The 62448-nt window shown below is 59.8% G+C and overlaps 3 protein-coding genes across 3 annotated transcripts; 2 read left to right on the forward strand and 1 right to left on the reverse strand.

The window, feature by feature from the left end:
- The first annotated feature begins 2210 nt into the window (after positions 1-2210).
- On the forward strand, positions 2211-9589 carry TOMM40L (translocase of outer mitochondrial membrane 40 like). Its single transcript, XM_074980562.1, has 9 exons — positions 2211-2446; positions 3570-3637; positions 4272-4364; positions 5713-5814; positions 6365-6470; positions 6867-6989; positions 7315-7391; positions 7481-7583; positions 8929-9589. The coding sequence occupies exons 1-9, from the start codon at positions 2341-2343 to the stop codon at positions 9066-9068; spliced, it is 918 nt and encodes a 305-aa protein (XP_074836663.1). The 5' UTR covers positions 2211-2340; the 3' UTR covers positions 9069-9589.
- An 859-nt stretch (positions 9590-10448) lies between these two features.
- Positions 10449-37131, reverse strand: NR1I3 (nuclear receptor subfamily 1 group I member 3). The gene is made up of 9 exons (XM_074980561.1): positions 36957-37131; positions 33265-33474; positions 27839-27969; positions 26561-26736; positions 24115-24350; positions 23241-23386; positions 20571-20687; positions 20265-20370; positions 10449-15357 (listed from the first exon to the last, which is right to left on the reverse strand). Exons 1-9 carry the CDS (start codon positions 36983-36985, stop codon positions 15228-15230), a joined length of 1281 nt encoding a protein of 426 aa, XP_074836662.1. The 5' UTR covers positions 36986-37131; the 3' UTR covers positions 10449-15227.
- A 7821-nt stretch (positions 37132-44952) lies between these two features.
- PCP4L1 (Purkinje cell protein 4 like 1) lies at positions 44953-57829 on the forward strand. The gene is made up of 3 exons (XM_074981436.1): positions 44953-44963; positions 53941-54119; positions 55956-57829. Exons 1-3 carry the CDS (start codon positions 44953-44955, stop codon positions 56096-56098), a joined length of 333 nt encoding a protein of 110 aa, XP_074837537.1. The 3' UTR covers positions 56099-57829.
- The last annotated feature ends 4619 nt before the right edge of the window (positions 57830-62448 follow it).

A 62448-nucleotide genomic window follows, 5' to 3' on the forward strand; every position in this document is an offset into this window, starting at 1 on the left:
GCCTGCAATGTGCTGCAAGTCAGAACATGTGATCACCCTTCTGGGCTATGAGTCTAGAGCCCACCCCAGTGAGTCCTGCATGGGACGATCAGATAGCAAGCATGAAAAATCGGGTTGGGAGTGCGTGAGGGGTAATCAGCCCCTGTATAAGGCAAAATTATGAATATTAGGAGTGTCCCAATAAGATAAGTAGTTCTTAACCAGGGTGCAGGCACCCCCTGGGGTGGGAAATGCCCTTTCTGGGGGTGTGAGACATGCCAGATTTTTTTAGAAGGTAAACCATTGAAAAATTAAGCACAGGCACGTAACTACAACTACTTTGTTTCATCAAACATATGTGTCTTTTAACTTTATCCATGTTTTAATGATTACTCTTATATACAAACAAAAATTTTGTTTGTATTGTTAGCCACTAAGGTTAGTTGGACACAGTTGACTTCCACAGCAAAACTAGGCACCATCTCTGCATAGTACTTGCATATTTTTGTATACCTCCTGTACTGTTATTTGTGGTCACTAATAACAATGTTATTTTACATATATTTAATATGCATTTAAAAGTATATCGGCTCCACCGTGTCCATTTTTGATTTTTGATAAGGGGAGCGAGAACATATTTTGGGAGCCAAAGGGGCAGGCTGTAGTAAAGGTTAAGAACCACTGCTATAATATCAGGCTATCTGATCACGTGAGTCCTGCAGGCTGTCAGTGCCACCTCGGCTGAGGAAGTGGGCAGTGGAAAGAGCCCAGAGCAGCTCCCAGACCCCAGGACCAGGAAGTTGAAATGTGGTACACACCATCCACCCTGCTCTGACCTGCCTCCCTGGGCAGGGGGTCCTGGGGGCTGGGGGTCCCTGTGCAGCGGCTCGTGGGGGGGCTGCCCCACTTTCATATAAGTTGATGGGTCTCTGCAGGAATCTGCCTGTCACACCAGCCCCACAGCCCCTGTACGGTACAGAGGGGTCACTCGTCTCCCCACCCCACACCATACAGACACCAGCGGGAGGGAGCAATGGCTTAAGGGAACCTCCTACAGAAAGTGCAGGAGGGTCACGGCTGCCCAGGCTGTGGTTTGCTCAGGTCTCCGTGCCCCAGCCCCCACTTAATGGTTAGTGACTAGCTGGTGCATCACAAAGACTAGTGGCCTTGGCCCCCCAGCAGCCAGGAGGGTGGTGGTGGTGCTGTCTGTGCCCCCTTGTACAGGTGGGGAAACTGAGGCACGGAAGGGCGATGGGAGCCATCCAATGTCACAAGCACCCTTGACACCCGAGCCCGGCTCCGACAGCTGGTCCCTGGGGCTGCTGACACTTGGCCATGGGGCTGAGAGGGGCAAACCCCAAGGCCTGGCCAGGCAGGGCCGGATGCCAGGGTGAGGGGCTCTTGGCAACACAAGGGCAACACCAGCTCCGCTCCAGGCCTCCCGCCCTACTGACCCGGCCGCGGCCACCCAGCACGTGTACGCCTGGGGGGCGGGGTTGCCCGCTTCCAACATGGCGGCCGGGGGCGCGGCCGCTCCCGTGAAGCCACTTCCGGCGGGGGCGGTGCCCGGGTGCAAGATGGCGGCGCCCAGTGAGCTTGGGGTGAGCGGAGCCCAACGTGGGGGTCGGGCTGTGTGAGCGCCGGGCGTGGGGCAGCCCCCCCCCCCACGGCCAGGAGCTCCCCAACTAGCGCCCCATTGCTCCGCCAGGGGGCCCCCAATCCCGGCTGGGGGAACCCCCCGAGCCTGGGGGGTCCCCCCAGTTACTCTCCCCAGCCCCTGGCCAGGGAACCCCTAAATCAGCCCCCACCCCTGCCCGGAGAGCACCCCCGCGAGTCCCCTGCTTGGGGAGCCCCTCACGAGACCCATCTCTTCCCGGGAGCCCCCGCAGGAGCCCTCTCAGCCTGCATCCCTATGGGCCCTTCTCCCAGGGGGGCTGCCAGCTAGACTCCAGCCAGGGAGCTGCCTCCCACTCCTGCATCCCTACTGCCTTAGCCCGCACCCTGCCAACTAGCACTTTGTCCTCTGTCTGGGGCTGCCCCCTCCCCATCAGCAATTAGGCCCGTTCCCTCTTCCCCCTCTCCCCTTGCTGGGTTGTGCGTTTTAGTTCCTGAGGGCTGCCAGCCCTTGGCCCGGCTCCAAGCTGTGCTGGGGAGTGTAGGACCCTACGGTGTGTCATGTGGGGGGGGTATCTTGGGGTCTGGGGGCAGGCAGGGGTATGCTGACTGGGGAACCTGCAGGCACCTGCTGATCCCAAACTCTCTGGGTGTTCCCTCCTTGGACAGGAAGGAGGGATTGGAGGGTGGGTTGGAGGGCGGTCACACCCCTGCATCCCAGGGCCAGACCACACGGCCTGACGTGCCATGGGGAACGTGCTGGCAGCCGTGCCCATCTTGCACAAACCCTTGCGCCGGGAGGAGCCGCTTACCAACCCAGGCAGCTTTGATGAGCTCCACCGGAAATGCAAAGGTGGGTCTGAGCCAACGTTCCCTTCAGCTTTTCACGTCCACGTGTCCGTATTGGTGTACATCACAAAATTCAGGGGTGGGGCCAAGGGTGCAGCACGTGGGAGGGGGCCTAGGGTCGGGTAGGAGAGCGCTCTGACTGGGGATGTGGGTTCTGACGTGGGCTGAGATTGAGAGATTTGGGGTGTGGGATGGGGCTCAGGACTGGGGTGGAGAGTAGAGGTGTGGGATCTGGGATGGGGCTGGGTTTGAAGAGTTTCAGGTACAGGCTCCCCTGGGAGAGACACGCCTCTCTTTGCTATGGCAGCTCAGCGCTGTGGGGAACGGCTGGGGGAGCCCTTTGAGACGCGCTGCAGCAGCTCTCTGTGGGGCTGGAGGAGCGTGCCTCTCTCCTGCCTGCAGCAGCTCTGTGTGGGATAACCCTGAGCCCCTGCATGGGCTTATTAGGCCGCTGCACAGCCAGGCCCGTCGCTGGGGGGATGAAGGGGGCAGTTGCACAGGGGCCTGGTGCTTCATCTGCTGCTACTTCAGCAATGCCAGGGGTTGCAGCTCCAGGGCCCCATTGAACCATAGCGGGGGAGGGGCTTAGGGTGCCCTAAGCCCCACCCCTTCTGCCCTTGGCCTCATCCTTTCCAGGTGCCTGGAGTTGTCAGGCCTCGTCTGGGATACCCTTGGGACAGCAGCAGCGGAGGGGAGTGGAGGGTGTTCTTTTGCCAGTGCGGCAGGGACCAGGGCAGGAGTGCTGGCGGTGGGGGGCTTAGCTCTGCCCTAGCTCTGTCCTTTCCCATCAGGGTGCTGTGCCATTGGGCTCTCCCGTCTTTCCAGGCCCCTGCGCTGCGATTGGCAGCATGGCCAGTGACCAAGTGTGTACGGGAGGCCCGTGAATGGGCGCCCTCGAACGGCAGCATGTTAAGTGGCTAGGGAAGTCCTGCCCAAGGTGCGGGGCGGGGTGCAGTGCTGGCCATGTCAGCCCAAACCCTTGTCACGGGCAAAGACCCCCAGCAGCCTTTCCTCTGAGTTGTTGCCCTTGAGCTCTGCCCTGGCTGTGGGGCCTGGAGTGCAGAGGAACCAGCTGCCCTGGCTCTGGTGCTGTGTGTCTGAGGCCCTCTCTGCCCGTCTCCTTGCAGAAGTCTTCCCCCAGCAGATGGAAGGGGTGAAGCTGATTATCAACAAGGCCCTGAGCAGCCACTTTCAGGTCAGTCACAGCCTGCCTCTCCAATGGCTTTCTCTGCCCCAGACCCTCCAGGCCTTTGCTTAGCACCTCTTCCCCTTGGGGAGCTGGGGGCATCTTCCGGTGCATTCTTCTGCAGAGGCGGGCAGGCAGAGGCGCCTGGGTGGGTAGAGATGGGGGAGGTGGGCGTGTGCCCTTTCGAAGTTGGGCTTTGCTCCCCGCAACAGGCTGTTTGGGAGATGCCTCCCACAGGCTGGATTGGTCTGGGGCGTGGAGGGGAAGGCACTGCTGAGCTGCAGATGGGGGCTGAGATGACAAGTCAGGGCTTTGTTGCTTTCCCCACTTCGCTTCTCAGCAGGGTGAGGGTGCGGACACTCAGATGCTTGTGCTGGAGGCGCAGCCTGCAGAGACTACATATTCCAGTGTGCAGTGCAAACAGGCAGGGTCCCATTCACCCTGACAGACGGTTGTGTTCTCTGGGAACCGCCGCCTCACAGAGTCATAGGCAACCCCTGAGACAGGGAGCTGCAGCTGGGCTGTGGGGGGACGCGGCCAGGTGGCGCTGTCCACAGTGGCTGGGTTAGAGGGAGCCGGAGTCCTTAGGGTTTGCACACAGCATTTCCCCCTCAGCACAGCCTGATGCCTGCATCCTCCCCAGGTCTCCCACACTGTTCACATGAGCACAGTCGGCCAGTCCAGCTACCACTTCAACACCACCTACGTGGGAGACCAGCAGCTCAGTCCCACTGAGGTGAGCTGGGACGTAAAGGCTCGGGGCTGGGAGCCACGTGTCTGCTCAGCTCCCAGGGCCAGGAGGGAGTGAGGTCTGACCTGCCCAGATCTCAGCACCCCACAGCTCCCCCTGTTCTCAGTGGACGGCAGGGACCTGAACTTTGTGGCGGCTGAGCATGTTAGAAAGTCTGCTCACGTAAGCGGGGATATGTGACCAGGACTCCTGGGTTCCAGTCCCACCTCTGTGACTGACTTGCGTCCCTTCCCCCATCTCTGCCACAAGTTTGACTGCTCTGGTGCAGGGGAGGAACAGGGCTGGGAGAGTGGTTAGTGCTGCTAAAGGCCTCTTCACGGGGAGCTGAGTGGCAGTGTGAGGTGGGTCCCCTGCTGAGGGTGGCCTGGGAACGCCATGTAGCCTGGCTGGGTTCCTGGACAGGTGAGTGACTGAGCTCAGTGGGGGAATCACTCTGTCTTGGGCTGGGCGTCTGACCTGCCAGCAGCAGCCTCTGGGAGCCAGCCCTGCCGCTCACCCCCGTCCGGGTTAGACTCCCTGGATCCTGCTCATGTGGGTGTCCAACTGGTGACGTCACCCCAGGTGCTCACAGGGAGTGCTGGGCAAACCAGGTGCCTGGAGCTGTGACCCCCAGCAGTGGTACTCCCCCCAAGGTGGCTGTGGGTGCCCCTCAGTTGGCTCGGAGGAGAGGGCAGGGGCTCCTTGCGGTGTCCCTGCAGCGTGGTGGAGGAGGGCTGGGGGAACTGTGTCTAGGGCCAGCAAGGGAGAGAACCCAGCACCTGGGTGTGACTCAAAGGCCCCATCACCATCAAGCAAGGGGACCTGGTGCATCCCTCATTCTGAGCCACTGCAGGGGGAGTTGGAGCCTCATCAGGATGTTTGGACATTGAGGCCCAGTGACGTGGCAGCCACCCCCATGGGCTGGGGCTCCGGGGAGGGCCTGGGCCGTGTGTGTTTGGTCCGTGTGGGCGCGTTGTTGAAGCTGTTGGAGGGAAGTTGGGAATGCGGGGGGGTGGGGGGAGACAAGGGGAGATGCTGGGGCTTGGTCCCTGTCCACATGCTCCTTTTGCGAGTATTTAGCTTGGAAGGAGCCATGGGGGAGCTCAGTCTGTGCTCAGTCCCCGTGCTAGGGCTTGTGTGTGTACCAAGGCGGGGCGAGGGATGGGGCAGAGCCTCACTGCGGGGGAGAGGTTTGGCAGCCCCCAGCGCACCTAGAGCTCCTGGGAGCCTGGCTCAGAGCCGCCAGCCTCACTGCGCTCAGGCCCCGGGCAGGAGGTCTGTGCCTGGGGTGCTGGCTTGCTGCTCCCCGAAGTGGGACCTGGCCTATCTCAGCGCTGTGCCCCTTCCCCCACAGGCCTTCCCCACGCTTGTCGGGGACATGGACAATTTCGGGAGCCTCCACGCTCAGGTGCTGCACCTGGTGACGGAGCGGATCCGCACCAAGGCTGTCTTCCAGGTGGGGCCTCCCCGAGGGGCATGGGGGTGGGGAGGCAGGGCGTGGGGGTGGGTGGGAGGGCGGGCATATGCCAAGGGAGAGGACGCTGGGGCTGCCTGACCTGTCTGAAGGAAGCAGGGGCATAGAGAGGCTGGGTGTGAGTGTGGGCGGGAGAAGGGGGACAGATGGGGGGTGCGGTGTGCTGAGAGGGGCTGTGTGTGGGGCAGGGTCTCAGGGGAGGCAGGGCACCTGTAGGGAGGTGGGAAGGAGGGAGTGTGGGGGATGGGGGGAGGAGGTGGGGGTGAGAGGAGAAGTGGAGGTGGGCAGTATGGGGCGGGGGGGCACCACTGCGTGCGCACTGCTGGGCGGGCTGGGACCTTGGTGGTGGCTGCGCTGGGCTGGGCTGGTCCCCTGGGGCCCAGCCGGCTGCCATGCTGCCTCTGAAAGGAGAGGCTGAAGCTGGGGGAGGGGCTGCTGCGTCTCAGCTCCGCGTGGGGTGGGGCCGTAGGGGGGAGTGGGGGTGCCAGGCCCCGAGCTGAGCCCCCCCCATCTTCCCCCCCCCCCACCGCAGACACAACAGGCCCGGTTTGTGACATGGCAGTTCGACGGGGAGCTCCGCGGCGATGACTTCACAGCCACGCTGACGCTGGGCAACCCCGACGTGCTCGGCCAGTCAGGTTGGCCTGGCCCGTGGGCGCTGTTCTCCTGCCTCATGTCCTGTCCTTCCCTTTCCCGCCCTGTCTCCTTCCACCCCCTGCTCAGGGCCTGGCGCCAGCTGGCCCCCACCCCGGGCATGGAGCAACTGGTGCCTGGCTGCACAGCTACAAACCATCAGGCACTGTGCTGTGGGGCTGATGCGTCCCCCTCAGCCGAGGGGGAGGGCAGTATGGGCTAGTGTGCAGAGCTGCCAAGGGCTCAGAGCCCGGCTCCTGAGTTCTGGCACCAAGTCACCGTGACCTGGGGCAGGCCCCTCCCTGCTTTGTGCTTCTCTTTCCCTGCGGCTGGCCCCCGAGGTGGGGCTGGACGCCTCCGTGCGAGGCTGGGCCTGGCTGATGGTCTCCCTCTCCCTGCAGTCATCGTGGTGGCACACTTCCTGCAGAGCGTGACCTCGCGCCTGGTGCTGGGTGGGGAGATGGTGTATCACCGGCGCCCCGGCGAGGAGGGCGCCATCGTCACTCTGGCAGGGAAGTACACGGGTAGGAGCCAGCTGGGTAACTGCACCAGCCCTGGGGCAGGGTGAGGGTGGGGAGGGAAGGGGGCTCACCCCAGAGCGCAGAAATGCCAGGTGAGGCCACGACGGTACCTCTGCGTAGAGCCGCAGGGGGAATGGGCAGGTGGGGGAGCTCAGCCCTTGGCCAGCCGGGAGCTTTGGGCCAGCCCAGAGAGGCATTGCAGGTGAAGCCTGTACTGGGCCTACCTGAGCTGTCCTCCTGCCTGGCCTCCCCCACCCCACTGCATTCCTGCCCGACGCAAGGTGGTCCCCAGCCTCTCACCAGCCTCACTCCCTCTGTGTCTCGGCAGCTCTCAAGTGGGTGGCAACACTGAACGTTGGCTATGGTGGGGCCCATGCCAGCTATTACCACAAAGCCAATGAGCAGGTGAGCTCCCCCGCACCCCACCCCAGGGCTGACCCCACCCTTCAGAGCAGCCCTGGGGCACCTCTCACCCTTTGCTTCCTCCCCGGCAGGTGCAGGTCGGTGTGGAGTTCGAGGCCAACACCCGGCTGCAGGACACGAGCTTCGCCTTCGGCTACCAGCTCAGCCTGCCCCAGGCCAACATGGCCTTCCGAGGTGAGAGCGGAGCTGAGCCAGCCCTCGCCGGGGCAGGGGGCTGCCCGGGGATGTGCCGGACTCATCCAGGGGCAGGGTGACAGCAACCTTCCTGAGGCAGGACCATGGCTGCGTGCTCATGGTGGGAGCTGAATGGGACTTAGGCTGGGACTGTTCATAGTTGGGCTCTCCCCAGTTTCACTCAGCGCTTTAGGCCTCTGAGCCCTCTGCCACCTTGCTGAGGGCTGGCCCAGGCCTGGAGCCCATCCTGTGCCCGCTTTCCCCTGGCTTCTCTGTGCCGTGCCGGAACGTGCCAGTTTGTCCAGCTCCCAGCACCATCCTGGGGCTTTGCAGCAGAGCAAACCCACAGCTATACAGGCACAGACCTGGAGTCCCTGAGCTGTCGGGGAATCTCCTCAGTCACAAGCATTATAGGGACTGATGCACAAAGCAGCGGTGTTTGCGTCGCATCCAGCAGAGGGCTGTGATGACCTGCCCACCTCTTCATTATACTAAGGGCTGTCTTGGTGGTAGAAAGGGCTTTGTAAAATCTCTCCTACCCCCACCAAGCCAGCCAGTCCCCCTATCCCAGGCTGGACCAGAGCCAGCACCCCCTAGAGGGGAGAGCCCCCACGTCCCTCTTGTCTGTCCCTTCACCCTTCGGCTGGATTGGAGAGGGCACCCCCTAGATGAGAGCCAGCTCTGCTTTCTCCTGCCTCGGCTGCCGCTTCCCTTCCTGTAGGGACAGCCCTGATCTATCTGTGTGGGCCACTGTCCCTGCTCGGGGGGGCCATCCCCTTACTTGGAGCACAAGGGGCAGAGACTGCAGCCAGCATGTCCCCATGACTTGGCCCATGGGTCTGCTGGGGCTGGGAGGAGGCAGCTGCTGATGGGGGCTCAGCCTTGCCCTGGGAGAACACCCCATCTTTGTACCCTGAGCTCCCCACGCTCTGGCTGGTGCCTTCTGCCGCTTTGGCAGCTCCTCTGGCCTGGGGCTTTCAGATCTTAGCCCCCTGATTCAGCAGCAGCCCCCGGGGAGCTGGCCACCTGGTCCCCAAGGCTCAGGCAGACCATGTGCCGGAGGCCTGCTCTGAGTGCAGCCCCAAGGCGCCCATTGTGCAACTGGGGCTCCCACCAGGTGGGACGCGCTGGGAGGTTTGGGTACTGAGTGGGGCTTAGGAGCCCATCGCAGCTGGCCAGAGCCCCTGGGACTGGGGGCAGGGTGTGGAGCAGGCCCTGGAGGTTGGAACCTCATTGGGGCTTCTCCAGCTGGGAACGCGGGGCAGGTCCTGAGCTGCGGGGGGCTGAGCGTGGTGGTCTCTGTCCCTTCCCCACTGCCCAGTGGCTCCTCTCCCTTCCCCCACAGGCCTCCTGGACAGTAACTGGTGCGTGGGGGGCGTCCTGGAGAAGAAGCTGCCACCTCTGCCCGTCACCCTGGCCCTGGGCGCCTTCCTCAACCACTGGAAGAACCGCTTCCACTGCGGCTTCAGCGTCATCGTGGGCTGAGGGGGCCAGGCCCTCGGGGGCTCGTGCTCTCGCCCCAGCTGGTGGGCGCAGGGAAGAGCCTGGCACCGGCTGGATTCCACCTGGCTGGCTCCGCAGGGGCAGGATGCCAGCCACGCAGGTGGGACGGAGCCGCTTGCTGCAGCCTGAGGGGGGTGGGGGCCTGCCCTCCGCCTCCCTGCCTCAGGGAGCCTTTGTGCCATAGAGCCAGCGCCCTGCTGGGCTGGCCTGCAGCTGGTTCAGCCCCGGGCGGCTGCTCTGGCATCCGGGGGCATCTGATACCTTGTGTCCCTCCTTGCACAAACCGCTTCTCTGCGCGTGGCTGAGCTGGGGAGGGGACGTCATGGGGCTCTCCCTCCCCTCCCGTGCTGGGGTGTGATGTGGGCTGAGTCCCCCCAGGTGGCGGGGGGAGGGGTGTGTATCCACCTGCTGTGGGCCCCCGGGGCGGTGGGGAGGGGTTCGTCGGTTGCTGCGTTGTGTGACGTTCTCACTCCATGTGCGATGGCTGGGAACCTGATTAAAGTGTTTGGGCTGAAGGGGGCCAGAGTCAGTGGCTGGGGGTAAGACTCAACCCCCTCCCCCCACTGCTGCCTAGGCTGGTGGGTGAGATTTGCCGTGTCCCTCCCGCCCCCTCCCCCTTCCGGCCTGGCATCCACTAGGACTCGGCTGGGCTGGGCACTCCCTGGCATCTTGCTTCCTCTAGAGAGCTGTCTAGGTCTGTTTAGAGCCAGACCTGGGCTGGGCTGGGAGCTCTCTGTTCCTGTAAGGGGCCTCACTGCAGGCTGGGCGAATGTCCTCAGCAAGGGGGCAGACCCTGGTATGGAGAGGGTCCCTCAAGATTCCCATCCCGAGTTTCCCCACAGACATTTTTGCACAAAGCCCCTTTCGAAGTGTGGGGGACTCCCCCTGAGCTGTGAGCAGTATGGGGTCTTGGACGCACAGTCAGCTGCGCTGAGCCCAGTCCTTGAGGGCAGGAACATGGAGTGCCTCAAGCCTTCAGCCCATTTGAGGCAGATCTGGGCTGAGGGCGCACAGTGCTGTAGGTTGACTAGTTGTGCAGGGACTTTCACCCCCTCCCCTGAGAGTGGCTTCCAGGCCCAGCCTGCTTGCAGTGCCTGGGGGCAGAGGGACCTACCCAGGCACAGAGCTCAAGTCCCAGCGGGGCCTGCCCTTGGCCCCCCGTGCTGTGGGAAAGGCCGGCAGCACTGGGATGACCCCCTGTCCATAGGAGGGACGTAAACAAGTGATGTGACTTCCCAGAGAGCTGGCACAGCCGCTGAGGGAGAGGATGCTCATATCTCAGGGCAAGGGTATGGGGTGGGGGGCACTGCCCTTGTGAGGGGCTGAGGAGGATGAAGCCAGTGGCTCAGGGCTGGCAGGCTCAGAGCAGCCTTGTGTCTCCCAGTTCCAGCAGGGCTGCTCTATGCAAATTTCCAATGAGCTACTCTGAATAGTACCAAATACTTTGCATGGAATAAATTTCAGGTTGTACCAAGTGGGGGGCTGCTGGGCTGGAGGCGGGTGGGCTCGACACTGCAGAATGGCACCCATGGTGGATCCGCAGGGCCAGCCCCTGATGACACCCATGTGGCCCTGTCCCCAATGCTGAGCTGGGAAGGGGCAGCTCTTGGATCTCCTCTTTGTGTACCATCTGTAGGGGAGAGGCTGTGGCTGAGATCCACCCAACTCATGACACACGGAGGCCACCAGCCAGCTGTGGGAGAGAAGTGGCTTCAGTCCCTGCTGGGCTGGGCTGGATTTGCACCCAGGACTTGCGAGGGACTGACTCTGTGATTCATTAGCAGCAGCCTCAGGCCCTGTCAGTCTGTGGCTGGAAAGTAGCAGCCCAAGCGGGGTGTGGAGTCTGGTGCAATAGGGTCTCTCTGCGTACCCCAGGATCTCTCACAGGCTCTCAGTCGTGCATGCTTCACCTTTAGTGGTGTGGCCACGTGCTGCATTTTCCTGCATGGCTCCCAGGAGCTGGAGCCTCCCAGCCTGTCCTTGTCCCTAAAGCAGTCACTGGGAGCACAGACAGGTTGTTATCCCCTATGCACAGGGGCCTGGAGAGGGAGGCGTGGTGCAGCAAGGGTGTGCGCACACAGGCCTGCTGCCCCTGGCTTACAGCTCCGCTGCAGAGCTGGGGGTAAGGGTCATTGTGTGCATGGGTGCAGCACTGGCAGCTCGGTGAGGCTGCTGCTGTTTGGCTGAGCCAAGCTGCTCCAGGTGCTGGTGGACAGCTGGTCTGTGCCCCTGGAGTAGCACCCTGCCCCCCAAAGCTCTGCACCTGGCCCCTTCACTTCCTGCCCAGGTGAGAGAACATGCCTGAGGCTGGCACGCACCTCAAGCCTGGGGCAGGGCTGGGCTGCAGAAGATGTGTGGGGTGAAGAGGGGGTGCCCTTTGAGCAGCCTGGGCAGGGTGAGTTAGAAGTACATTTTGTACCCGAGGGCTGCAGTGCAGAGGGAGAGAGGTCAGGGCCAGCCCCAGGCTACTGCAGCCAGCCCGAACACACTGCCAGCCAGCCCATTGCCCACCCTAAGCCCTCCCCCGTGGTCACCTACCCCAGCAGCACCAGTAGCTGCTCACGGCCCTGCCCTGCAGAGGCTGTCTTGACTTTAAGCTGCAGTTTAGGATCTCGTGCAAATGATTTGCCAGTCAGGTTGTCAAGTGAGCAGTTGGTGCTGCAGGGCCCCTGGCAGACAGGCTGTGGCTCTGCCCAATAGAAGAAAATCCACTGTTGATCTGATTCACAGGGGGAGGGAATGTGAACACATCTGACAACCTCGGGGCCAAGGACCCAGTTCTTGTCCCCACAGGCACTTGTTGAGCAAGCAACCGGCTGTGCACACAGGTGGGAGTGGTGCATCCCGGGGCAGCTCATAGAGCCAAACCAACGGCAGCTGCCAGGTTGTCCCCAGGGCGAGAGCAGGGCCCTGCTCCAGGCAGTGTGACTGAGGCACTGCCACGTGCAGCCAGCCAGTGCCCAGGATAGGAGGGAGCAGGGCATGGCAGGCGAGATGCTTGGGGCCTGCAACATCCCCCCAGGCCTCCCTCCAGCTGCCCCTGGTTCCCACCCCACAGCACAGTCACATGGCCCCAGTGTGCACCTGCCCAGCTGGGCATGACTTTGCCTGCCTTCCGTGCCATAGCATCCCCGACTTCCCCCTCCGCTCCCCCGCTGTGCTGGCCATGGGCCGCGAGCCTCAGGCTGGGCTCCACATGGTGGCTCAGGTTTCCCTCTGAAGTGGGCCAGGGCCAAACAGCAGCCCCTCCTGGCCTGGGTCTGGGACCAGCATCTGGCTGCTCCATGCTCTGGGGAGGGGGCAGTGACTAAGGACAAGGCCCGTGGGGCTCATTAGAGACACGAGGAAAGTCCATAAATAAATGAGGTGTTAATATGGTCCCTAAAGTGGTCTAGTGACAGATGTGTCCCCAGCCCCCCACTTGACCCCCCCCCCCGAAGCCACAGTGCCACATCCCTGCCCGCCCTGGCAGCAGCACAGCCTCTTGGATGGATACTTGCCATGGATGGTGAAGGAGGGGTGCCGAGCCCCTTCGCCCCACTTTGCACTGGGCTGGCTTGCTGGCATAATCACGCATGCCAGGGCAGGGTGAGGAGATGGACAGGTAGGACACCTGGGTTCTCTGCCCACTGCCTTTGGGTACAGGCCTATGCTGAGGACTCACAATCCCAGCTACAGCCCTCCAGGCACCCTACCTCTGCCCAGGGCCACTCTTCCACCCCCTGGGACAGGAGGGACCCACTCAGGGAGACCTTGTCCTCTCCAGAAGGGCAGCAGGGTTAGTGGGCACAGTGTCAAAGGTCTCTGGCTGGCAGCACTTTCAGGCTCATGGCAGCTAGTGCCTCGGTCCCTGTGAGCAGAGCTATGCTGAGAAACTAACAGCCAGAAGCTTGTCACAGCTTTCCTCAGTTTCCCTCTTTAGAAGGGCCAAGCCTGTGGGGACCAGAGGGTCCTGATCCTTTGCTAGGGTGGGGCAGGACCACGGGGCAGGTGCCGCATTAGGGGAAGGGCAGGGCAGAGAAAAGCATGCCCCATGTCGGGGTGGGGTGTGGGGCAGGGCCACAGGGCAGGTCCCAGTTGAGGGAAGGGCTGTCCTGGTGGTCTGGGACAGAGCTCCGGGGCAAGCTCTGTGCAGGGAAGTACACACCCTGCACTGCGGTCAGGGTCAGTGCTGGGGCGTGGGGCAGGGCTGAGGGCCAGGCCCTGTATAGGGGGAGCAGACCTGTGTTGAGGGCTTAGGCTTTGTATGGGGCAGGGGGACAGTGCTGGCATGGGGCAGGGATAGAACAGCCAACTTGTCCCCCCACACAAGTCCAAACATGAACATCTTTGTCCCCCCATTCCCCAGGGCCCCATCACAACGACCCCCCCTTGGTCGCTTGCTCTCCCCCACTCTTGCTGGGCTGGGGGGGGCAGCCTCTGGGGTGGGGCCAAGGGGTTGAGAGTGGGAGGGGTCTCTGGGCCAGGATAGCAGTGCTGGGGGGCATGAGGGCTGGGCAGGGGGTTGGGGTGTCAGAGAGGTGCAGGCTTTGGGGGCGACAGGGGCTCAGGCTGAGGGTGTGGGTTGTGGGCTCCAGCTGGGCAGCGTTTCCCTTGGGTGGCTCCCAGTTGGTGTTGCGGGGGCGCTAAGGCAGGCTCCCTACCTACCCTGGTTTCACGTGGCTCCCTAAGAGCCAGCCCGACCAGTCCCTAGGCAGGAGGTCAGGTGGCTCTGCACTGCCTGTGCCCACAAGCACTGTCCCCACAACTCCCGTTGGTGGGGGTTCCTCATTCCTGGCAATGGGAGCTGTGGAGGTGGCTATCAGGATGTGCTCTGGCTGCTTCCAGGAACAGTGTGGAGTTGGTGCCTGCTGATGTTCAGAGGCCTAAATTCTCCTGGATTGGCTGCAGCCGCCTCTGGGAGATGGAGCCCCAGGCTGGGAGCGGCTGGCATCGCTAGGCAGAGCCAAGAGCCCGGCAGCCACACAGCAGGCCCTAGGCTGGGGTGCGGCAGAACTGAGGCACAGGCACTGCGACGGGGGGCAGGCCCCACACAGAGACAGGGCTCAGGGCTGGAGGGGCTGTGTATGAGAGGGCCCCAGTAAAGGGCCAGCTGGGTGATGCAGGGTTCTCCTGCCAGACTGGCTCAGGTCACTGCCACGTCCTGGGCTGCTGGGCTCTCCTCCAGGCCCAGGAATTGCAGTGGGCCCAGAGCAGGCAGCAAGGAGACACAGGGCCTGCCCCACTTGTGGGTGTGATTCCTGCCCTGGTGCCAGTGTTAGGGAGTTTTCTGCTGGTTGGGTTCTGAATGATTTGAAAAGGGTTTTGGTCTATTAACTGATTATATAAGGAAAACAAAATGGCGTCGAGCCTGCTCCATTTTGTTTTAAATGGCTGCCACAGCTCTTTTGCTGAGTCATCACGACAGGGGCGTTTTACCTCAGAAGAGAAAGGCGGGAAGAGGGTCCCTGGATCATGTGACTTAGTGAAGATTCTATAAGAGGCGCTGCTCAGCCTGCCTGTGGAGGAGCAACCGACGGATCTTGCCAGAGAAGAGTGACAGAACTGAGGGTGCGGAAGAGGAGAAGGGCCCAGCCACTCCTTCTTCAGAGGAGGCACACCTCCCCGATCCTAATAACTACGGCTGGAAAGCTAGTTCCAGCAACAGTGACAACCCACTGCTCTGCTCCCCCCGTCTATTCTGGCCTAAGAGACGAGTAACACCACAGCTGTGCCCAGAGTGCCCTCTCCCGGTGCTGGGCCCACTAGGCTCTGGGGCAGAGCACACGGCTGCAGCATCTGGGCCTAGCTGGGCTTGTGTCGGGTTTCGTTCTTGTTCGGGCGCAGGCTCGCTCTGTCCCCTTTCAGGCGGTTCCCTGGCTGCTCAGTGCAAGCGGTGCTGACCAGGTGAAGGCTCAGCTGAGCCCAGGGGCCGACCTGAGGTGGAAGTCCGGCTGGCCCCGGCCCCTGGAGCTGAGAACAGGGCGGAGGCGCTGAGCAGGGTCACTGAGTTGTGAGCAGCGAGTTTTGGCAGCTGAGTCTGGCCACAGGCTCAGCCAAGGAGTCTCTGAGCTCCTGTGAGCAGCAGATGGGCCTGGAAAGTAGTCGGGTCCTGGCCCCAGCCAGGGAGTCCTGGGTGTGGGGGGGTTCTGGCCCCAGGCTCTAGCTGATGATCTCAGAGAGCAGCGGGGTCATAACAGTCAGGTCCTGGATGTGCAGGATCTGCCGCGTGTTCTCCACCTTGAGCGTCCGTAGCTCTGTCAGCAGCAAGAGCAGCTTTGCATAGAGGAGCCTGTGGCAGAGGGAGCTGAGCATCAGCCCTGCCCCAGCGCCCGCACATCCAGCAGCGTATCAGAGCCAAGGAGTCCCGCTTGCTGGCGCCAGGTGTCCGCCCATCTGGCTAGGTGGCAGAGCGCTTCTCCCCAGGCAGTGCTAAGCTGGTACCGGCTCCCCAGGCGAGCTGGGAAGACAGATCCCCGGGAGCTCTGTAACCCGTCCGTAGCTGCACTAAGGCAGGAGGCATGTGACTGGTGGGGCGGGGGAAGTGCGTGACGGGAGGCCATGGCTGGTGGCTACCCTCAGGCCTGCAGCTCCCTGGCATGAGTGGGGGAGCTGTGCCAGCCAGGGGTGCTGCTCTGTGTGGCCGCACTGCAGGCCCTAGTCTGTGACCCTGTGAGAGCTGAGCAGGGATGCACTGTGCTCTCTGCCATGGCAGGGACCTCTGTACCCCCACCGGGGTGTTATTCACGCAGCTGGGGCAGGAGATGGGAAACTGAGGCACATGATGAGGGAAGGGACTTGCCTACAGACTGGTCAGGGACTCCCGGCTCCCAGCCCATCTGCTATGGCCCCAGTAGCCCGTAAACCAGTACAGCTGGACCTAGAGCCCAGGAGTCCTGACCCGACTCCCATTCCCTTGGGCCCCGACTGGCTGTTCTGCAAGAGGTTCAGTCTGACAGGGACTAGGCCAAAACCCTTTGTGCTAAGTGGCTGCCCCCTGGGCAGGACTGGCTGGGCCCTGCTGGGGAGAGGCTTGCAGGCTGACCCCACCCTTTACCTGGCTCAGGATAACCACCCTAATAACTCACTGCCCCTCTCCTGCCCATCATAGGCTCTTTCGCTTCCAGCCACCCAAGCTGACTAGGGTTGCCAGATTTTTCAGAAAGGAGATGTGGGACACACAGAGCCCCACTGGCACCCCCACCCATGGGATCCTCTGGGACCTGGAGCAGGGCTTCTTCCCTGCACGCTGGGGTCACACTACTTGTGCCTGGGCCCGCCCCCCCCAATCCATCTGTAGGAAGCTGAACCAAAGTGGCCTGATAGAAGCTGACCACCTGCAGCTCTCTTGGGTCGGGATTATGGTTGTAACTTCTGCTGATCAGACTGCTCCTGCTGAGATACCCAAGCGTGGATTGTGGGGCCTACCTTTAGGCACCTGGGCCAACTCCGGGAAAAAGCTGTATATTATGGTGCGTGACCCTGATCTAGCTGGTGATGGTATGAGCATGTACCACTGTTCTACGTCTTTCTTGGGTCTTGCTGAAATGTGGGGCAAACGGCACCTTATGTTGAGTTAATACATGATAAAGATATTAGATCTGCTCTATTTTTATGGGCCCCATTAGGGTAAGCTCTAAGCGCCTCACATGGGTTAATGTTTTTGTGGAAGTGCTGCTATTTGTATTTTTTAACATATTGATAACTGAGGCTAAGGGACTTGTCCAAGGTCACAGAGATTTGAACTCTTGTCTCCTAAGCTAGTTTTGTAGTCTCCGTGTTTCAGTAAACACCTACACACTCCCTCTAAATTCCAGCATTGTGCCCTTAATGCATACCCAGGATCTCAGGTCTCCTTCTGTATTCTGGCAGAGAACTTGCTCTGACCGTGAGTTCAGATATTATGCCGCTTTCTCATGGCCACAGGAGTCTGCTACCCTCCCCAGAACAGCAGTGATCTGTTCTCCCTGCATGCCAGAGAAGAGCGTCTCAGCTCCACAGTTCTGCATGCAGCGAGAGCAGACATCTGAAAGCTCTCTCTCATCACGTGCATGTATGGGATGGGGCATCCCTGTGGATGGAGCTGCCGGTGGGGCTGCACACTCCAACCCGCTCCCAGCCATGGGGCTGCCGGCAGGGCTTCCCTCAGGGCAGGGGGACCTTGGTAGCCCTGCGGGACATTTTTGGGGATATGCAGGACACAGGATTTTTGCTTGAATTATGGGACTGTTCCTCAGATTGCAGGACGTCTGACGGTCCAAGTTGGTGCAGGTGGTGAGGGTGGTAATGTGGCCTAGTGCACGCTAGTGTGTGTCATGTGAGCAGGTGCACATAGATGGCCGTGGGACATCCCCTGAGTGGCTGTGGTTCTCTGTGCGAGAGTGTTGGGTAGAGTTGTGTTAGGGTGTGGGTGCCTGTGTTAGCAGCTGTGGCCAGTGTAGGGGTCATGGCAGGTTGCAGATGTGGAGGGGGTCACAGTTCTCCCTGTCCCAGGGGAGCAGCTGAGGGGCCAACCCTCAGTGATGTAGTGGCGGATACGTGTGTGTGTATAGTAACAGAGAGAAAGCCGTGCTAGTTTATATCCTACCAAAACAAAATAAGTCAAGTAGCACTTTAAAGACTAACAAAATAATTTATTAGGTGAGCTTTCGTGTGACAGACCCACTTCTTCAGACCATAGCCAGACCAGAACAGACTCAATATTTAAGGCACAGAGAACCAAAAGTAGTAATCAAGGTTGACAAATCAGAAGGAGATATCAAGGTGAGCAAATCAGAGACTAGAGGGATAGAAGTGGGGGGAGAAGTCAAGAATTAGATTAAGCCAAGTATGCAAAAGAGCCCCTATAATGACTCAGAAAATTCACATCCTGGTTCAAACCACGTGTTAATGTGTCAAATTTGAATATAAAAGAGAGCTCAGCAGCCTCTCTTTGAAGAGTGTTGTGAAAATTCCTCTTCAATAAAATGCAGACTTTTAAATCATTAACAGAATGGCCATTAAAATGATGGCTGACCAGTTTGTGGATCAGGAGTGTTTTTATTACTGTTTTGTGCCCATTAACTCTTTGTCTAAGAGAGTTTGAAGTCTGTTTGATTCCACACATTAACACGTGGTTTGAACCCGGATGTGAATTTTCTGAGTCATTATAGGGGCTCTTTTGCATATGTGGCTTAATCTAATTCTTGACTTCTCCCCCCTGCTTCTACCCTCTAGTCTCTGATTTGCTCACCTTGATATTTCTTTCTGATTTGTCAACGTTGATTACTATTTTTGGTTCTCTGAGCCTTAAATATTGAGTCTGTTCTGGTCTGGCTATGGTCTGAAGAAGTGGGTCTGTCCCACGAAAGCTCATCACCTAATAAATTATTTTGTTAGTCTTTAAAGTGCTACTTGACTGCTTGTTTTGTGTGGGGGCGGGGGGGGGGCTGGCTCACAGAGGGTGTGGGGCTCCTTGTGAGGGTAACCGAAGCAACCAGGTGACACCTCTGTATTGCAGACAAAGGGGCAGGTGGAGCTTGAGGGTTTTGAATTGGACCCAGGAGTTGGAAAGCAGTGAGTCTGGGCTGGGAGAGAGAGAGAGACAAAGGCGGCAGCAAGGCTCTGGCTTGAGTATGGGGTCCCTCAGGGCCTCCTCTCCCCAACATGAATTGGTACGACCGTCTCTACCTGCTGCACTGACTCCTCGTACGACAGTTTGTCTCTGTTGACTAATAAACTTCCTGTTCTCCTGCTTGTGGATGGGGTGCAGAGCTTGGGGACCCCTGAAACTCATTAGAGAGGGACTCCAGAGCTGGGCAGGGGAACCAACCCCAGCACTTGGGAGTGACTCAGAGCACAGAGATGTGATCGCAGGGGAGACTGAATGGGAACAAGTGCCCCCAGGCCCAGACTCAAGGGGTGGGGAGCCAAGCTAAGCCCAGTTCCCCCAAACCCAGGGTCAGGGGATGCCCAAGCTAGGCCTGCAGCAGCTTCCCCTGACCCAGGGTTGTGTGGGGAGGAAGCCAGGGTCTCTCATGGGTCGGGGTGCAGATAAATCCGCCCCGTGAGTGACAGGCCCAGACACCTCAGAGATGGGCCAGGTACCTGCCTGAGCTGCAGAGAGCCCTCTCCCTACCCTTCCCCCTCTGTGAGGCCACACAGGCCGAGCCAGTGTAGTGAGCACCTCCTGCTGGGCTGCTCACTGGGCTGGCCTCTCTTCCCCCAGGTGCTCCCCCCTGCTCCCGTTTTGCTAGTCAAGCTATGGGGCAGGGTGGCGGGGTGCCCTCACTCACCTGCCCTTGCAGGCTAGGGTGAAATGTGGGGCTTTTCGCCATATTGTTGCCATGTCCAGTTTCCCTCCAGGCATGGTATTGCTCTACCCTGAGTGTATAGAGCAGGAGCCAGGGAGCATGAGAGGAGCCTTTCAGAGATAACTAAGGGCTGGCATGGGCCCCAGAGAGCCAAATGGAACCCTCAAACCGAGCGCTAGAGCTCTGCAAAGCTACGGACAGCAACACTGACAGCTGCTGCGGGCCTGGGAGTTAGGTGGGAGGCAGGCCCAGCTCCCCACCCCAGAAGGTTGGAAGGGGCAGGGCTGAGCCCAGGCTCCTTCAGAGCTGCACACGGACCAGCAGCACAGTGCTCCAGGGGGCTCCAAAGGGGCCTGGGGACAGGCATTTGCCTGCCCCCCCACCTTTGGTGAACAGACCTGTGTGGGTAGCCAGGCATCACTTCTGCAGATATGAATGTGGACATCAACTTTGTATCCCCTGCGGGCCCCACTTCTGCTCTGTCAGCAGGAGGCTCCTGGCGTGCCTGGCAGAGGCATGATCTGGCAGCAGGGGAGAACTGGGCCTGGGGTCGCAAGGAGGCACAGGAGCCAAGCCTAGCATTGGCCAGCCCATCTCTTCCCCTGGGCGCTGTGTGCCAGGCTCCAGGGCATCAGCAAACCTGCTGCAGCTGGAAGAGGCTTTCGGTGTCACCACAATGCCCAGCTCCCCCAGGAAGAGGGGACAAGGCTCTGCCTGGGATCCTGTCTCAGCTGGACTGCCAGGGCCACGCGCAGGATGCAGCAGAAGGGGGCGAGACCAGCAGCTCAGTCTCAGAGCAGTGAGTCCTCGTGGCCTGCCCATGTGGGCACCGACGGGCACCCCAAGGACTGATGCACAGCTGGGACATGGCACCAGCCAGTTACCTGGATGGTGGGTCCCTTCTCACCTGCCGTCAGGTAGCGGGTGTCGCTGGTCAATGTAGCTCTTCAGCGTGAGGGCCGTCTTCTCGTGCAGCTGGTCAATGGTGTCATGCTGGGTGATGCCAGGGTGGTCTGGGAGGAGAAGGCAGCCATGGCACGAGTATGTGGGCAGAGCAGGGGCCTGTTGTGGGAGCTGGGCAAGGGGGGGCTCATTGCTGGGCAGGGGATTTGGTGCTCAGCAGTTACCCCCAGTGGGGACTGGGCAGGGAGGGCTCAGTGCCCACTGGGGAGGCCAGGCAGGGGAGGGGGGCATGGTGCCGAGGGAGGCTCACCAGGCGAGAACAGGATGATGGCCATCAGCAGGACGTACTCCGCCTCATGAAGTCTCAGCTTCTTCAGGCTGATGTGGAACTTGAGCAGCGGCTCCAGGTAGATCTGTTGGAACCCGACTGGAGACAGAGGGGTGATGGTGGGGAAGCCACACTGGCTAGGTTCCCCGCTGGGCGGGGGCTCTGAGCGCAGCCGTCAGTGTGGGGCCAGGTGTGAGGTCATTGGGTTGTAAAATGAGCATACAGATCCTTGTCGCAACCACCGTTCAGTGTTTGGACTGGATGTTGGACAGAGTGGGCTGAAGGAGGAGCACGTTTGTATCTGAAGTGATGAGTAGTGGCTTTGTACTTGTATTTCACCTGCTTGCTACTGGGAGAGCTCACCAGTGGGCTTAGCCAGCCTATTGTGAGCAGTGAATGAGTATCAGTACTTGATGGACAGCGGGTGGTGCCAATCCTTATTGGAGGAGCTCTGCTGTGACACTTCAGAGCAGGTGACCTGCTTATCTGACAGACTAGGGTGACCATACCTGAGCTTTAAAAAAAAAAGGACACCCCTGCGAGGCGGTGTATCTACACCCACCAATTCATGTTGTATTAGTGTGCTATAGTCTAGGCAGTGAGTAGGAGTGTAGTATATATAACACATTAACACAAGAGAAGTTCATAGAATCCTAGGGCTAGAAGGGACCTCAGGAGGTCATTGAATCCAGCCCCCTGCCTAAAGCAGGATCAACCCCAACTAAGTCCTCCCAGCCAGGACTTTGTCAAGCTGGGACTTAAAAACCTCCAGGGATGGAGATTCCACCAACTCTCTAGGTAACACATTCCAGTGCTTCACCACCCTCCTGGTGAAATAGTTTTTCCTAATATCCAACCTACACCTCCCTCTCTGTAACTTCAGACCATTGCTCCTTGTTCTGCAATCTGTCACCACTGAGAACAGTCTCTCTCCATCCTCTTTAGAGCCTCCTTTCAGGGAGTTGAAGGCTGCTATCAAATTGCCCCTCAGTCTTCTCTTCTGCAAACTAAATAAGCCCAAATCTCTCAGCCTCTCCTCATAGGTCATGTGCTCCAGCCCCTGAATCATTTTCACAGTGGGTAGAGACTGATACGGATACACTCCCTCTTAGGAATGCCCTCTTTTTTGAAAGATCAAAGATGGTGACCCCAGACAAATGGCATCTTGGGACATACTTTTATACGAGAACAATGGAGCCCCTCCACAGGGGCAAAGGTATAAAAAGGGCCCCTCAAGGTTTTCCCATTTGTCATCAATTTGGCTCATCACTTCTGACACATCTCTGCTATGAACCGAGTTTGAAAGGACTGAGACCCATTTTAACAGAGGATGTATTCCAGAGGCTTGGTTTAAGATAGCAGATGATTCTGTCTCTGCTACAAGCCTGCACCAAGAATTTTGCAACTGGTGTTTGTATTTGATCCTGACTCTCAACCTTCCTTCCATCCAACCTTAGATTTTAGATTCAAAGGGGTTGGCACAGTGTGCTCTTTGGGATAAGAGCTGAATTATAAATTGACCCGGGAACATGGCTGGTCCTCTGGGATCAGAAGAACCTGTTTTGATTTGAGATGGGGTTTCATAACCTCTCATTTCTGTAAGGAGGGTGCTGGCATGACACAGGAAATCTGGAGAGTGTAACAGGATTGCTTTTATGGCTTCTTGTTACTCAGTGGGGCTACAGAAGTGCTCTTTTTTTCCTGGTTTGTGCCCTGTCCTGCCCCAGGGAAACCTCCACCCGGGCTGAAATGGTGCCTGACACAGCTACATCCGACACCCATCCCCTGCACGGCACCAGGCAACAACTGGCTGAGTACTGACGCCAGGAACATGTTGCCCGTGCTGGCCCTGAGGAACCCACTGCTGCAGGGCACGTGGGGCAGGGGATCACTGCCTGCTGTGACATCCTGCTGGTACTGGACGACCCCCCAGCTTGGGCTGTAATAGCTCTGTCTCTGAGCAATTCATCCCGAGTTGACCCTCTCTGCGGTGCTGCTAGAAACCTCCTATATTATACCAGGTCTCAGGGAAATTCAGGTTTTGGAGCCAGGGCCTGTGCCGAGGTGCATTGCCCTGCAGGAGTGGGACAGAATGGGGAAGGGCCAGTGGTGAGAGAAGTAGGCATCTCTCGGCACACCAAGCCTGAGCGTGGCCAGGGAGCAGGACATGGCTCTACCACCCCTGCCTGGGAGACAGGCCCCAGGCCTTCCCGCCTGCCCCTGCCCTAATCTCCCCAGCAGGATGTCACAGCGGGCAGCGATCCCCTGCCCCACATGCCCTGGAGCAGTGGGTTCCTCAGGGCCAGCATGGGCAACACGTCCCTGGCATCAGTGCTCAGCCAGTTTCTGCATGGTGCTGTGCAGGGGATGTAGCTGTGTCCCATGCTGTTGCAGGCCGGGCGTGGGTTCCCCATGGGGCAGGACAGGGCACTGTGGTGGGGCACAGGGGGAGCACCAGTTCTTGTCAGGGGATTATGGGCAGGAGGAGGATGCAGGACAGCCAGTGTTCCCTTCCAGGGCTCCCCCCACCCTGGCCCTGGGGAGACCCCCACGCTCCAGGTGATGCTGGGGAGTGGGGCCCAGTGGCTGGACTAGGAAGAACGTTGGGGATTCAGGCCAGCCCAGCCTGACTGCAGCCCCGCAGGGACTCACCCAGGGCGCCATCTTGGATGGTGTAGCAGTGCTGGCCGCACTCCCAGACGTTGGTCTCCTCGTTGAAGACCGTGTTGAACTGAATCTGACAGATCTCCAGAGTGGCGCCTTTGAGAAGTGAGATCTGGTCGTCGATCGGCAAACTCCTTCCCAGAGAGAGCGAGAGCAGGGTGGTGAGCCAGGGCCATCAGCGGTGTGCCAAACGAGGACCCTGCAGCAGGGGCTGGGGCGGGCAGGAGCAGGGAACACTGGGGTACAGGGGCCTGGGCATGTGGAAATGCAGGGGCAATGGGAGCAGGTGGGAGGGGGCCCAGGGACACAGCCTGGGACGAATCAGGTACCGGAGTCTGGGGAATCACCCTTGGAATGGGGTGGGGCAAGGCTGAGTGTACTGCAGGGCGGTCAGGGAACCTCAGGGATGCAGCAAGGTAGGGCCAAGGGGGGTGTGGGGAAAGTGGGGAGCAGGGGCATGACCCAGTGATGGATCAGGGCTGAGGGAGTCACAGAGCAATGACTGGGTGAGACTGAGGGGAGTGTGGAGAGAGGAGAGATGCAGCAAGGTGGGTCGGGGGGAGTGGAGGGGCTGGGGTGTGGTTGGGGGGTGGAGATGTGGGGGGAAGGGGCAGAGACATGGGAGTTGGAGGAACACGGATGTGGTGGGGTGGGGCAGAGATGTGGGAGTCTGGGGGTGGAGGGACAGGGATGTGGCGTGGTGGGGGTGGGGAAGGAGGAGGAAAAGCAGGTGCCAGTGCACTGAGCTGGGCCTCTCAGACTCTCTCAGGGTTTCAGCTCCCATTTCCTGCCCCTCTTCCTGCCAGGCAGTTCGAGCCGCCGTCCCCAGCCGCCCAACGTGGGGAAACCCGACCATGCTGACCTGAAGGCTGGGATCTCCTTGGCAAATTTGATGACTTGCTGGATGAGGATGGTGCTCAGGTCGATGAAATGGGGCAGCATGGAGAGGATGTCAGGCAGCGTGTCCTCTGGCAGGCTCTGCAAGGGGGTCAGGGGGCTGCTCCCCTCTGGACAAGTGTGCCCCTGCAGGACTTGGGGGCTGGTGGTCTTCTGGGGTCTTGGAGGGCTCAGGCTGTGGATGTACAATCGCACTGGAGGCTGGGGAGACAGAGGCCCCAGTCAGAGCATTAGTGCCACTGCTGTGGGAAGGCAGCTGGCTCTGGGGTGTGGCGACCCCACAGTGCATTGCCCTGCAGCACAGCTGACCTTGGACAGGGGTACAGCATCCCAGATTCCCAAGTCCCATTGGGGTGCAGCCCTGCAGATGCCATAGTTACAAACCCAGAGCTGCCTCCATAGCAAGGCTGGGGAAACTCTGCCAGGCTTCCTTTAGGCCTGAGCTGGGACCTGGGGGTCAGACCCACCTGCATGGGCTCTGCAAGGACAGGTGCTGCAGCTGCAGTGGGGCCCAAGCAAGGAGGCTACGGACCATGGCTGTGCCAGCTGGCTCAGGAGGCCTCTGGGCCCAGAGCAGCCCATCCCAGGGCGGCGTCTCTTCCACATCCCTGAATGCCCTTTCCCACGGGAATTCCAGGCAGGTTCTGTCCAGGGCAGCCTGAGCCCATCCCTGGCTGGGATGGGTGAAGGGAGGGAAGGGGATGTGGGGAGGAAGGAGGGATGGCGTGGGACAGAGAGGTGGGGGGTGCAGGAGGGAGAGGATGGGGGAGGGTGAAGATGTGGGAGTCGGGGCAGGGGGGGCAATGGAGAGGAAGGGAGGGGAAGGTTGCCAGGCATCTGCCAGGGACCCAGGCAGCTGGGGTTAGCACCACCTACTGGGCCATTAAAATCTCATTGGCAGTGCACCAGGCAGGCTCTTTTCTGCCCACCATCCCCGCTCGAACTTTCTACATGTAAGAGCAGCTAGGGGGCTCTGCACGCCCTATCCCCTCCCCAAGCACCGGCTCTGTGGCTCCCATTGGCCAGGAACCACAGGCAATGAGAGCTGCAGGGTGGTGCCTGTGGATGGGGTAGTGTGCAGTGGCAGTGCCTCCAGACAGGGCAGGGCAAAATATAGCCCAAAGGCCGGATCTGACCCACCAAGCTGCCAGATCCACTGTGCAGATGCAGGGGGGAAGCCTCAGGCAGACTCCCTGCCTGCTCCCCGCCCCGCCATACGCTGCTTCAGGGCCTTGTTTGTCTTTGAGCAGTTGCAAGCCTGGGTATGGGGGACGGGCAACACATACTGCCCCCCCCCGCATGATTCCATTGGCTGGTTTCTGGCCAATGCGAGCTGCCTGTTTGAAGCACAGGAAGTGTGCTGAGCATCCCTTCCCCTCTCTCAGGCTCTGCTATTCACAGAGCCATGGGCCCGGCCTAAGAAACCTACTGGGCTGCTGGCCAGGGCCTGTCTCTGGCCCCTCAGCCCTCCTCCTGCACCCATACCTCCTCCCAGAGCCTGCCCCCCAGTTCCCTGCCCCAGGCCACAACTGCCTCCTTCCCCCACACTCTGTCCCAGACCCCACGCCCCCTCGTGCACTCCAGTCCCGAGCCCTGGGCTCCCTTCTGCACCGACCCACCCATGCCCCATGTCCCCTCCATTAATATCATGGAAGAGTGCTGCCCTCGGCCCCTTTCCAAGTGCTTGGCGGGGATCCCATCAACAACCCCTGGCCTGGGGCCTGGACAAGGGACATACTGCTGCTGCTGCCAGGAGCTGCTTGAGCTAAACACTGTCTGGAGCACGTACCCACCAGCTCCCAGCCCCGCCCCCAGCCCTGATCCCCTTCCTGCCCCAGGAGGACCTGGAGAAGAGCCAGGGGAGGGGTGTGCTGGGTGCGGGGGGGCTGAAGGGCACTTGTGGGGAGAAGAGACTCAAGGCCTCGCAGGTGTGAAACGTGCCCTGACCCAGCAGCACACGGTCCAGTAAACAGCCCAATCCTCAATCCTATGAGGGAGCAGGAATCCCAGCAAGTGACTCAGGTAGCCAAGTCCAGCTGGGCTCATCCCTGGGGAGTTACTTTCTACAGCAGCTGTTTTGCTTCCTAGCCCCAGTGAATGGGAGGGAAGGGTCTGAAAAGTGCCCCCCTGCCCCCTCTGTCCTCCTGGTGGGGCTGGGCAGGGCAGGCAGAGCCCGGGAGCAAGCTAGGATGTGGCTCGGGGGACAGTGGTCAGATGGGGTTTGTGAGCTGGGTTGATGGAGGAGTCTGGGAATAAGAGGGGATGTGGCTCTTGGGGCGGTGGTCAGCCTGGGGGTGTATGCGATCAAGTGGGTCAGTGTGGGAGGGGTCTGGGGACAAGCTGCGGCGTGTCTTGGGGGACAGCAGCCGCCCCAGTGCTGAGGCGGGCAGAGGAGGGGTCGTGGCTCTCACCCGGCAATGCACGAACTGGGAGAAGCTGGAGTCAAAGTGCTGCTTGTGGGCCTTGATGAGGGTATCGATCAGCTGCTCCTGCTCCTCGGTCAGCTCCGTGGGCTGCCCCGCCAGCTCCCTCCTCCTCTGCTTCCGCAGCACCCGGCGCGTCCGCAGTGCCTCCTCAGACATGATCACTGCCGGCACCAGGCAGGGTGAGGGCCCTGGCCCCAACAACAGGGCTGCCACCTGCCTCTCTCTCAGCCCTGCCTGGGGAGCCGGGTGTGGTGCTGCACTGACCACGGGCAAGCCGCTGGCGCAGGCCTGCAGCCACTGCTGTGCTGTCTGCCATTGGGCACAGCCATCCCGGCACATCTGCTGGCGGGAGCAGGGCCGGGGGCTGGAGCGGGGCGAGGCTCTACTCCCTGTGCTGCAGCAGGCGGGCAGCGGGTGAGTCTCAGAGGAAGGAGCAGGGGGTCACGGCCCCCCAGGTGCGCAGCAGCATGGTCAGCCAGGCGCTCAGGAGTGACAGGAGCGGAGACGGAAAACTCACTTCCACCCAGACCCCCCCACAACCTGGGGATGGTTCTCCAGGTGCCAAAGGAGCCCCTGCTAGTCAGGGCTGCTTTAACACAGTGGTGGGGGACCCAGAGGAGGGGCCGGGGCACAGAGCTGCTCCCACCCAGCAATCCCCAGACCTTTCTCTGAGCTGAGGCTGCCCTTGGGGGCTGGGTGGGCTCAGGGCTGGACGGGCAGGCCCAGGGCGAATGGCCAGACCAGATGTACACTGCAAGTCACAGATCTCGGCTGTTCTTGCTCCACAGGTGAAGCACAGAACAGCTCAGAGAGCTGTCTGTCCACCCCTCCCCACCCAGAGAGCTGTCTGTCCAGCTCCCCAGCGAGCATCTACCCCAGCGGCACAGCTACCTAGCTGCAGTGCCCCCCGCCATACTCGCCACTGAGCTGTCCGTGCAGACATGGCCTCCGGGTGCTGGGTGGGGATGGGTCTGGGCCGGGGGACTCTGCTTTCCCCAGCAGGGGTTGTTGCCCAGCACCCTACCACCCTGCCCCTCCAGCCTGGCAACCCCACACCAGGTTTCGACACTGCAAGGCGCTGAGCCCAGCAGGGTGTGTCCCCCTGTCCTGCCCCGCCCCACCACGCCCCATCTGACAAGGCTGCAGCACAGGCCTTCACTGCATCCTGCTGTCCTGGGGAGAGCAGCCTCTGTGCATCCCTTGCCAGCCGCCCCAGGGCCAATCACAGGGTCTGGGAGGGAAGGGAGCCAAGCCCAGACTTACTGTCCTTCCTCATGCCCACGGCCAGGCACTTCTGCAGGCGGCAGGCTTGGCACTGTCGGCGTTTGGCTTTGGTGATGGCGCAGTTGCGGGTGAAGGGGCAGGTGAAGTAGACGCCCTTGCTGATGGACCTCCTGCAAGAGAGGGGCAGGGCCAGAGGGCCAGGAGAGAGTCTCCCGTTAGGAGAGGCTCAGGGGACCCACCCCCATCGACTTGGCAGAGCAACTCAGGCAGATGTCCCCTGCGCTCCTCAGATCCAGTGTCCCAAGCAACCCTCTGCCCTCTCCCAGCCTCCTGCCAGCTCAGCTCCAGCCCCTCCGTGACCCTCAGGCAGCACCGCATCCCTGCCAGGCCCAGAGCAGCAGCTGCTCCTGCTTCTCTCCCAGCCGGGTGCAGGGACACCAGCCAAAGCCCAGCCTCTTGCTAGAAACAGGCTGCTGGGTCATTTCCAGCTGCAAGGTTCTGCACTGGCAGATCCAGCTGCTGGCTTCTCTGACCCCACGTCACTGAGCCGCACAAGGGGCCTGGGGCATGGAGGACCCCGTCTCCAGTACGTTACCCCTCCCCCAGGGCTGCCATGTCTAGAAGCCTGGGAGGAGGGTGCTGGCACAAACACAGTGCGACACAGACGTGTACCACGCCAACGAGTCAAGCTGTGCCAGCTCACTGCCCCCAAGGTACGCCCCTATGCAGATGGGTAGGCCCACACCCCTGGTGCTCTCGCCCACACACAGGTTTACTGCTGTGCACACACACAAGCATACAGATGGCTATGCCTAGGCTGTGAGCACACAGACAGCCAGATGGCTTTGCCAGGGCGTGCGTGCACAGACAGACAGACAGACAGACGGCTATGCCAAGCCATGTGCATGCACAGACAGCCGGATGGCTGTGCCAGGGCGTGTGCACACACAGACAGACAGACAGCTATGCCAGGGCACATGCACCCACAGACAGACGGATGGCTTTGCTAGGGTGTGCGCACACACAGACAGACAGACAGACGGCTATAGCAGGGCATGCACCACACATGCAGACAGACGGTTATGCCAAGGGGTGCGTGCACACATACAGACAGACAGACAGCTATGCCAGGGCATGCATACTGACAGACAGACCCACACACAGATGGCTATGCCAGACAGACAAACACACACAGACAGACAGATGGCTATGCCAGGGCGTGTGCACAGACGGACGGACGGCTATGCCGCAGCTTGTGCACACAGAGCAGTGGATGGTGCTACAGGAAGCCAGAGTGAGGGTTTTGGGCCCATCCCCAACAGAACCTCAGGCCCCAATCGCCTGGTCAGTTAGCGCTGCCTGGGACAAACCCGTCTGGCTGAGCCAGGGTGTCTAGACCTGTGTCTGCCCTTACAGAGGAGGAGGAGCCACAAGTATTACAGCTTCTCCAACACAGCCGGTCTTCCCCGGTCAATCCCATAATGCAGGACAAGGGCCCTGAAGCCCTGCAGCCCCAGTGCCTCGCCTTGCAAACCTATGTCGTAATGAAAGAGTCGCTCCAGGGCGGGCGGCTGGGAGAAGGAGGGCCGGGGGTGCTGCTGGGAGCAGTGACAGTGGCTCAGTGTGGCGCGAGGGGCACCGTGCGGCAGGGAGCAGGGTGGGGTGCGGCAATGTGGGTAGTTATTCTGGGGGGGGTGCATGTGCAGGGCTGCGGCTGCCCAGCAGGGCTGGTAGGTGTCTCAGCCTGGCATTACATGGCTGGACTCTGCGGCATGGCCTGCAGCAGTGCTTCTCGACGCATGGTGCGCGTACCCGTAGAGGTACACACGAGAAGTCCGGTGGGTACGTGCGCTGGAGCTGCACGTGGCTCTTTGAGGAATACTCTGTGTGCGTGTCCCTCTCTAGCGCTTGGAGGGAGAAGCGCCTGGCAGGGGCGGCTCCAGTGAGTCTCTGGCATTGGATTATAGTGGGGGCGGCAGGTGCCTGGCTCTGGAGGAGGACAGGTTGGGTTAAAGTGGCAGGTGGGGAGGGGCTGGGGCTGCCTGGCTCTGGAGGAGGGACGGGGAGATGGAGTTAAAGCAGGGAGCTGGGGGTGCCTGGCTCTAGAATATTATGCTTGTTATCTGAAGTAAGGGATAAAAGTGTTATCTGTACAATTTTAGTCTAGTATTTATAATGACAACTGAAAGGGTTTAAAAGGGACCGATTCCTTGTGAAAACGAAGAATGAAACTGCAGATTTGGAAGAAGGTCCTACATGGGAAACCACACCAGAAACATTGATTGAAACAGATAAGGACATCAGTGCCAGGATAGGGAAAGCAACAGTTGCATTCAAGACTCTGTCCCATATGGAGTTCACAAATAATATTTGTGAAGACGAAACTGCCGATCTTCAACACAAAGGCTGAGGGTGTGTTCTTGTGTTGATAGGAGACCTGGTGTACTAAAATGTCTTCAAGCCACAAGCTACAGACATTTATAAACAGATGCCTGAGGCACATCCTTCCCATCAAATGGCAAGACTTGGTCACAAATGAGGAGCTTTGGAACAGAGCAAGACAAGAACCAATTGACACTGAAATCAAGAGAAGAAAGTCGGGGTGGCTCAGCCACACTCTCAGAAAACCATCATCCACCATAGTCCGTCACACTCTCACATGGAACCCACAAGGAAAATGCAAAAGAGGAGGACCTCGGATAACCTGGAGAAGATCTCTTGAGACTGAAGGACAACAACTGGGGTATTCCTGGAGCAGCTAGAAGTTTTGTCCCAAGACAGAATAAAGCGGAGGTGACTTGTAGATGACCTATGGTCCATGCAGAGTACAAGGGTTAAGTAGTAATAGGAGTCTGAAACGAAGGTTTGAACATTTGATTTCATCCAAAGAAGCTCGAATTTCACATTAAATAAATTATAATTTTTCTTGTAATTTCATTGATCACTGTTCATTGATGTTTGCATAAAAATAGATACAGATGTATGAATAAAAATTTGACTTCTTTAATGTTCATCTAATTTTTTTCATTTATCCTCTGCACAATCCTAAGCACGATGGCAAGTTTATTGCCTAGAGGCCATTTCTTCCCACCACCCAGTCACGATTAAGTTGTTTAAACAAATGTGCTGCAATGGTAGAAAAAAAATTGCATGTCTGAAAATTGTGGGTGCTGGGGGTACTTAGAATTTTTTTTTATTTTTTGAAAAAGGGGTACTTTAAACAAAAAGGTTGAGAAACACTGGCCTGCCGAGTGCCTGATGCAGCCTGGTGGGGGCCAAACCTGGCCTGGGTGAGTCTGGGGGGCTGGGCATGTGGATAAAGGCCAGGTGTCCAAGCTGAGCTGGTGCCAGACAAGCCTTGCAGGGAGGGACAGGCCTGGGACATCACATCCAAAACACTGGGATGGGAGTTTTGCCCGGCAGTTGTCCCTGCATTGCTGCCATGACTATTTGCTTGGGCATAACGGGCACCTGCTTAGATACGCCTGCAGTCAGCCGTGGCAAACGCTGCCAGAGATGAACATGTGGCTGGCTCTGAGTCACAGGACTGGCACAGCTGCCACGGAGGCAGGACACAGCCCACAGAACCAGGGTATTGCCTGTGTGCACACACAGCATCCTGTCCATACACCCATGGCGCACATATGTACAGCCCTGTGTTCAAACCCACATACACATCCCAATGCACACTCCCCATATGCACGCACCAGGGCACACGCGCTCCTGCACACCTCAGAGGACACCCCCCCTCATCAGCTTGCACAGTCCCCTCTGCACAGGCACACCCTAGAAACACCCAAAGCACACCTCTGATGCACACATTAACGCCCCCACGCACATGCACATCCCTAAGCTACACAGCCACACGTGCATCCCAGTGCACACCCTGAAGTCCCCTTCCTGTACACATCCCTAAGCTGCACCCACACCCTGTATCGGCACACCAGTTGATGCTGCACCCTGGCACAGCTGAGGGTAACTGCATCTGCGTCCCATCTCTGGGGGTGCCTTTGAGGGGCTCTCACCCCACTCAGGCTGTCTCCCTTCCCCCGAGCAGTGCCCTGGCCTTATACTGTGACATCCACAGCAAGCCAGACTGCCCTTGGTCCGCACTGGCTTGCTCTGTGCAGACAATGCCGAGCCGTTGTGAGGGGACCCAGCTCTTCCTTGGCAGAGCGCATTTATCTGAAGGAGGAAAGCGTCCCAAAGGAAAGGGAACAGAGCTGTGCTTTGCCCAGCCGCCTGCCCAATCTTTCAGCAAGGTTCGGACCCCAGTCTATTCAAACTCACACCAACGTCCTTTGCCCCATCAGCCTACTCTGGGCCCAGCCAGGCCCTGCAAACTAACTTAGGGTGGGACCTCTCCACAGCGGCCTGAAGCCGCCTGGGATTTGGGAATCTACCCTTCTCCACCCCTGCCACACACACAAACACGCCCCCCCGCCACTGCTTTTAATTCCTCCCGACCTTCTCCTGAGGTGCTGCTACAGCCCCAGCCACAAAAGATACAGCAACCATTCATAAAGCTGACACAACCTGGACTCCAAAGATGCTGCATGGGGCTGCTATATGATCTCTCTCTCTCTCTCTCTCTCTCTCTCACACACACACACACACACACACATTCATAGTACCTCCCACATACAAATACATAGGAAAACCATTGTGCACACACACATGTACCCACACAACGTGTGCCCCCCCCACACCCTAACTCTCGGTGTGTGTCTGTCTACACAGTGAAGTTATTTTGGACTAAGAGCCCCTACGCCGAAATCACTTTGCGAGCGTCTGTACAATGGAGGCCGCTATTTTGAAATAATTTCAGAAGAGCAGGCGGTTTATTTCAAATTCTGTAAACCTCATTCTATTTTGGATACTTTGGAATAGGGGCTATTTTGAAATAAGCTATATTGCTTCCAGGGGCTCTAACCCGAAATATCAGCGAGGGAGCCATGTTAGTCTGTATCTTCAAAAACAACAAGTCCTGTGGCACCTGTACACTAACAGACATTTTGGAGCATCAGCTTTCGTGGGCAAAGACCCGCTTCATCTGACAAAGCAGGTCTTTGCCCATGAAAGCTGATGCTCCAAAATATCTGTTAGTATATAAGGTGCCACAAGACTTCTTGCTGTTTCTAACCCGAAATAGATTCTATTGCATGTGGATGCTGTATTTCGAAATAGCTGAGCGCTGTTTCAATGGGGATTTGGTGCATCAAAGTGCTCTTTCGAAATAAGCTGTTCCAGACGGTCTCTTCCAGAACAGCTTATTCCGAAATAACACTGCTGTGCAGACATAGCCTCAGCGTGCTGCAGGGTGTCAGGTGTGACCCACGGCAGAGCCCTGCCTGCACAACTCCAATAGGAGGCAGCATTGTCCCTTGCCAGCCCCGGGGGGGCGAGGTGGGGGGTGGAAAGGCCCAGACCTGTGGGTGAAGGTTGGCAGGGCTGGGGACTCTCACCTGAAGAAGCCCTTGCAGCCCTCGCAGGTCATGACATGGAAGTGGTAGCCAGTGGCTCGGTCACCACACACAGCACAGATCTTCTCCTCTCCCGCTGGCTGTGTGTCCTCCCTGCTGCTGGGCCCAGGGCTCAGCAGGCCTGAGTTGCTGCTGCTGCTCTCTGCATCAGAGGGGCTGAGCATGGCAGCTCCAGGCACCACAGATGAGCTGCTGTGGGGAGAAGAGAATCAGCCACAGGCCTGGGCCCCAGCACAGGAGTGGTCCAGGTCTGGCTGTATCCTGTTGCCCTTCCCTGCCCCAGTTGACAGCTCTGGCTCCCTATCTGTGCTTCCCCACCCTCCCTCCCCCAGGGACAGGCCCCCTCAGACCCCAGTGGAGCTGCCCCTCACCAGTATTCATGCTGCCCCAAACTGTGTGCAGTCACATGACAACAGAGCTGTTGTGCGGACAGCCGGCGGCAGGAGCCCAGATACTGCAGTGATGGGCATCTCTGACCTCTATCCTCTGACTCATACAGGCTCACACACAGATGCTTTTTCGTAAAAACCCTTGGTGAGTGGGTCTGAGGAGCCCTGAATCAAGTTCTACTAGGACATCTGTCCAGCTTCTGCCAGGGGCCCTGGCAGGTGAGCCACAGAGCCCATCCCCCGCCTGCTAGGCCACAGAGCCCATCCCCCGCCTGCTAGGCCACGGAGCCCATTCCCCATGCCATGCAGCACCTCCAGGAAGCTTTTCTCTGTGTTGCTTGGCTGGCAGTCCCCAGCGAGGGCGGCAGCAGATGGCAGCGGTCAGATGGCCCCACCACCTGTCACCTCCCCACCTGGGGATCTTCTGCCAAGTTAAGTGGGCCTCTCCACGGGCCACCCAGCGCCAGGCAGGTAAGGCGGAGGGGCTGCAACCAGGCAGGGCCTCCAGCAGGGGGCAGCAGGCTCCGCTAGAGAATTTCTAAGCGCGGTCCAGGCGCAGCTGCCAACAAGGCCCCCAGTTACCTTCCGACAGCTCTTCCAGCCCCACCTCCGGCCCAGTGCCCCCCAGTGCACAATGTGCTGTGGCCTCCGCAGTGATGCTGCCCATGGAGGAGCCTGCCCAGAGGCCAGCACCCCCTCCGCATCTGAACATACTCCAGCGGGAATCCATATTCTGTCCCTCCCCACATCATCTAACCCCAGACATCTCCATTTCCCCCATACACCCACTGTTAACTCCCAGACAGCCCCATCTGCCCCAACCACCGTCAGTCCCCAAACATCCCCAGCTGTCCCCATAAACCCTCATCACCTATCCCTAAATTTCCAATCTACCCCATGTGTCCACCTATCCCCACCCCCATCATCTATACACAGAGACCCCCACCGAGCCCCAAACGACCTCATCATTCAGCCACACACTCCCCATCTATCCCCATAAACCCCCACCTGTTTCCGTCCACTGCCTCTATTCGTCCCTGTCCACCCACTATCTGTCCACTCCATCTATCCCCATACACATAAAATCACAGAGTCACAGAATCCTGGAGGTGGAAGGGAGCTCAAGAGGTCATTGAGTCCAACCCCCTGCCCAAAGCAGGATCAACCCCCACTAAGCCATCCCAGCCAGGACCTTGTCCAGCTGGGACTTAAAAACCTCTAGGGATGGAGATTCCACCACCTGTCTAGGTAACACATTCCAGTGCTTCACTCCCCTCCTGGGGAAATAGATTTTCTTATCTTCACTGTCTAACTTCATGCCCCCATCTAGTCCCAACACCCCCTCCAGTGAGCTAGTCATCCAGTGCTTTCAGTGTGTATGTTCACTGGTATATCCAAGCCCATGACAATGGTTCAGGGATTGTCTCCAGCCAGTCCCTGGGGAACAAGGACCCCACTTTACAAATGGGCAGGGCTTGGCTTCACAGAGCGCCTCAGCAGCTGTGGTGCTGAGCCTGGCAGCTCTAACTGTGAGGCACCTAGAAAATCACAGGAACACCCTGCAATTCACACATCCAACTGGGCTCCCATACACTGAACAGGGGAGAGGTGGCTGCTACTGCGACCCTCGCAGCCAGTGTTAGGGGCCTGGGCTTCCATGTACTGAATGAGGGAGGGGCACCTGATACTGCTGTGGAGAAATCTCTATCATTTTCTTACCAACCTTGTATTAAGTCTTTTTTTTAGAAACACACAGGGAGCTGGATCTGACGTCTTTCTTGTAGAAACTCTGTATTAAGTTTTTGATAATACATCTCTCCCCCTTCACTTAACTGATTGCCCCGTTGAAGGACTGAGGTGTGAATGAGAGGCATGGAAGGCCAGCACCTCCAAACAGCTGCAGCATTTGGAGAGTGGAACAGGACCAGATCCAGGCCCAGTAAAGGCTTGTCAAGTGGGGAAGCCCAGACGTACGGACGCCCTTGGGGGTCAAAAGCAAGCCCCTTCTTCTGAAAGCGGATTCAAAGGCTCTCCTTGGAAGATGAAAGTGGCAGCATTGAGGCAGAGCCCAGAAGAAGTGCCAGGGATGATTAACGCAGCCAAGAGTGCTGAGGTTTTTGTGTCTGCATGGGATGACTGACTGGTTGAGATTTGCATGAGAAGCTGCTATAAATCTAAGGTGACTTGCAGGGGGACCCACCTGTCAACATGGAGCACTGGTCCCTATCGGCAGAAGCCCGGCTCCACCCCTCACTCATCTAATTCATCTGATCAGTGAAGTTAGGGGGAGCAGCTAGTTGGTAACAACAACAAGAGGGAGGGTGTGTGTGTGTGAGTGTGAGTGTAATATATCATGTGCATCTGATAAAGCAGGGATTGACAGATGTATTGCCAATAAATGGGGAGTTTTGCCTTATCCCCCTGCAAAAGATCCTGCACAGTTCTTTTAAGTACAACACTGTGACCCACACAGCTGGGGGTAGGGGCCTGGGCTCCCCTGCACTGAAGCGGGGCAGAGGAACCTGACACTGTGACCCACACTCCAATGGCTGGGGTGGAAAAAGCCTAAGCCAGCCAATGGGAGAGGCAGACCAGAGGTGTGTGTGCTAAGCCCTATCCCCTCACAGAGCTAGGCTCTGGCTGCAGGGAAGTGGCTGGGGAGTCACCTGGGAACCCCTCACCTGGCATCAGGTGCCTCAGGCCTTTCTGGTGAGAACGAGTGAGGCAGGTGCCTCACTCCACTGCAGACTGTCCCAGGAGCCCAGGGGCAGCACATTGGCCTGGCACCGGGACAATGTGTCCAAGCTCCCCCAGCAAGAGGATGGGGTGTGATGGGGTTCAGGGTCCCCCAAGCTCTGCACCCCATCTGCAGGCAGGAGTGACTCTCACTCAGCAAGAGAACAGTGGGTTTATCAGCCGACAGGACACAGCATTGTACAGAAGAGTCAGTACAGCCAGTCAAATCCATGTGGGGGAGAGGAGGACCTGAGGGGCCCCCGGAGCCGGGGCCTTGCCCCCTCCTTTGTCTCTCCCTCTCTCAGCCAAGACTAACTGTTTCCCAGCTCCCAGTTCCGATTCAAACCCCTCAGTCTCCACCTCCTCCTTTGTCTCCAGTACAAAGGTGTTACCTGGTCGTCAAGGTTACCCTCAGCAGGAGATCCACACCCTCATGCTCACAACTTTTCTGTTAATCTATAAGGTGCCACAGGACCCTTCGTTGCTGTTACAGATCCAGACTAACACGGCTACCCCTCCGATACTCCACACCCTCTGTGAGCCACTCACAAGCACACAGGTATCCCCCACTCCATCATACGGGGGTTGCTCCTTGCTGGAGGCAGGAGGAGCCTCTCGGTGCCCTTGCTCCACGGCCAGCTGCGACTGGTGCCTCTACCTTTTCCTCTTGCCAAGGTGACCTGTCTGGCTGCAAAGAGCTGTCCCTGCCCCCACTCCTGGGGGGGATTTAGCCCCGCGTGGGGGGAGAGTAGCAAGGCTGACAAAGCAAAGTTCATTAGAAACGGGCAGCTGGCCAAGACTGGGGGCCCCAAGCCGCGATCGGCAGCAGAGGGAGGCACAGGGAAGAGGCTGGAGGGCTGAGGCTTTGCCTGGGAGGCTCCCCTGGTCGCTGTGGGGTGTGGGTGTGGGAGCTGCGGCGCTCACCCGACTCCCCTGCGGTCACCTGTTCAAATCTCCAGCTGGAGACTTGCTGCCTTGTCAGTCTTCCCAGCTGTTCCCTCAGCTGGCTGCAGACCCTCTCACACCCCGAGCAGGCTGGAGCCCAGCCAGAGTCCCTGCCTCACCTGGGACACCCATCAGCACAGAGATGTTGGGGCCCTCGCCGGGCCAGCCCTGCATTAGGAGCAACGTTAGCCCCGGTTCCTGCCTCTGCCCTTCCTGATGCATGGGAGCAGGGGTGGGCACCCCAGTCCCTCAGCCTAACTGCCCCTGCCCCCCTGCCCTGTCCCGTGTGCCTGCTCACCAGTGGTGCAGGTGCTGAGGGCGTGTGGCTGGAGCAGTTTGGGGGCTGGCTCCCTGCAGGCTGGGGCTCTGCTCTCTCCCTAGCAGCCTCAGTCCCCGCAGGTAGATCCAGACTTTGCACCCTGGGTGGAATCTGAACTTTGAACTTGCAGCGGGAGGCTGGGAGCAGCCGGCGGGGAAGGAGGGGTACCTTGGGGTGAAGGAAGGGAGAGCAGCACATTGGGGCTGACACAAACACGCACACACTGGGGCTCCCTCTCACACACAGGCACACACACCCTGGGGCTGACATACACACTCTAGTGCTGATGGACACTCTGGGACTGACAAGTGTATTGGGGCTCAGCTCCCTCCCCCATTCGTTAGGGCTTACACACACACACTCTCTCTCACACTCTCTCTCTCTCTCACACACACACACACACACACAGAGCCTCTGGTTCACACTCAGCCCAGCCGATGGGGGCAGGGAGGTGGGGAAGCCTCACGCAGCAGCACCCATTACCTTGGTGCCCAAGGGCTGTGAGGTTGGCCTTGCCTGTGGCCTGGCACAGACACTGGTGAGAAGCTGGCCGAGGGGCAATGTCAGACCAAGGCTGGCAGTCCCAGAGGGCAGTGTTTTGTTCTCTCTGCTCCTGGGCTTTCTGAGCCCCCGTCCCAGCAAGCTATAACCAGCCTCCTGCCCTGGCAAAGCCCAGAATCCACCGTCCCTATGCTTTCAGCTCAGAGAACTTGAGACACCAGGAACTCTCTTTGCAGCTCAGGAATGAGACCAAACTGGTTCAACCGCCCTAGGAAAGGCTGGAGGTGGCCTCAGGGCCTGCCCTGGGTAGGGGAAGCTCCCCTAACACAAGCCCTAACCCAGGATACAGAGAATCTGCATGGGGCTATGACACAAGGTGGGGGCAGTAGGAGAGAGTGAACTGTTTGTAGCAGGCACTCCCTTCTCCTCTGCACCAGGGATGGAGGTGCAAATTTCCAATGAGGCTCAGCACCCTGGGGGTCTGCTGGGATCTCCTGACAAGCCCCATGGGGGCAGAGCCCATCCCTTCTCATTTGCCCCTTTGAAATCTGTCTGGGGCATTTGTGATGAAAGCTCCTGGCCAGGGCTGGGTGAGATCCCGTATGGGATGATCTGGAAGGCGGGGTAGTCTGGCTCCTGGTGCTTGCACCAGAAATGCATCACTGAGCTCGCCCTCCTCAGGCAGGGCTGGGGCAGGCGGGAGGAACAGTGGGGAGCTGGGGGCAGCCACGTCCAGGGGGTAGAAGCCCCCAGAAGCCGTGTCTCAGCTGCAGCTAGCATCAAGCACCTCCAAGAAGCATCTGGCTCCAGCCCTCTGCCAGGGCTTTGCTGGCACTGGGGAGAGCTGTGCAGAGCAAATGCCAGCTGCCCCGATTAATGCTCCAATCCCCAGGCGATCCAGACCGATTTCCTGCAAATGAAACTTTGAAAAGCTTCATTAATCTGCACTGAGCCGCTCAGGGCAGTTCCATTCTGCCCAGCTCCCCATGGCCCCCCTGCAATGGCTCAGGCCAGGACCACAGTCATCAGAATAGGATGTCTTTATTTTCCTATGACAGTCCTGGTCTCTCCCACCCCCACCCCGGGCCCTTGGACTCTGCTGCAGCTGGGGAAAAGCCACGAAACCTGGATCTCTGCTGCAGCCAAGGAGCTGCTGGCCAGCTTTTAACAGCTCCAGCTAGTCCCCCTGGAATGGGTAAGGCTGGGCATGCACTGGGCGCTATCTCCCTGGGTTGCGGTGCTGGGGCACCACAGTGCAGACACAGGGGCATCTAGCAGAGCCAGCCCAGAGTTGGCACCCCTTCAGCCAGCAGGAATGGGCCACCAGTATCTTCCTTCTGGGGAGCTCAGTGCCCCAGCAGACCTGAATGAAATTACAGTCCCAGCCCTTGGGGCACTAGCCCCACAGAGAGGGGAAACTGAGGCAGAGAGGGCTCCCACATCGTCAGGAGCTTGCAGCTCACTGGGTACACACGTCCACTGCTCTGAGATCCTCAGGGGAGGGGGCAGCTGGGTAGGCACACAAAGCGCTGATGAGCAGGGACATTGAGCAACTGTTCAGTGCATGAGCGCGGTGTGCGCATAAGTGTTATGTGTACATCTGGAGGGGTGCAGTGTGTACGTGTGCACCTAGAGACAGGAATGAGCAGGCTTGGCCAGAGAGGGAGTGAGGAGTTGCTGGCTGGGTGGGTTGGATCAATCCTCTCCAGTTGTGGGGCTGGACTGGGTATCCAGGGACTCCACAGGGAGCATGGCCAATGTGCCTCTGTCCCCAGGTTCTCCTGGGTGGGCTCTAGCAGCTGCAGGAGGAAAGACAGCCCTGTCTTGCCAGGACCAAGGTCCTTGGTCCCTAGAGGACCCAGCTTTGCCTGTGAAAGTGTGAGCTCCAGTGTGTACGTGCATCAGCCCCAGGATGTGTGTGAGCCCCAGTGTTAGCCCTGGAGTGTGCGTGTGAGCCCCAGCATCTGTGTGTGTGTGTGTGTGTGTGTGTGTGTGTGTGTGTGTGCGCGCGCGCGCGCGCGCGTGCTGCAGAGTGTGTGGGAGTTTCTGCCCCAGAGCGAGCTTGTGCATATCACTTTGTAGGACAATCCACGTTGAATGTGCACACAGGTGTCACCCTCACTGGCTGTTTGAAGTGACTCTGCTGCGTACATCGAGGGGGTGATTCTGCACTGCAGGTCAGCTCCCACCAGGCCCAGGCTGGGGCTGGGCACTGGGGCCTGCCAAAGGCAGGACTGGAAAGCCCCCTGTGCTCTCCAAGGGCAGGGCTGGCAGACACAGTGATATCTGAGGCATGGCTCTGGAGACAACCCTCCCTGGCCCTTGGCCCAGAGATGGGCTGGGATGCCTTCGGATCTGAAGCTGTCGCTGTTGTGAGCGCAGCAGAGCGTGTGGTGTCTATGGGCAAGCGTGGTACCCCAGCCGGAGCAGCTGAGCAGCCACAAGGCCGAGCACCTGTGCCTGGCAGCTCCAGGGTACAGCACAGCAGGGGAGCAAGGCAGCGGGGAGATGGGCCATGTGGCACTGGCACTGGCAGGGAGCTCCAGGGTCGGCTGCTGTCAGGCCAGTAAGTAGTGGCCTATTCCCCACACCTTCCCCCCCAGGAGCCAGTGGGAACCACAGCACCTTCCTGACCTCAGTGCGGCTGCGTGAATTCTTTAGCAGCTGCAGCTTTGGCCGTAAATTAAACATGAGGCCAAAGCAGCAGCTGAAGCCAGCCAGCACTTAGCCAGAGTGAGCAGTGCCCGGAGCAGAAGCCAGCCCTGCCCCGCCCTGGCCAGCTCAGCCCACGCAGGGCCCATGGGAAGGAGATTGCTGGGCAGCAGGGAGGAGCAGAATCCTGCTGTCTGCGGGCAGCTCCTCCCATTCAGCCTGCAGAGCTCAGCTCAGGTGCCGGCTCCTGGTGGGGCTCGCTCCAGGCTCACGGTCCAGGACAGGAGATGGCACATCCCATGTCCCGCAGTGGGCATGACAGGGCAATCAGGCTGCCGGGCACCTTTGCTTCCTGCTCTCGCAGAAGGGTGGCCCCTGCTGCTGGAGGTGGCAGCCACCTGGGGACAGCAGCCTGTGGCCCTGCAGCAGGGGGCTCTCATTTCTGCTCCCTGACCCGGCGCGCCCCTGGAAAAGGCCCTGTGTGCGTTACAGCTGATCTCGGTAATTAGGCTAAGTCCCTCACAGGGCACTTGTGAACCAGGCCCGATAGCAGCAGGGCCTCAAACTGCGGGGGCCGGAGCACTGGCCCTGAATGGAGGCTGTTATCGGTACTGGGCACTAGTGGGCGCCACACTCTTACACATTTAATCTGGTGCTGCCGATTCATGGAATCCTGTGCCCGGAGGGGACCCCAGGAGGTCATCGAGTCCAGCCCCCTGCTCAAAGCAGGACCAACCCCTGCTAATTCATCCCAGGCAGGGCTTTGTCAAGCTGGGGCTTAAACACCTCCAGGGATGGAGATTGCACCACCTGTCTCGGTAACGCAGTCCAGCCCTGCACCACTCCCACAACAGCTCATCCCCTAATAAAAATTATTTTGCTGGTCTTTAAAGTGTTCCAGGACGTCTGGTCTGTTTTGTGAGGATGCAGACCAGCACGGCGACCTCTCTGTTACTCTCCTGGTGAAGTAGATTCCCTGGACCTTTGGCACTGCAGTAGGTCTGCCTGGGGGGAGGGACGGGGCAGGGGATGGATTGTGTGCAGGGGCTGGGTTCCTGTTTGGGGCAAGTGCCTGAGGCAGATACACAGTTGCTGCTCAGGTTCTAGCTGGCCCATGTGCAGTTAATTGAGCTGGTGCAGGATAAAGAATTCATGCAGCTGCACTGAGATCAGGAAGGTGCTGTGGTTCCCACTGGCTCGGGGTGGGGGTGTGTGGGGAGTGGGAATAGGCCACTACTCACTGGCCTGACAGCAGCCCACCCTGGGGTTCCCTGCTAGTGCCAATGCCACATGGCCCATCTCTCCCCTGCCTTGCTCCTCTGCTGTGCTGTAGCCTGCAGCTGCCAGGAAGAGGCGCTCGGCCTTGTGGCTGCCCAGCCACTCTGGCTGGGGTACCACGCTTGCCATTGGGAACCACATTCCCCGCTGCCCTCCGAGCTGCTGCCTGAGAGCTGGCATTGAAACCATTGAGATGGGCTGACCAGACCCTCCAGATTTCACTTGGTTTCATCATTATTTTAAGAAAGACCAGAGGGGCCTTGTGATTCCCAGGCCCAACTCCCACGGGAGCCCCAGTCCCTGCGCTGGGAACAGGTTGGCAGACGAAGAAGAGCCATGTGTTGTCCTGTAGGTGCCCATAGGGACCCTGATGTGCCTTGTCCTCCATGGCAGGTACTATAATCTAGTGCAGGGGTCAGCAACCCCCTGGCATGGTTGCCAATAATGGCCCATGAACCCATTTTCATCAGCATGTGAGGCGGGAGCTCAGCCTCGCCCTTCGTCCCCCAGGCAGCCAGGACTTTTCTCAAGTCCAGCTCATGCTCAAGACCAGCTGATGCTACCTACTGCCCCCTAAACTGTAAAGTTCTGCCTCTTTATTTGTTTATTAACAAAGCTGTGGTAAGTAGGACTGTTAGTGACTTTGAAAAAGTATCACCAGCACTGGGACTGCACGTAGGGGTCAAAAGGTCAAATGTCAGCACTCCACCTTGGAAAGGTGGCTGACCCCTGATCTAGTGGGTAGAGTAGGGGGGCTTCTGGAGTCCATGCACAGCGCTGGGGGAAGTGTGATGGACCAGAGTGGGGCTGAGTGTACTAGACTCCTGGGTCCTATGCCCGGCTGTGTGGGGGAGGGGGGCGTGTGAGGCAGTGGTTAGAGGGGAGTAGGGGGCACCAGGACTCCTGGGTTCCATGCCCAGCTCCAGGGGGCTGGGGGGTGCATAACATAATGATTACAGGGGAGCAGCAAGCACCAGGACTCCTGGGTTCCATGCCCAGCTGGGTGGGGGAGGGGGCATGTGGTTAGAGGGGAGCAGGGGGCACCAGGACTCCTGGGTTCCATGCCCAGCTCCAGGGGGCTGCAGGTGTATGACTTAATGATTAGAGGGGAGCAGGGGGTCACCAGGACTGCTGGGTTCCATGCCCAGCTCCCACTGGCTGGCTGACCTTGAACAAGTCACTCAGCTCCATTGGGGGCGGGGCAGGGAGCCCATTTGCAGTTCACCGCAGCGCTGCAGGAATCCCAGGGGGCTGGAGGGCGCCCGGCTGCTAGGTGGAGGGGCAAAGCGGGGCTAGGTGCCAGGCTCAGGGGGCTGCAGGCGGCCACAGCGATTGACCGGTGCCGGGCGGTGCCAAGCAGCCGGCAGAAAGCGGAGGCGCAGAGGGACCCTGCGCAGGCTGGGACATCCCCTGCGGGGATCTCCGTCTCGGCTCAGCCTCCCCACGGCCTCCTAACGGGCTGCCCCTGGCCAGCCGCTCACCCCGACTCGCAGCTGCCCCGAGCTCGTGCGCTCCCGGCAGCCCCACGGGGGAGCGGCGGCAGCCCCGGGTGCTGGCGGCTTGTGGAGGGGGGAGTGGGGCGGGGGGCACTTGCCTGGGCCCCGGTTCCCAATCCCCACCGGCCTGGGCGCGCGCAGCGGAGCCCCCCCTCCGCCCAAGCTCGGAGCGCAGCCCGCGTCGTCTTCCCCGGCTGCCAGGACGTAGCGCAGCGCCCTCTCGGGTCACAACTTCGCCCCACCTGCCTGAGCGCAGCTCCCCCGCACCCTCCCCAGCGCCTGGCTGCAGCGCCCTCCCAGGTCACAGCCCCCCACCCGCTGCACCCTCCCCAGTGCCTGGCTGCAGCGCCCTCCCAGGTCACAGCCCCCCACCCGCTGCACCCTCCCCAGTGCCTGGCTGCAGCGCCCTCCCAGGTCACAGCCCCCCACCCGCTGCACCCTCCCTGCCCCAGCGCCGCGCCGCGCAGCCCCCCTCCCGCCTTAGCCTAGTTTGGAAATGCAGCAGAGCGCTGCGCGCCCCCATTGGCTGCCCGCGGCTGTCAGTCGGGCGCCGCGCGGGGTCCGGCCATATGCTATAAAGGCGGCGAGGGCGCAGCCAGCTCCAGAGTGGGGTTCGCCGCGGAGCGCAGCGCCGCGACATGAGCCAGGTGAGGCTCGGGGCCGGGCGGTGGTCGGAGAGGCTGCGGGACCGAGGTGGAGACGGGGGTGCGGGGGGAGCCGCCTCCCGGGGGCTGGGAGCTGCCCTCCGCGGGGTGGCTCCGGCTCAGCCCGGGTCCCCACTGGTCTTGGTGGCAGTGAGCCCCGTGGCTCTCTCTGGGGCTCTGGTCCCACCATTGGAGACAGGCGCCTGCCCAGCTCCCGGCTCTCCCCCCTTGCAGGGGTCAGGCTGCCGTAGGGGGAGTGGACGCGGGCTGGCCGGCTGCGAGGGAAGTTGGAGGGGGGTCTCCCCTGTGGCTGGATGTGGGGCAGTCAGACCCCCTCCCCCCGGCCCGGGGGAGAAGCTGTTAGTTATGGGCCTGACGGGATGGAGGGTTACAACCCCCCACCCCCCGGGGAAGGGCTGCTAGCGGTGGGGCTGGCCGTGGGGTGGTGGCGATCAGAGACAGGCTGGGCAGAGGGCAGCCCTTCCGGAACCCGGGGCTCCCCCCCATGCCCTGATGTACTCTCGGGCTGGCTGGAAATCTGAGGGAATCCAGCACCCAGTGCACGCACTGTCTGCGGTGCACCTAACGGCTGGGCAGCACGGCTGCACGTGGAGGTGATGGGGTGGGTGGGGAGGAAGGGAGGTGAGCGCCAATCCCCCTTACTCCCCCCGCAGATAACACCCCCCCATAACACGCGCGCGCACACACAGATGACGGTTCGGTGAGTGGCACCCTGGAGACCGGCTGCATGGTGGTCGGGGCACTCAGCAGGGAAGTCGCCACTCCAGCTTGATCACGCTGAATTTAGCACCAGCCTACAGCGGCTGGGGGTGCCCTGCGCTGCACCGGGGACCTGCCCCAGCTGGGCTCTCCCAGCCGCCGTTGAGCAGTGCTGGGCTGACAGGGTGGGGCGGAGGCAGCATGCGGCTGACATCACTCTGCAGGGACCCCTGGAGGGCCGTAACCGCAGAAGCGGCTCTGAGCTGGCTGGTGTCCACCCTCCACGCTCTAGTGCCAGGCAAGGGCAGGCAGTCAGGTGATGGGAAAACCCACGCCCTCTCGTGGGGAGGGGAGAGCAGCTAGGCTGTGAGTGCAGGGACAATGCTCAGGATCCAGGGGGCTGGAATGGTCATGATTGGGGGCGGGTGAGCTCATCCTGTCCTAGGGACAGAGGAGACTTCTGTTCCCAGGGCTTGTTCAGCCGCAAATGCAGCCAGTTAGTGCCGTTGGTGTCAGGAGCTGTCATAACCCAGCTCCAGCCGCAGCCTTGAGGGCCTGGCAAAGAGCACCTTGTGGTAACACCGAGTCTTCAGGGTCCTGGATGGAAGTGGGTCCAGGATTGTTCCCAGCTTCCTTCTCTGAGCATCTGCCTATGGAGATGAGGCATCAGAACGACGTGAGAGTCCCTGGCTGTGCTTTAGAAGGAGATGCCCGGAGGAGGGATGAATGGGTGGACACATGTGCCTGGAGTGCAAGCCCCAGGGCTGAGCTTTGAGACCATACGTGTGGGGCCCCTAGGGGATTCCTGGCAGACAATGGTATGAATGTCTCCTGTAGGCTGCTTGTATGGGATCCTGCACCTGCAGAAGTCAAGTCAGGGGCAAAACCATGGGGGTGATGCGAAGGCTTTTGGGGTGTTGGAATGAAGTGTGGCTGCAGCCTGGTCCCCTGGGGCCCATCACGGGTGAAATGTGGCCACATGGTAGCTATGTTGATGGCAGTGCTGACTTTATCCCATCTCTGGACCCCACAGCATGTGGGGTGGAGGGTAACTTCTGTGCTGATTCCCTAGTGCAAGGCTTGCCTTCCTCATTGCATTCCCTGACCCAAGTGCACCAGGCCGTCCTGCTTCAGCTCCACCGGTAGTTGTCCCCTGACAAGAGCCAGCAGCCTGCTTCCCAGGTGCACGTTCACCACATCCCAGGTGCCTGTTGTTGCAGAGATGGGAGCTGCACACCGGCGTCCCCACTGGGGGACAGAGCAGTCCTGCCTCTAGCAACCAGCTAAAACAAACAACTCTTGGCTCCCTCCGGGCTGGCGGTGGCGTCTGTCCCTGTCTCATCTCCCAGTAGGGAGGGGCTCAGGCAGTGGTGGTTGTCAGGACACCTGGGCTCCATCCGCCAGCACTGGTGGAGCCACCTCCTTGAGCTGTTCCCCTGTGCAGGAGGGAGGGGGTGGGCACTGAAGCCTTGCCCCAGAATCAGCCCCCCCTTGCAGGGCAGGTGCTGGTGCTGTGCAGCAGATTCACCCCCCTCGTCCGTCTCAGGGTTTTCTTTCGCACGTTGGCCACAGTGACTTCCCAGTTGCCCCGTGCGAGCCCTGGGAGCTGCACAGAACAGTGGGAGAGGAGGCCCGGCTCTAAAAGCCTGAGCTGCAGAAGAATCCCCGTCAGCTCTTAGCAGTGCGGAGCAGGTGGTCTGGGCGGGCAGGGCTGCGCCCATCCAAGCAAGAGGGGGAAGTGGTAAAGTGCAGGAGCTGGTATCGCCAGAGGGTTGCTCAGAGTTTTGTCCCTGCAGCGTGATGGCTGAACCCTGCAGTGCCATATGCCCCTGGACTACTGCTGCTCCAGTTGCAGCCATGACCTCAAGGGCACAGCCGGGGCCTCCCTCCTTCTGTCTGGGGCAGGGGGTGGATCAAGTGGTGTAAACCTCTGTCTCTTGCAGGACGAAGTGTGCCCCTGGCATTAGTGTCAGCCCAGCTCCCAGGGCCAAGCCCAGCAAGGGGCCAGAGCGAAATAGAAGGGCACCACGGGGACCAAGGGCACCTTCCGTCTCCTGGGGCAGTGCCCTTCTCTGTGCTCTGCTGGGCAGGAGGCAGTGCTGGGCAGTGGTAGTCTGTCGTGCTGAAGCAGATGGGTAATGAGCTCTCTGGAGGAGGGCAGGGGCAGGGCCCTGATGTTGTGTGTGTGCTGGTGATGGGCCAGGGAGGGAGCCTTCCTGTCTCCAGGCTCCGGGAGGGGTGGGAGGCATGGATGGACTTGGCTGTCCCCCCAGAAGGGGCTGGCCCGGTGGGCTGGGGAGGGGAGTGGTGAGTTTTGGGGGAAGGTGAACGTTCTGGGCACTGGGGAAATGTCAGGGAGGGGAAACTGCATGGGAAGGGTGAGGGGGCAGCAGAGCTCCTGGGCCCCTATAAGAAGGAATTCCGGGGTTGGGGGTTCCCTGGGCAGCACCCCAGTGAGGGGCCCCAGATCCTCCTCAATCCTTCCTCACTGCGTGTGGCCCCTTTGCCTGGGCCCCCTGACACCCCACACCTGCTTCTGGCTGGCTGCCCTCCCAGGCCCTGTGCTCAGCTCCCGTGACTCCCCGTGCTGAGCTCTACCTGTACCAAGCTCGTTCCCAGGAGCTTCTCCTTGCGAGGCTCAGAGAGCACGCTGGAGACATTATGGGATGGATCATCAGGGGTTGCCACAGCAACAAACGCAGAGCAAAGACCCGAAGTCAGAGTTGAGACAAAAGTTGGGGAGCCCCATGGGGAGCAGGGCAGGAGCGCTGGCCGTGAGGGGAGCTCCCCGTTACTCCAGCCCCAGCTTCTCCAGCAGGGGGCTCTCTTGGGGGTGGGGCAGGTGTGCTGGCTTGCGGGGGGTGTTCCCAACTACTGGGGGCCCTGTGGGGCTCACTGCCTGCCCAGTGTTGGGCCTGCTGGGAAGCCCACAGGTGCTTTTAATCACCCAGAACAAAGGCTGCAGAGAACAGTTCTGCGACTGGTGGGTATGATGGAAAAATCCCAGGCAGGTAGCCCAGCACGTCCCCCATGCAGGGGAAGCCGGCTGTGCTGCACGGGGGCGGGGGGCCCTCTAACTGCAGCAATCCGCCTTGTGCAGAAATACTTCCCAGCCGGGAGCGCCGGGGGCAGCACTGAGAGGCTGATCCAGGCTGGGGGAGGTGACACCCGGCCCCGAGCGTGACAGACTGGGGAGGCGGGGAGCTAGGGGGAGACGAAGAGCCGGCTGCGCTGTGCTGCAGGGAGGGGTGCCGGGCAGTGCAGAGCTGGGAGGGGATCTTTGGCAGCCTGGTGCGCTCTGGCTTGTAGGGTATCAGCTGGCCTGGCCTGGGAAGGGGGGATTTGCTCATTGGGCTGAGCAGCTGATTGAAGGAGCAGTGGGCACAGTACCCGGGGCGGGCAGGGCTGGCACCCCTGCTTTCCAGCTCCAGGCTCTCAGGGAGCCTTGCCATCCTGCTCCACCCCCTCTCCCTGGGACTGTTTGTCTTGGATGCCGCATCCACCATGCCCAGGGGCTGGCAGCGCACGAGCCCTTTTCCCGTATAAGGGCAGCTTTGCTGGCAGGATCCTGGGGCTGTGGCAGGGCAGCTTTTAGAGCCAAACCGTTGTTGTTGCTGGTCTCTCACGTACGCTAACAGGAGCTCAGGGCTCTGCTGCCTGTGCCAGGCTCGGGCCCCTGGTGATGGGGCAGCTCAGACACCCAGCCAAGGAGCAGCCTGCCCAGTTCAGCTGCCCTCTCCTGGGGCTGGCGCTGCCTCAGGGACGCTTTGTGTGCAGAACTTTTACCCTTACCCTGGGGGCTGCTTGGGTAAGGCATGGGCAGACCGGGCACGGGGTGAGCCAGACCCACCCTCTGATTGCCCCTGGATGAGGGGATACTTCTGCACTGGCTCCATCAGTGCCGCAGGGGGCTGGAAGGGCTGGGGGCTGGGGGCTGCAGGCACCGTCGGGGTGCTGCACCACAGATTTCAGGGCAGGGCGTGCCGGCGGTCAGGAGGGGTTTCCCTGAGGGATAGCTGCCCAGCTAGGCCTTGTGGTGCCTGGCACCAGTGGCTGGGCCACTGCTCCTTGGAACCTCCAGTAGGGCCAGTGCCAGGACTGGCATGCCTGGGGCCTAGCTTTGAGTGTGAGCTGGGGTGGCCTCTCTCCTGCTGTTTCAGGCCTTCCGTCAGTTGGTTTGCGAGCTCCTTGGGGCAGGGAGTGGCCCTCAGCGGGCGTCTGTGCAGGGCCTGGTGCCGTGGGGGGCCCCTGACCTCAGTGGGATGTGGTGTCAGTGCGGTTCCCTGTGGGCCCTGATCTCACACCTGGGGGTTGTGTGGTGCCCTAGGGCCCTGAGCTCTCATCTGGGGAGGGTGTTGTGGGGTACCAAGGAGGCACCGAGCTTGATTGAGCAGGGTATCTATGGGGGGCCCTGATGTCAGTTGGGGGGTGTTTGTCGGGTACCAGTGGGGCCCTGATCTTGGTGGGGGGGGTCCTGACTGAGCACTGGTCCCAGCGGGGTGGGGGTCTGCGTGTTAAGCAGTAATACGCCTGGAAGGCCCCACACTAAGCCCCTGGGCTGCTCAGGCCTCTCTGGGGGAGAATAGCTCCAGGCAGGGCTAATGGGCTGGTCCCTGGCTGGGATCCCTGCAGCTGACCAGGTGAGGCTGTCACTACCAGTGAAGTCCATCGGGGGCTGTGCTGCTCCAGAGCCCCTGGGTAAGAGGGGGAGCCCCCCACTGCAGCCCCCATACCCCTTGGCAGGACCAGGTTTGGCTCGTGTCCTGCAGTCTGGCCTGTGGGTAGGGGTGCTGGTGCTGCCAAGTGGCGGGTGTTGCTGTCCCCCGTGCTGGGCTTGGGGCTGCAGGCAGACAACCAGGGCTGGGCCCAGGCAGAGCAGAGGCTGGCAGTTACCTCTGCAAGGGGCTGCGGGAGCCTGTCCCAGGTGGCAAAGAGCTGGTTTGCTGCTGCGTAGGCGTGGCAGAGTCACAGTGGAGTGGAACTGACCTCCCCCGTGAACTCTTCCCGGTGCGGAGCTGGTGGGAGGATGCACCCTAAAAGCAAAGGGGAGCTGACTGCTGCCTCAGCTTCTGGTAAAGGGCAGCCGCACCCGCTCCTCCCTGCAGGGGTTGCCTTGGGGGCCCAGTGGAAGTCGCTTAGGGACCCTAGATCTGCTCTGGGCAGGCCCCCAGGGCGCACCAGGGAGGTTTAAGCACCCTTAGCAATCAGAGGGCTGCCGTGATGTTGGTGCCCCCGAGAGCGAGGCTGTGGTGGAAGCGGGAGAAAGACGGACGGACGGACGCGCAGGCAGACAGACAGACCAACTTACTGCCACGTGGCCCCGTGCCCGAAGCCTTGTGGCTGGTGGAGGCAGGTGTTAGCCGAGCATCTAACGAGATGAAAGCCGATAGGGAGACTGGGAGGCAGATTAGAAATGAGCTGGGGGAGGGGCGTGGGGCCTGGCCCTGCGGGCAGCGCCCCAACATTGTGGCCCAGTGATAGGCAGAGCAGAGAGGGACAGGGTGCCGCCTGGCCAGCCTCCCGCATAGCCCTGGGGCTCCCCCAGGCCAGGTGCCAGGGCTCCCTCCAGCTAATCCCTGACCTCGTTTTCCTCCTACTGGTTCTCCAGCCCTGCACCTGCCGGCAGTTCTGCCCCAGCTGGCGGTGGGCAGCCCCTTCTGCCCCAGGAGGGGGTAGGGCGGGGTGCCAGTGAGTGGCTAAACAGCCATGCCATTGCCTCAGGAGCTAAGGGAGCAGTGCTCGGCCAGGAGCACCAGAGACAGAGCTGGCCCCTGCCCTGAGCCTGCGGGCTGTGCTCCCCACTTCCCTGCCTCATGGGCTGTGCTCCCCCTTCCCTGCCCTGGGGAGGCTCCCCCCAACCCCCCCCAAGTCTGCAGGCTGCGCTCAGGGCTGTGCTCCATCTCCGCAGTGCCGCTGGCATTTGCATAGTGGGAGCTAACTTCAGCGAGCCTGGCAACGCTCCCATGTGGCGTTCTCAGAAGTAAGCTGGAGACCTGTGGGCTCGGTCGCGCTCCCCTTAGGTGGACGCATCATTGGTTAACCGCTCGCGAACAAGGAGTAGCTGTTGCTGGCATGGGGTCGGGTTGGAGGGAGGTCTCGAGTGGGGTTCCATGGGGTGGGTTCTGGGTCTGGTGGTGCTGAACATCTGTATTAATGACCTGGAGGGAGGCGGGGGAGCACAATGCTCAGATCTGTAATGACCCCATGGCGAGAGTGGTGCGTGTGTGGCACAAGTACTGTGTGGGATAGAGCTAAAATTCGCTGGGCTCTTACTAAACAGCAGAGCTGGGCTAGAGACCACAAAACGAAATTCGACAGAGACAAATGGAAGTTGTCACTCTAAGGGAAGAGAAAGGAGAGGCCCCGACACAGCCTGGGGGGAGCCGGCTTGGCAGCTGCGCTGCAGCGAAGGCTCTGGGAGTTAGCTGATCGCAAACTTAACGTGAGTCAGCAATGTGGGGCTATTACACAGAAAGTAAATGCAAGTATAGGTTGTAGTAACAGAGGCCTGGAATCAGGAGAGAGGGTAGAACTGCTCAGCCCTGGGGAGGCCTTGGTTGGAGTCCTGGGTCCAGTTCTGGTTTCCAGTGTACAGAAAGGATGTAGAGAAACTGGAAAGGATCCAGAGGCCAGCAAAAAAGATGACCAAAGGATGGAATGCAGTGAGCTGAGCACAGCCTGAAGGAACTGGGCATGGTAGTGTGGAAAATAGATTAAGGGTGAGGGGAGGTGATAGCTGTTGTCAGGTACTTGAAAGACTGCCACAAAACTGTTGGAGAAAATGTGTTCTCTTGCCACAGAGGACAAGACAAGGGGCAATGGGCTCAAGCTGCAGCATGCCAGATCTAGATTAAATCTCAGGAAAAAATTCTCACTAGGAAGAACAGTAGTGCAGGGGGTTTCAACCTTTCATTTGTGGACCTCCCTAAAATTTCTTGCATGGATGGAAATCTTAGGCCTAAGTTGCAGCCTCTCAGAGCTTTGCGGACCATAGCTTGGTCAGCTTGTCTAGACCTGGACAGCAGCTGCTGAAGTTAGATGGTTTTAAATCAAAAGGTCTGATAAATTGTGTCCAAGAGTTTTCAAAGAGTTGGCCGAGGAGCTTGCTGAACTGTTAATGGTGATTTGGAGGAGCACTGAGGAAATTCCAGATGACAGAAAGAAAGCTAGTGTGTCCTTTTTTAGTCTAGGACAAAGAGTTTAATGTATAGGCCTGTCAGCCTGACGTAGCTCCTGAGCAATGTGATGGAGCAGCTAGATTCACTTAATAGTGAATTGAAAGAATGAACTTTATTTTTTTGTGAATTGACTTTGACTAATAAAGGTAATAATGTTGTTGTAATGGATTTGTGAAAGGCTTTGACTTAATACCACCCAACATTTTGGTTAAAAAACCAAGGCAGCTATAGCAGTAACGTGGCATGCAGCTAATGGATTAAAAGCTCATTGATTCTTATGTTAGGTCTCCAAGTGTAACGGCCAATGGGGAATTGTCACTGGGCAGGTGCATTTCCAGTGAGGTTCTGCAGGGATCAGTGCTCAGCCCTGCCCTCGTTAACAGTGGGAATAAAATGTAAAATCAACACTGATACAATTCGCAGAGTCACAAACATTGTAGGAGTAGCAAATAACTGTGGACGAGTCACTGACACAGAGCAATCGAGGGTGGTTCGTAAACTGGGCATAAGCAAACAATGTGTTTTAACATGAGCGCGGCTCAGAGAGGGATTGTAGCTGTATTTAGAGCCGGGGAACTGGCAAGCAGGATTCTGCACAAGAGGTGGGGGCTGTGAGGGATAATTAGTTGACGTTGAGGTCTCAGGGTGCTGCTGTGGCCAAAAGAGCTCAAGCGACCCTGGGGTGCATCATGGGAGCCTTGAGCAGGAGCAGGGAGGTTTGTTTACCTCGGCCTGGGGCGGCCGCTGCCGGAACCCTGCGTCCAGTTCCGGGGTCCCTGAATCTGGAAGGGTGTTGATGAATTGGAGAGGCCTCAAAGAAGACTCAGGGGAATGATTAATGGGTTAAAACCCAGGCTGGCTACTGGAGTTCCATCTCGTCAGCTTAATGCAGAGGAGGCTGGGGGGGCGACTTGATCCCAGTCTGGTAGTCCTGCCTGGGGAACGAATACTTGGCAACGGGCTCTGCAGTCTAGCAGGCGAAGGTAAAACACGGTCCAGTGGCTGGAAGCTGGAGCCAGGCTGGAAGTAACGGTGAGAGGAACTAACCGCTGGGAGAAGTGACTGAGGGCTGCCGTGGGGTTTGGTCCTGGCCACTTTCCCATTCCGATGGGCCCTTGCTCTTGAAGCTCTGCTCTTGGGCAGGTCTCTGGGCAGGGGATTCTGGGGGTCAGACTAGGGGGTGACATTGGTCCCTTGCAGGGTGTGTGCCAGGACTTCCAGGAGTGTTTTTGGTGCTGCCCCCCCCCAGCTGAGCCCTAGAACTCCCCACCAGGCGGCGCAGTTGTTGGGGGGCAGGGAATATATCAGCCACTCAGCTGTAGAGGGGAGCACACCCTAGTGCAGAGCATCCCAGGGGGGTGACGGCTCGGAGCGCCCCCTACCAGCATCGCCAGGGAACGCATCCAGCTTGGATGAGCTTTGTGCCCCCTGCTGGCACAACCAGATGTTGTTCCCGCCTGGCACAGCCTCCCCGCTGGGCCTGGAGGATGGTGCCCCTTGGCCCTGCTATTGGAGCTGCTGGGTGTGGGGAGCGGATGGGGCAGGTCTCAGCTGCAGGAGAGTAGCCCAGTGGGACCGGCTGCTGCGTGTGGGTGTCTGCGGGAGGAGTCCTCCGGGCATGCTTGTGGGGAGGCCCTCCTTGGGCCAGGCTCCTGGACTGCGAGAGGCTCACAGCAGAGGCCGGCAGCTCAAGTTCAGCTTAGAAACCGCAGACTGGCTGTGATCCATGGCCTCTTCCCTACCTGTGCCAGTCCCCCTCTGCTGGCTGCATGATCCCCGATCCCCCTCCTTTCCCCCCAGGTCCCCTGGTGCGAGCCACTGGCAGGCAGCCGCGGCAGCTGTGTGTGGAGGCGGGGGATGCCAGAGTGCCGGAGAGCCCAGCTGTGCACAGCGGGAGCTCACAGTCCTTTCTCTCCTCTTGCAGCTCAGCTCCAATGAGTCCCCGGCCCCCAGCCAGGCTGCCGGCAGCGAGGAGAAAGGTGAGTGGAGAGGCTGGCAGGGAGCTACTCGCTGTGCCCGGGGGCGGCGAGACATGCAGTGTGTGAAGAGCTCTAGTCACACGTTCCTCTCCCGTTCCTGAGTCCACGTCAGTGGCACCATGGCTGGGTGTCCACTCGACTGCGCTGTGCTGGTGTGGCGCTCGTAGGGAGTTTCCCCAGCACACCTAGATGGGGGTGGAGCTGGCTTCGTCAGAGGGGAGCAGCTGTACCGGGTCAGGCCTCTGAAATGCTGAGAAGCTCTGGGGCAGCAGGTTGTCCTCCCTGTAGGGGGAGGTGATGTCCTGTCTATGGAAAGCGCAGGGCTTATAGACTCCCTGGTCGAACGCTGCCACGGTGCACAGCCCCGGAAGGGGATGTAAAGGTGCGGCACTGGGCTCTGACAGATGCTTTCACCTACACTAAGGAAATTCCCAGAGCCACAGCTTTGGAGCTGACCTGGGGCCCACCCTGTGCTGCATGGGAGCCGCCTGCCCTGCCCTGCCCTGCCCTGTGTCCCAGTCTCCCTTGGCAGAGCCGGGCTGTGCACTATGGCCAGGGGATGCTCAGCTCCTGCACCATGGCCTGTGCAGCCAACTGCCCTGAGCCCCAGGGGAGCTTCTGGCTGCTCCTCTCCCCTGGTTCAGCACCACAGTGGGGTATTTGCAGAGGCAGGGCTCATGGGACCCAATGCACCAGAAAGAGCCCCCTCCCCCAACACCCCAGGCTCTCCTCCACCGAACTTGGGGCAAAGCTGGCTTAAAATTCCCACTGTAGTTCTGCAGGGACCCCTGCTCCCTGGAGGAGACCGAGCTGCCCCTGGTTTCCCCAGCCCACATCCGAGGGGGCCTGAGAGCAGCTCCCCAGGGTGTGGCAGCAGGACAGTGATCACTCAGCCAGTCTTACCACTGTCTTGTCTAAGCCAGCCTGGGTGCTGGCTCCCACAGACCAGCTGTGCGTTGTTCCTCTCACTTGCATTAAACTTTCTGCTTGGTCAGTTCTCCAGGTGCCCCCTGGTTTTTCTATGGTTTGAAGGGGTAAAATCACACTTCCCTCGATACCAGACGTGAGTTTAGGTCCTCTGCCTTGCCCCACTCACTCTTCTGCTCTTTGTAAGCAGAGCCGCTGTGACCTCCGCAGCCTCTCCTTGGATGGCTGCGCTTCCACACCTTTAATCACTTTTGCTGCCTTCTCTGGTTCCCGTTTCCTTGCTGGGAGGGGGTGACTGGACTTTGTGCTGAAGGTTGTGGGGAAGGGGAACGCCCTGGATTTCTGCATGATGAGATTTTCTGTCCCTTTTCCAGAGAGACAAGGGGCTGAGATAAGGTCAGTAGCTGGATCTGCTGCTGCTGAGGAGAGAGGAAGGCTGAACCCCAGCACCTTTTCCACCCTGGAGAGGAACTGTGTGTAGCAGGCAGCTGGTCTCTGCGAGAAAACCAGTCACCTAGCCCTGCGGCCTCTCTGATGCCTTGGGGCAGCCTGGCTGCGGGAGGTCCCAGCATTACTGCTAGGCATGGAGCACTGTTGCATGCAGAGTTGGTGTTTCCTGAGACCAGCCCAAGGGAACACCAAGACCTCTGATGGGTGGGAGCAGCTAATTTAAACCCCACCAGTGTGTATGGCTGCCTGGGGCAGTCCTTGGCATGCCTCAGTTAACTTAGCAAGCTCAGGGACTTGGAGAGGAGTCGGGTGGGGGACAGCCTACTCCACCCAGAGGTGTGGGGGACCCTGGCTGTGAGTGGCTTCATGTTGGCAGGAGGTGCTGGACTGCACCCTCTCTGCTGGCCCAAGCTGTGTGGCCCCTGGAGCAGCAGGGGTGACCAGCTGGTTCTCCTGCAGCCAAAGCCGGGAACACCAAGAAGGTGGAGGAGGAAGAGGAGATTGACATCGATCTGAACGCGCCCGAGACCGAGAAGGCTGCACTCGCCATCCAGGGCAAGTTCCGTCGCTTCCAGAAACGGAAAAAGGACCCCAGCCCCTGAGCTGCTCCCTGCTCCGGCCCCACGGCTCCCAGCGCCCCCTCTTCCGGCACAGCCCCCATCACCCCCTTTGCTCGCTCCTGCCCAGGCCCGCTTGGGCTCTTGGATTTTGCACGTTCTATGTACCTGGTTTCAGGGGCCGGGGGGCTCCCCTAGCCCCAGCTGCACCCACATGCCAAGCACCTGCCTGGGGAAGCAGGGCATCCTCTGCTTAGAGCCATGGTGATGGCCTGAGAGGCTCCTGGTGCCATCCTTGTGAAGCCATGAAGGGGCCTGGGGCCCCAGGATGCACAGTGCCCCCTGGGGGCTTTGTGCAGGGGGCCAGGGTGGGGGCAGCCTGGGGGAGTCCTGGGCTAGGACCACCTGCCCCATTTGCAGGAATTCAGAGCCAGTCGGAGAAAAGTGCCCATCAGCGTGGGCCACAGCGACTCCTGGCACAAGGGGGCCCACTTCTGAGCACCCCCATCCTGACTAGACACCCCTGAGCCACCCCCACCCTGTCCTACATCAGGGACCTGCTCTTGAGTTCCCCACAGCCCCATCCTGAGCAGCTGCCCATCCCCACCCCATGGGAGCTGCCAGCTCCTGCCAGCACCCCAGACTGGAAGAGCCGGCCGCCCAGGGCTGGATGGGGTGAGGGTGGGGAAGGGGCCCAGAGCCAGGGAAGGCCCTAAAGCCAGCTGGTGTGGATCAGAGCCCAGTGGGAAGAGTAGGCACAGGTCCAAGTGGGGGCAGGCAGGGCCAGCCCCAGGGGAGAGGCGGGAGGGTTTCTGGCTGGGTCATCTGGGGGGAAGGGCCCTAGGCCAGGTGTGGAGGGTGCTGCCTGGTAGCCCCAGCCCTGTGCCAGCACCCATGGGACCAGGCCGGAATTGCGGCTAACTGGGGCAGGACTCACCCAACTTCCAGGCAGTGGGGAGCTGGCGTGGGGCGGGGCAGGGTCATCGCCCTCCTCTTAGGCAACACGGGGGTCAGTGGCCACTGGTGCCCCCTCCCCTGGGCTGATGGTGCCTGGTGCTGTGGCCAAGGGCAGGGCAGGAAGGGGGAGTGTGTGTTGGGGGGTGTCCGGGTGTTGATCTACTCTGGCCCAAGCAGGGAGCTCCTGCCGCACCTCTCGAGCACAGGGCACAGCAGGACCCAGAGACTCCCCACTTCCTGCCCACGGGGAACATGGGGAACCTCCTCCCACCTGCTGAGAACAAGGGGACGCCCCTCCCTTCGCCCCCGGAGAGCCAGGGGGACCCTGCCTTGAGAGCAAGGGAGTGGCTGGGGGGCAAGGACAGGGCACCGGGGACGAAGGGAGGAGGCTGCAGGCAGGAGGCTGGGCAGGGGTCAGACTAGGGAACAAGGGGTCAGAGGCAAAGTGGGGAGGGAGCCCTGGGTGCTGCCCACGCCCCATGAAGAAAGACTGAGAGTCCCTCTCAGGGTCCATCTCGCTGTGGAGTTCCCCCTGCCCAAGCCCTGGGCACAGGGCTGCCCCTTACGCTGTCTGGCCCCCGGCCCTCGAAGTCAGCCAGCCTCCCGCCTCCACCCCAGCCCACCAGGTGCTGCAGCCCAACCAGCAGGGACCACCGTGCAGCCGTGAGCACCTGGAGGGCCGGGCCGCAGCGTTCCCCGGCCGCGGAGCAGCGCCTCGGCGTGGGCCCTGCGGAGACAATGCCACCTGCCGTGTGGACGCAGCTGCGCGAGGACTGGCTCTTTTAGCATGTTTACGTAATAAAACACCTGGGGACAGTGGCCGGCCTGGGGTGTGGTTTGTGGTGGTGCTGGGGCCGGCTCTGACAGCCACAGCACCTGGGCTAGCTGGGCTGTCGTGGCCACGGCAGCACACCAGCAAGGGACCAGTCACAGCTGGCCTTCGGCCATGCACGGTAAAGCCTACAGGTGGACCTGGGCTCGGGCTGGGACCTCGGCACGGAGGGAGCAACTACACCTCAAAGTCCTGCAGTGGCAAGTCTGAGAGCCCAGCCCCAGGCCCCTGCTCTGCTGCGGCCAGTAGAGACACCTGCTGCTGCTGGAGCCCACACCCTGTGCCCAGGGCGCAGAGCCCAACCCCTGCACTACCAGCTTCAGTGCTCACAGCCGGGCGCTCAGACGGGCCACTGCCGGGTGGGGAGTCTTGCAGTGCGGACATCCCTCTGCCTCCCCAAGAGCACCATGTCCTCAGCCTTGGGAGACCAGACGTGAGACCGGGGTGAGCAGGACCCCTTGGTGCTCTCTGGGAACAGGCCTGGGGCATAGCCCACCTGCATCCCCTAGCAAGAGCTGTTGGCCCTTTTGGCTGAGCTGGAGCTGAGTGTACAGCCTGGGGCGGGGGGGCTGCTCCAGCTCCGTGGGGCCCACCCACACCCAGGGGTGATAAAACAGCCAGCGCAGCCCTTGTCTGCAGCAAGCCTGGGAGTCCCACAGGTGGGGGTTCTCCAGCCCAGCCAGAACAGCCCTAGTCAGGCCCTGGTCCCTCCAGCGTCACCCCGCCCCCCGCCATTTAACTGGGTAAACAAACAGGATGTTACATTCCTAGTGCCTGCGGAGGAGTTCTCTGGCTTGTGGGCACAAGAGGCACACGGCCCCTCAGCACTGGGGCAGGCAGCCACTCCAGAGGCCGGGAACGGAGATGCAGGCTGTGGAATGGGGCTTATTGTCCCTCGTGCCCTTCCCGTGCACAGCTGCTTGGGTGGCTGGTGCAAGCTATGCTGTTGTGACAGGTGCTTTCACCACACTAGGACTGGTGGGCCTCCTTGCACAAGGACGATACTGGCCTGTGCTGGGGAGCCAGGTGCCCCTAGTTGAGGGCGGGGGGACCAGTGGTTTGAACCAGGTGTGCCGAGTGCCCCTACCATGATGCACCAAAGTGGAAAGTGAGACATAGACAGGGCCAGTCAGAGGCTGCCCTGGGCCATACGAGTTGTGGCCAGTGTCCTTCCCCTCCTAGGATTAACATCCAGCCTCTTACTTCCTTCCCACCTGAAACGTGCCATGGCAGCCGTCTGCCTGAAATGGGGGTAAGCATCAGGCACGTCGTCTGGGTTGAGGCTTCCCTCGAGGGCAGCCTTTTGAAGGCCCCTGCCCTGTACCCCACAGCGCAAGGTCACATCTGATGCTGCCGAGGAGGAGTGACCCTGAGCGGCCATGACAAGGCAGGACGAAGCAGCAGCTTTCAGAGCAGAGCACTGAGAAATTCCCTTCACTAAAGTGGTACAACTGAGTCATTGAACGGTGGCAATAAGGGCACCGAACTAAACCCAGAAGCTAGTCATGGCGTGGCTAACTTTGTAACCCACACAGAAGGAACAGCATCTCTGCTCCCCCCGGATAATCCCTCTACACGCCTGAGGACTGTGCTTTCCCACTGAGTTAGAGCTTCGGTCTGGGAGCTCATGTTCAGTCAGGCCCCTTCGGCCGTGGCCCCTCGAAACCCTTTCTGGCGTCCCTTGTTCCAGGACACAGCTTCTGATTTCATACATGCAAGGTGCAGCAGAGCGACAGTCCCACGTTAAAAGGCAGCGTGTGTTACCTGTCGGCCCAGATTGCTCTGTGTAACTTGCTGTTAGTCACAATGAATCGGTGCACTTGGTGGCATCCACATACTCTGCAGCTCAGACTTCAGGCTTTCTTGCAGATGGTGCATCAAGAGACTGGACAGCACCAACCCCAGACCGATCCCCGTGGGGCCTGCTAGAAGAGACCTGATGGGAGGATCATTCTCCTTTAACTCTGATGATGCTCCTTAACCAGCTTTTCATCTCTTTAAAGTGCGTGAAATGGTTCACGCTGCTCAAAAATCCAGAGGCCCCTAATCTCAGCTCAGGCCACTCTGTGCACCAGAATTCCCTGAAAAGACTATCCAGCTCCTAGGCCATTTCCCTCCCAGTACTGCTCTAATGGTGACTGTGCTGCCCCAGCTTCAACAAGATCAGGATGATGCCCTTAAATCCCTAACTGCAAGGCAGTTTCATCCACTTTAATCAGACTGTGTATTACTTTTCACAGCAGAAGGGCTTTGGGTCAATAAGGTTTACTAGAATTAACTAAATGCACTTTTCTACCAGGCTAAAATTCAGCACAGGGCTCATGCTAAACAGCCGGCACAGTGATGCTGACCCTAAGGCTCTGGGGATGCAGAAGGCTGGCCGTGCTGACATGAATGCAAAATTAGGGCTTAAGGAAGACAAGACCCTCCCCTGAACTGAACCAGGAAAAGGTCTGTTCTCTGCTGTCCGTGGAGGTGACCTCAGCGTGCATGGGAGGGTGGAACACGACACTGCTTTCGGGCCATTGTTTTCAGGAGGGCTCAGCAGAGTGGACGCATCCTGAGTGCTGAAACCTGTTGAGACTCTGGCCTCAAGAACCGAGCAGTGGGGGCTGCTGAGCCCTTCAGCAAACCTAGCCCCACCGTTTAGAGGCACAGCCGAGCCAAGCTCTTTCCTGATGCGCGCGGCTGACCCGTATGGTGGCTCACTGACACCAGTGAGCCCAAATCAAGCTGCCTGATGAGACTGAATGGTCTTGGCATCTAAAATGGTACATTTCAATGATGAACAGTCGAGTAGGTAGGTAGGCACTGTCCCACCCGCTGCACGAAACACCCACTTATCAGAGTCCATTGCAAGGGCTGTACAAGCCCAGGGCTGGGGCATAACTGGTAGGAACAGTGCATTTTGAAAGGGACATTGCTTCATTTTTGAGCACCCCCCGCCTGCTGTGACACTGATGGGGAGCACACAGACCTAAGGGGTCCATCCTAAACACCTTGCTGAAGCCATTGAGAGCACAGGGCACTCATGGGGAGCAGAGATGTGTCGGGGGGAACCCCAGGCCAGGACTAGTTTTAAATACCACCCCTATTACAAGCCCTCTGCATGGCCCCTTAGCTCAGAGCACTGTGGGATGGAGCCCGGCCAGCCCAGCCCTGGTGCCCCATGTCAGAGCACTAGAAGTGGGTTCTGCCTTGCCAGGGTGGAGGAAGAGGCAAGGGTCTGCTGCAGCCCCCTGGGGCAGAGCATACCTGCCTGCAGGCAAGGAGTTTAGAAGCAAGGCCCTGCCCCATGACTCCAGTCACCCACCCAGGTTTACCCAGGCAGGGCCCCATCTCTCAAGCCAGCAGAGACCAGTTCATCTGCAGCAGCTCTGCGCTTACTGGGCCTGGGACTAAGCTGTCCCAGGCACCCCAAGCCAGCACCTCGCATGTCATCTGAGAGGGGACAGAGCTCACCTAGGCCTGGGGTAGGGGTGTCACCATCTCTCCCATCTGACAGTGGGGCACCCCTGCTGCTGCTGACCTGTGCTCTCAGCCCCATGGGGAGGGCCCTATCGAAATTCATGCTCCATTTTGGTCAATTTCGTGGTCAAAGGATTTTAAAAATGGTCAGTTTCACGATTTCAGCAATTTCAATCTGACGTGTCACCCTGTTGTAATTGTGGGGGTCTCAACCGACAGTGGAGCTGTGCCCGGCCTAGTGGGGCTGGGGGTGGGTTTGACCCTCACTTCTAGGCTGCTGTGGGTGGCTGTGCTGCCTTCGGAGCTGAGCAGCTGGAGCGTCGGCTGCTGAACAGAACTGCTGCCTGCAGAGCTGGGCCTTCTGCTGCCGCGCTCCAGCCTACCCAGCTCTGAAGGCAGCTGCGCAGACGTAAGGGTGCTACAGCACGGCGGAACATACCCAGCGGCTCTCCACCAGAGCTACTCAACTCCTCCAGCCCAGCTGACTGCCCTGTACCAGACTGGCCAGCTCCGAGATTCATGAGCCACACACATAACAGTTTCGTTTGGATTTCAGCTCCTCTCTGTGGCCCACCCCCAAGGCCGGGTTTGCAGCTCATGGCAGAGGAGGACTGTGGGTTCTATTCCCAGACATGCCATGGACTGCTGAGAGCCCTCAGGCATCTGCCTTCCTTCTCCACCCTGTGTCTCCTCTTCAGCTACGAGCTGTTTGGGGCAGAGGCTGTTCAGCACCTAGCAGAATGCGGCCTGGTCTCTGCTGCAGCGAGGTGCTGAGCTCTACCATTCCACACATAAACAAACAGTGCGCCATTGGGCTTCTGCCTGGGAACCGGAAGGCGGACACAGAGCAGAGGCGAGTGGAACTGTGGCCCCTTTGCTTTAACTGTGGACACAGAGAAAAATGCAACGAGAATTTGAATAGTGGGATCAGTCCTGCAATAAGCTCCTTCCCCCGCTGCACCCTTTGAGCTGCCTTGGGGTTCTCAGGTATAGGAGGAAGGAAGGGTTATTTTAGGGGAACTCCTCCCCAGCCAGTGGGGCTCTGCCAGAGGAGGGGAAGAGGCTATGAGTGATTCTCCTACCTGTGGGAGCAGGCAGGGGATGAGTGACTGTCCTGCTTCCCCGAGCAGAGGAGACA

Source organism: Carettochelys insculpta, chromosome 30 (assembly GCF_033958435.1).
Source record: "Carettochelys insculpta isolate YL-2023 chromosome 30, ASM3395843v1, whole genome shotgun sequence".
NCBI lineage: Eukaryota > Metazoa > Chordata > Testudines > Carettochelyidae > Carettochelys > Carettochelys insculpta.

Coding starts and splice junctions, on each gene's coding strand:
- PCP4L1 (XM_074981436.1), top strand. Junction 54,120..55,955: donor TGCCGGCAGCGAGGAGAAAG/GTGAGTGGAGAG, acceptor GTTCTCCTGCAG/CCAAAGCCGGGAACACCAAG.
- NR1I3 (XM_074980561.1), bottom strand. CDS start 36,985: ATGATGGAGTGGGGGATACCTGTGTGCTT. Junction 33,475..36,956: donor TGGGGGATACCTGTGTGCTT/GTGAGTGGCTCA, acceptor TTCTCCCCACAG/CAGCTCATCTGTGGTGCCTG. Junction 24,351..26,560: donor CCCAGTTCGTGCATTGCCGG/GTGAGAGCCACG, acceptor CTGTCTCCCCAG/CCTCCAGTGCGATTGTACAT.
- TOMM40L (XM_074980562.1), top strand. CDS start 2,341: ATGGGGAACGTGCTGGCAGCCGTGCCCATCTTGCACAAACCCTTGCGC. Junction 4,365..5,712: donor AGCAGCTCAGTCCCACTGAG/GTGAGCTGGGAC, acceptor CTTCCCCCACAG/GCCTTCCCCACGCTTGTCGG. Junction 6,990..7,314: donor TCTGGCAGGGAAGTACACGG/GTAGGAGCCAGC, acceptor GTGTCTCGGCAG/CTCTCAAGTGGGTGGCAACA.